Below are 60,948 nucleotides of genomic sequence, written 5' to 3'. Positions count from 1 at the left end.
TTTCATTTAACCCATACCTTCTTGAGGTTGCTTTTAAATGTTAAATACTGGCTCTTCCAGATCATAGTCTCTCACTTTTAATGAAAGATTAGGTTCTTATCTGGATAATTTTCTGTTAATCTACTACAGAGTCCATATGTATGGTGTTGCTAAGTATGGTGATCAATCTGTTCCCACAAACTGGACTTGCAGAAGTGAGAATACTTACAGCTTTGAGCACCTCCAGTATAGAGTTGAAGCACAGTGCACCCTCCAGTTATGTTCTAAAACAATTGAGCTCCACTGGAACAGAATACAAAGGAGGGATATGGGGAACTTCCCCACATATAATAAACTGTTCTGATCTTCTCTGTAACTTAGAAAACAAGAATTAGAACAACATTTCATAGCAATTGAAAAAAACAACCATAGAGAAACAACCTGCTGTGTGCAACTAGAACTAACAATAAGGGAGCCAGAGGCTAAGGCATACACTTACTAATATTGGATTTCTTTGCGCTTGGCCATCTGGTCGACAGGAGAAGAACTCCAGGCCCGGAATATAGAAACATCCGAGGCAGAAAGCAGGCTATACAGAATACACAAAGGGTGGGTCTTATGGACTCCATATTAGAGTAACAGAAATAAGATTATCTAGATAAGAACCTAATCTTTCATTCTGTTACATCTCCACAGTCCTTATATGATAATGTACCAAAGCAGTGATTGACATCTAGAGAGGGACAAAAGAGCCTGCCAACAATCCCGAGGACCCAAAAGCGGCATCCTCTCGATCTACCATATCCACTCTGTAAAATTTAGAAAAAGTATGTAGAGTAGACCAAGTAGCCACTTGACAAATCTGTCTGGGAGGCACTGCCCGAGACTCTTCCCAGGAAGAATTCACACCCCTGGTTGAGTGTAATTTGAGAAAAACTGTTAGCTGCTTACAGCAGGTAATGTACACCAAAGAAATGGCCATGCAAATCCATAAAGCTGTAAAGGCCGTGGACGCCAACCTGCCCCAATGGGAGTGGCTAATGAGCACAAACAGGTGGTCTGACAGACAAAAATCATTGGTCTTGTCCAAGTACTGAAGCAAAACTCTGCGCATGTCCAGCTTCTTCAACACTCTATCCTTTTTGTCAGATCCTGTAGATTGAAAAGCAGGCAGACAAACTTCCTGGTTCTTGTGAAAATCTGATACCACTGGAAGAAAGGAGGAACAGCACAGAGAGGGACGCCCTCATCCATGAACCTGAGGAAGGGCTCCCTATAGGAGAGAGCCTGCAGTTCTGAGATATACCGTGCTGAAACAATTGCCACCAGAAACACAGTCTTAACAGTGAGGTCTGAAAGGGAAGCATCCTTGAAAGGCTCATGTGAAGCCCTTCAGAACAATGTTAAGGTTCCAAGACGGAAAGGGACGCCACAGCAGGGGCCTTAACCGGAGTGCTCCCCAGAGGAATCTGGTCACATCTGGATGAGTCATCAGTGAAGCATTGTGATTTTGAGTCAGGAAGCAATAAAGTCTGGCCTCTTGCATCATGAGGGAAGCTATTGCAAGGCCTTCCTCTAGCCTATCCTGAAGGAAAGCCAGTATGACTAGGATAGGAGCTTGAAGTGGTTCCACCTGGTCCTTTGCATATCACTGCTGAAAAGCCTTCCAGGCTTTTGCATAGGCCGCCATAGTAGAAAGTTTCTTAGCCTGGAGTAGAGTGTCAATAACCACATCTGAATATCCCTTGTGAACTAGGGCCGTACACTCAAGAGCCATGCCATAAGTTCAAAGCGCTGTGGATTCTCCATAGGGACTGGCCCCTGACTGAGGAGTGAAAACCAAGGCACTGGTAATGACTCAAGCATAAGGGGAAGAGACCTCAGCAACCTTTTTAAGCTATGATGATTGAATCAGGCTAAAAAAGCAGGTCAAAACCTCAATCATCGGACAGACCCCCAAATATTTATGTCTATATATAAAGTCAATCAGTGCTTATAGTGTAAATATTCAATATCACCCAACTAGACTTTAAATTGTTGTGAAAACAAAAAAGACAGTGCTCAGTTTTTAAAAATGCACGTATCTTTAGAAAACACCATGTTCACCAGCCAGCACAAGTTATTAAAAGCCCAATGGGGCCTCTTTTTCACCCGAATTATCAAGGCTTTGTCAGGAGCAGTGCTGTAAACATTTAAGGTAAAAAAAAAACGTGACTAAATGCTAAACCTTAAATAAATAAATTAATGCAATTTAATGTAGTTAGTGAAAAACTGCAGATGAACACTACCTGTTGCCAAAGCTTTTATTGACAAAATGTGTTTGTCTGTGTTCCTAAATGCAGTTTGTACATTAAAGATTCTAAACATTTTCTGTCAAGGTTAAACATGATTGACATTAGTGCGGGTCCTTTCATTCTAGCAATGCTAGATGTCTCACCATTATATACATCTAGACTGCAATCTGAAGCACTAGATGTCATTATCACTGTACTTGAAATACGTCCTAATCCTCATGCTATTCCATCAGATTTTTTAGTACAGTTATCGCGTTTGGCAATGTGTGAAAACTTTTTTACATTTGATGGGAATTTATTTAAGCAAGTGAGTGGGGTTGCAATGGGTGCAACTTTTGCCCCTTCAGTTGCAAATCTTTTTATGATCCAATTTGAGACAACTTGGGTGTATTATTCTCCATTTTTTGAAAAAATGTACACCTGGTGGAGATACATCGATGACGTCTTTATGCTCTGGATGGGTTCGCAAACTCAGCTAGACAGTTTTGTCTGCTGGCTCAACACATGTGATCCCCACATACCGTTTACAGCCAATTTTTCTGCACAGTCAGTGAATTTTCTTGATATTTTGATCATTAATGACAACCATGGATTTATTACTAAATCATATGAAAAACCCATGACGAAAAACAATTTTTTGGAATTTTCAAGTTGTCATCCTCAACATTTAAGGAACAGTATGCCTTTTCACAGATGTTGAGATTGCGCAGAAATTGCACTGATTTAGGAGACTTTAAATCCAGGCAAATCAAATGAAAAAGAAACTGCAGATGAGGGGATATCCAAAAACCACTTTGAGGCAGGCTTATACGAGAGCAAAATTCAATGATAGAGAACAACTACTGGTTGACAAGTCTGAGGAAGTTGATCAAGCATCTGATCAGGTCTTTACATGTGTTCTTAAACATTCAACTAAAAGTGCTGTAATTGCGGACCTGATCAGACAGCGCTGGGACATTGTCCAATCTCTGGATCCTTTCAAAGAGGTTAGTCTCAGGTTTGCTTTTTCTAGCAGAAAAAATATGAAGGAGTTCTTGTGTCCTTCCATGTTACCGCCCAAATCTCCCATTAATGTTTTGCCTACAGGACATTACAAATGTGGTTCTTGCTCTACCTGTGCAGTGAATGTTTAAAGGATTTAATTCATCCCATTACTAAGCGAAAGTTTTTGCTGAAACAGTTCAGTAACTGTAAGTCTAATCACGGTGTCTACGTGATTAAATGTTTGTGAGAGATGTTGTACGTAGGGATGACATCCAGAGTTGAAAGTCCGTCTCACAGAACATAAGTCAAACATTAAAAGGCAGATTGTGAGGGAACCTCTTGTGCAACATTACATTTCTTACAAACATAGCTTCCAAGAGTTAAAATGTATTGTAATCAAAGTGGTTAAGAAACATCCATGGGGTGGAGATTGGCATCTTGCCCTGAGAAGAGAATCTTTTGGGATTTTTACTCTGCAGACTTTGCATCTGCAAGGTTTAAATGACAAAATTGACTGGGGTGCTTTCTATTGAGTTCAGTTTTGTTTAGTTTTTCATTTATTCATGCAATTTTTACGTTTTGGCAGTAGTAACTTCTAATTGGTCAGCTTAGTCTTGACGTTTAGAGCAGTCATTGGCTTAAAGGTTCAGCAGCATCTATAGCACTAGACACCATTTTGTCAATGAAAGCTTTGGCAACAGGTAGTGTTCGTCTGTAGTTTTTCACTAACCACAATAAATTGTATTGATTTATTTAAGGTTTAGCATTTAGTCACGTTGTTTTTTGCTTTAAATGTTTTACAGCACTGCTCTTGATGAAGTCCTGATAGTTCAGGTGAAACGGAGGCCCCGTTGGGCTTTCAATAACTTGTGCTGGCCGGTAAACGTGGCATTTTCTAAAGATAAGTGCATTTTAAAAAATTGAGCACTGTCTTTTTTGTTTTCACAACAATTTAAAGTCTAGTTGGGTGATATTGAATATTTGCACTATAAGCACTGATTGAATTTATATATATATATACACATAAGTATTTGGGGTCTGACTGATGATTGAGGCTTGACCTGCTTTTTTAGCCTGATTCAATCATCATTATGGCTTAAAAAGGTCTCTGAAGTCTCTTCCCCTTATGCTTTAAAATATATTGGTTTGAGTCATTACCAGTGCCTTGGTTTTCACTTGCTGTGTTTACACTGGTTGCACTTTAGATATATTGTTACCCTGACTGAGGAGCCCGTGATGAAGAGGCAGCTTGAGGCTCCTGTCTTGCTGAAGCCATATTATGTCTGCATACCATGGCTGGCAAGACCAGTTTGGAGCTACCAGGCTCACTAGGCCTGGATGAGGTGCAATCCTGCAGATAACCCGGCCTACCATGGGCCAAGGTGGGAAGAGATAAAGAAGACTGTCGCATAGCCAGGGCTGGCCAATGCATCAAACACAGAGCTTCCTGATTTTTTCTTTGACTGAAGAAATGTTTGACTTTCAAGTTCTTGGCAGAAACCATAAAATCCATCACGGGTCAGCCCCAGCGTCACACAATCAAATCAAATACCCTGTGGAAAAGCAATCCAGGCACTGCTGACTCAGAAAAGTCAGCCTGAAAATTTTCCACTCCAGCCACATGGGCCACAGAAAGAACCAGAATGTGGGTTTCTGCCACCAAAAGAGCATCAGAACTTTCAGGTGTAAGGGAGCACTTCTGGTGCCTCCTTGTATGTTCACATACACTACAGCTCCTTAGAGCAGTGATTCCCAACCCTATCCTGGAGGACCACCAGCCAGTCAGGTTTTCAGGATAGCCTTAATGAATATGCATGGAGTAGATTTACATGCCTGTCACCTCCATGATATGCAAATCTCTCTTATGCATATTTATTAGGGCTATCCTGAAAACCTGACTGGCTAGTGGTCCTCCAGGACAGGGTTGGGAACCACTGCCCTAGAGCCTTCAAGGCTAGCCAAATGGCTCAGAGTTCCAGACAGTTTATGGACCACTTCTTCTGAAGGGAAGTCCACTGGCTCTGAATCGAGCAGTCCCCACATTGAGCTCCCCAGCCAAACAGGCTGGCATTGGTTGTGAGAGCAATCCATTCCAAGATCTGGACAGGCATGCCCTTCAACAGGGATGCATCCTGAAACCACCTGCGCAGGCTAATCTTCGCAGCCCTTGTCCAAGGGAGCTGCATCTGAAAAGGATGATTCTGTGGAGATCACCGAGACAGAAGAGAGTCCTGGAGAGGCAACATATGAGCCCTGGCCCAGGGATAACCTCCAGAGTAGCTGCCATGGAGTCCAACACCCAAAGCTAATGCCAGACAGGAACTTGTGTGTGGCTCAGGAAGAAAAACTCAGCCATAGGCCATGTCGAAAAGAATGCTCAAATACTCCCAAATTCTGGGTTGGTTCTAGATGGCTCTTTTTGAAGTTGAGAGTACAAAGGAAAAAGGCAAGGGAGATGTCCTTCCAACCAAGCAAAAATCTTTATTCTATAAAAAGTGCAGTCCCAATAAGGATCTAAATTTCAGCTTGTCTAAATGCCTTCCTCAGGGGACACCAGACGTAGCGAGACCCAGAGAACTGCAAAAATCATGACACCAGCCGCAAAAGCCTGTTTTCACTGGTGTCGCCACAATCTTGTACTGGGTACCGCTGAGTTGTTATCTCGTCAGTTGTCTGGAACCAGCAGCTCCTATGAAGCTTATTTTCTTACTTCCAAAAGCTGCTTAAGGGGGGATGGGAGACTGCAATTATCACATGCAGCCACCTTGATTCCCAAAAAGCTTCAAACTGCTTCTTGAGAATCATGTCCATCCTGCAAATCTTTTAGCATAACACCACCTTCGCTATGAAAAGATGTACACCTGGTAACCCGAGCCACTGCCAAATCCACCTTGTTAGTCAAAGAGCTGCTGGAACTTAGGTGCCATGGGATAAAGTTTAGCTATAGCCTTAGCCACTCTCAAGGAACCCTCCGGGGTCTTCCACTGCTCTATAACCAGGGCAATGTCTGGATGTGCTGGAAAGAAAGAAGTCTGGGCATTATAATCACTCATGACCGTGCATTTGGAAGTGGAGGGCTGAGCTTCCAGCTTCAATTTTTTAACAGCATCAGAAATAAAGTGGTGGACAGAAACATACTTGAAGAGGCGGCAGATACAAGGGTCATAATCTGGTCCAGAACAGGGAGAACTTATGATTAATGGACCCAAAAAGGGAACCAGTCATCCAGGACCACATCAGAGACTTGTAACAAAAGTGGCATGAAGTCTGATCTCCTGTCTTGCTAATCCTATTCCGAAGTATTACTAGAGCTAGGGTCCAACTTGTTTAGCCAAGAAGCAAACACTGGGGCTGCATCACTTGTCCTGGCTATGTTAGGAAGGCTTTCTGCATGAGATTCACAAACTCTGGGGAGAAGCCTAGTGCAGGGGAAGTAAATGAAGCCTGCAGAAACCTACATAGAGTCCCCAGATGCCACATGCCTTCGCTCTACATTGTCTTGAGAAAAGAGTCCCAGGTGATATTTTCTGCCCATTTCATGGACCCATAGTGGTTCACCAGCCCTGGAGGACAAGGACGGAGCTAAACTCAAAGTTCCCGCCTCTCCCTTGCACATACTGTGGAACACAGTACATAGACAGTCCTCCACTGGATATGCGGCACAAATTCAACATGAAATCACATCCTTACCACCTGAGGAATCTATCCCAGGTGGTTAGAATCAAAATAGGGTTTTTTTGGGAGGCAGATAGATGCTTTTGAAAAAAAGATCACTTAAAATCCAAGATGGCTACTGCCAGTAAAAGTGCGCCAAAAATGGGCCGTACTTATTTGAAAATTCAAAACTACAGGCAGTCCCTGGGTTAAGAACGGGTTCCATTTTTTAAACTGTTCTTAAATTGAATTTGTATATAACTCGGATCCTAGTATTCTTCTCCCATTCTCCACCTCCTTGAGGCTCCTCTTGCATCCCTTTCCATCCATCCCACTGTTTCCTCTCCACATCTATTACTCCCTCTCATCTCTCTTTTTCTCATGCATCTCTACCTCACTCCTCTCCCACCACCATATCCAATCTCTCTCCCTCCCTAGGCCCAACAATTCTCCTCTTTCTTCATCTTCCCATGTACACCTTCTCTTTCCCTCTCACTCAGATACCCAATTCTCCCTTTTTATTCCATTCCCTACCTCAGCGTATTTCCCTCTCTCCCTCCATTCTGTGTCCTAAGTTCATGCCTCCTTCCTTCCATCCTTTGTCCAAAGTTTGTGCTCCCATCCATGGCCCAACTGCCCCTCTCCCTCCCTCCCTCCCGTGTCCCCAACGTGCCCCTCTCTCTCCCTTCCTTCATTCTGTGCCCCATGTATGTGCCTCCCTCTGGCAGGTGTTAACTTCTGGCTGACTCCATCCTCCTTCCAGCCGCAGTTGTTTCTCTGCACAAAGCCACAGGCAGCAGCTCCAACGCAAATCCCACGGCTGAACTGGAAGACTTTTCTTTGTGTCTTAGCTAGACTATAAGTTCTATTGAACAGGGTCTGTTTTTTAGGTGTATCTATACAACGCTGCATACACCTAGTGGCAGTACAGAAATAAAGCTTGTAGATACATAATTATGCACTTTCAGGAAAGGGTAAAATTGTTCTCATCACCCTCTAGCAACACCCTGAATAAGGTATGGCAAACTTCAGCCTTTGCCATAAACAAGTCTCATTTTTCAGCTTTTCACTGAGTATCGATGGGATATATTTGCACATATGCAATACAAGGAGACTCATTTGCATAGCTTGACTAACTTACTACTAATTTCTAAAGATCTACCCTTAACATATCTGAACTAGATACAAGGGTATCTATTTAACACCTCACATGTTCTCAGATCCCAAGTCAAACGGATGTTGTATTGTGTTGTGCTGCATTGTTGTTACAGTCCAAAAGGGCAGAAACATCTGGACTATGTACATGATCCCTGTAGGCTTGAAGATTTTGGTTAATGGTTTATTACTACATCACCCAGATAATTTCTATATAATCTTCCCATACTGTTTAGAAATAACCATAAGCCCTTCTACGGTCTCATAGTATATTAATGGAGGTGTATAAAAAATGATTTATACTGAAGAGAGGTGTCATATATCCATTTGAGTTAGCACATTATTTTCAGCATGGCAAAATGTTGCTGGTCAAATATTTACAGGCATTCAGCCATTTATACTATTGAGAGATCTTGTAGCTTTAGAACCTGAATAATTTATTATGCAATTGCATTTGACTAGTATGGAGAACTTACACAAGCATTTTCATGAATTGTATTTTAGCAATGTACTGACTTCTCCTGAGAAAATGTTCAGGCTGGCACATGAACAGCTGTACCCAATAAGTGATTTATTCCATTGTATATATACAAATTAATCAGGATTTGAATACTGAATTCATACCTCTTCTAGGAAACAACATTCATTGTCTAAAAGCAATCTATAACCCTAGATAAGGTGAATGGGTGAGAACAGTTTTGCTCTTTTTTTCTGTTCTTGTAAAACAATAGCTGTTTGAATAATTGAGGTTTGCAAATTATATTAAGAATTTTTTTTATTGATTCAGAAATACAATGCTAAATCCAACTCTTAGCAAATACTTCCCAAAAAATATGAGAGAGAAATGCTAGAAGGTTTGAGGACACAAGATGCATGAAATCTAGAGCTAACAAAAAGAAGTCACTCCATTATGGTTGTATGTGTGTTGGAGAGAATTCACTGGTACCATTTTTCTAAATGTTCAGAGAGCAACATTTCAAATGACAACCAGTATTCCCCAGCAGCATTAACACTGGAACTCATGTGCAACTTCTCATTAACCTCCCCCCCTTTTATGAAGACATATTAGGCTGTTTTATTGCCAGCCACAGCAATATTAGTTCCAACATTCATAGAATTCCTATGAACATTGGAGCTAACCGCTGTGGCCGGTGATAAAAAAGCCTAATGCGGCTTCATAAAAAGTGGGGGGGGGGGGGGGAAGAAATGATTTATTCAATGACTACCAACAATTTCATGATGTCAATTTAATGATGCTCCTCCATGTCATCTTTGAGAGAAATATCACTTAAACAAGAGAAAAAGGGGGTTTACCTGATCTGGTACATTATGTTGGAAATTAAAGGACAATTTTTACAAAAATTTCCCAAACACAAGAAAGGATGTCAATATAATATCTTCAACAAAAAACATCCACTCAGCACTACCAACAATCATACACAAAATTGGAGAAAAGACCTCAGTGTCTAATAGGGGTGCCAAAAACAACTTCCCATTTAGACAAACGATCTCAAAATACTGACATTGAGACAGGCAGACACATCCTCAGTCAAAAAACTCCAAGATAAGTGGAAAAATACATTTCTTATTACAACTGTCATCTAAGTATATCAAAATAACATCACACTTATCTGAAAAGAATTCATAGTAGTCTTCGTAGTACTGGGTTGTAGAAGCAGGAAAAACCCCGCACAGTGGAGCATGAGCAAAAAAGGATATTCACTCTTCACCTCTTGCACGCTATCGCCACAATTTCCAACAAGGCTCCCTGTTTCGCAAACAAGCTTCATCAGGGAATTGTTTGCAAAATAGGGAGCCCTGTTGGAAATTGTGGCGATAGCGTGCAAGAGGTGAAGAGTGAATATCCGTTTTTGCTTTTTTGCTCATGCTCCACTGTGCGGGGTTTTCCCTGCTTCTACAACCCAGTACTACGAAGACTACTATGAATTCTTTTCAGATAAGTGTGATGTTATTTTGATATACTTAGATGACAGTTGTAATAAGAAATGTATTTTTCCACTTATCTTGGAGTTTTTTGACCAAGGATGTGTCTGCCTGTCTCAATGTCAGTATTTTGAAATAGGTTTGTCTAAATGGGAAGTTGTTTTTGGCACCCCTATTAGACACTGAGGTCTTTTCTCCAATTTTGTGTATGATTGTTTGTAGTGCTGGTTGGATGTTTTTTGAGGAAATTAGAGGACAACATAATGAGTAGCAGATCCAAGCCTGAATCCAATCTCTGCCTTTAACATCCTGTACAACCTCAAGAAAGTCACACATTAGCAGGAAGAGCTTATGTATAAAAGTATTTTCCTGTGTCCTTTTTGCTTAACTGACTGGCAGTGTGTTTTGGAACAGTATACAGTTTTCTCTGAATTGCACAGAAGAAAAATGGCCAGTTCCAGGTTCTGCTACACATATCCATTGCTGAATGCTTTTCAATCCTGCTGCCAAGGGTTTCCAGACTTGAATCTTAAAGACAGTTGACCTGCAGCAACATTAAATGCATGCTAAAATAGTAAACTTTGTATTAATGAAATTAGAAGGTACAAATTTCAATTTTTATACAGCTTATAATAAAGTCCCTTATCACAATATGAAAGGCTAAACAGATGGCATCATATTACCAGTGCAAAGATAAAATCAACCTTCATAAAATGAGGGGAGGAAAAAGAAACATGTACTCAGTGCCTATGTTACTGTGATCTCCAGTAAACAGCAGCCAAAAAATTATTTCATATATTTAAAATATATGAACTTTGCTACCAGTTACACACTTAAAATGTGTTGGTATAGCATAAAGATTAAAAGCTCTTTCTGTTCTCTCTCAGATTTCTGACATTTGATACACTGTTCATATAAAACCTTCAGTAAGGAGGAAATTCTATTTTGTAGCAGCGATCAATGTTTCTTTAAGTTTCTTGGTCATGCTGGGGATGAGATTCAAGTGGTCATCCACACACTGTGTGATACAGGTCTGTAGCTGTAGTTTCACCTGTGGCTCTTTGCTGCCTGTATCAAAGGCATCCCTGGCTTTGTCATTACAATGCATGGTGCAACGAGCCAGTCGATCCTATAATAACACAGGGGAAAAAAAAATCACAGCTCTGCTTCTCTATATACACAAATGCCTGAAATCCTATCCAGGTTACCCACAGAAGCTTTTCACAATTCTGGAGACCGCAACTTCAAAAAGATATAAAAAGGATGGAGTCAGTCTAGAGCAGGGGGTGTCAAAGTCCCTCCTTGAGGGCCACAATTCAGTCAGGCTTTCAGGATTTCCCCAATGAATATACATGAGATCTATTTGCATGCACTGCTTTCATTGTATGCTAATAGATCTCATGCATATTCATTGGCGAAATCCTGAAAACCCGACTGGATTGCGGCCCTCGAGGAGGGACTTTGACACTCCTGGTCTAGAAGAAGGCTACTGAAATGGTGCATGGTCTTTGTCATAAGACACATAGGAACAGACTTAAAGATCTCAATAGGAGGAAAGGGGAGATATGATAGAAACTTTTAAATATCTAAGTGGTGTAAATCTGCATGAGTCTCTTTCATTTGAAAGGAAGCTTTGGAATGAGAGGGCATATAATGAAGTTAACATGTAATAGGCTCAGAAGTAATCTAAGGAAATAATTTTTTTACAGAAAGTGTGGTAGATGCCTGGAACAATCTCCCAGAAGAGGTGGTAGAGACAGAGACTGTGTCTGAATTCAAGAAAGCGTGGGACAGGCACGTGGGATCTCTTAGAGAGAGGAAAAGATAATGGTTACTGTGGATGGGTAGACTGGATGGCCCTTTTGGCCTTTATCTGCAATCATGTTTCTATTCATCTTTATGCTTATTATAATTTTCTATAGCACCTTTTGTGACAGATACAACAAAGTGACTCACTTCCATGGTCTTTTTATATCTAAATTTTGTGCACAATTTCCTTCTAAAGTAGGATGGCATCCAATAAAATGTGTTTTATTATTTTTATTTATCCAGAATATTAACTAAATTATAATACAATAGTTGAACTAATTTCTATCAATTTTATATGTCCTCCCTCAGCTTTTTAGTTTTTGCCAAATTTATGGAATCTCTTTCAGTCTGTTGAATGTTTCTTTAATACTTCTTCAAAACATCCAAGTATCACTCTATTACCTATGCCACTGGCTTATTGTAAATATAGTTTTAACATAAATTTTGCCTTTAATTTTAAACAGGATCTCAACCACACATTATAATTAGAAAGCTTTATAAGATACATGTAAGTAAGTCTGGAGTAGAAACCATGATAGTTTGCTGAAGGAAAAAGGGCCACTGTTATTATTGGAAATATTTTGCTACACTTGGTTTACAAAAGCTTTGGAGAATGGGAGTAAAACAACCTACTCAAAGTACATAATGAGCTGGCACAGAAAAACAGTTCTAATGTGTGCCTTCCTGATGCCTAGTCCTCAGGCTTGGTCACTGAAGTCTAGAGTTCACTTCAAAGGCTGAATGTATCACCACAAAATAAATGGTCACCTCCTTCCCCAAAATTAATGCACTTGTTAATAATAAACAAAATGTCAAAGCGCCTTAGCTAATGCAGTATGTAGAGACTAGAGAATGACACGGTGGTTGTTACCCGCAGCTAGCCACGGGTAACCTGCCGATACAGGGAGAGAAAAAACAGTGGTCGCTGCGGGGACGGGGACAAGGCCATTCACCGCCCCATGGAGCGGTGAATGGTCTTGTCTCCGTAGTGAAGCAATCACGGATCGTGCGGTCCAGCATCCCCACCCAATCGCCGCATCCCGCCTCCTGCCATCTCCCTCCCTCCACCTCACCTTAGGTGCTAACTTGAATTCTTCTTCTCCCAGCCACACACTTTCAATAAGCCGCGGGTGTGGCCGCTTGAGTTGTTGAACCTTCTCCTCTGATGCAACTTCCTGTTTCTGGTTGCGTCAGAGGAGAAGATTCAACAATTTAAGCAGCTACGTGCACGGCTTATTGAAGGCATGTGGCTGGGAGAAGAAGAATCCTAAGGTGAGGTGGAGGGATGGAGATGGCAGAACACTGCAATCGGGCGGGAGGGAGCTGCTGCGATCCTTGATCATGCGTGTTCCCAAGCTCACACTAGGAAGGAGGGAGTGAAAGGGAAAGAGATGCTGGGCCAAGGAGATGAAGAGGGAGAGAAAGAAACCCACAGCAGGAAAGAAAGGGGAGGACAGACAGGTGAGCCAGATGCTGGAAGCAGGGGTGGGGGAAGGTAGAAAGAGGGAAAGAAGCTAGATGGGGTTACAGAGAAGAAACACATTGGTATGGAAGAGAGGGGAAATCTGGACACAGGAAGGTAACAGAAACAGAGGAGAAATTATGTGCATGGGGGCATAGGGGCAGAGACACAGAGGGGGAGATACATGGGGGAGGGAAATTATATGCATGGAGGCATTGGGACAGAGACATAAAGGGGACATATATGGGGATGGTATATGGACACAGGGGGGGAGGCAATGCCAGATACATAGGGGAGATATTAGAAATGGGGAAAATAGGAACACAGAGCGAGATGGGATGGGGACCGAGCTCGCAGGCTCTGGCGGCTTGCACAAATTACATTGTAGCGCACCACGAAGGTAAGAGAGAGGGAGATGGTCAGACCGCACAAGGGGTGCTGAAGGGCAGTAGAAAGGGACAGACACTGCAGGGGGTGGCGAGAGGGAAGGGTGGTGGTGGAAAGGAATGGAACAGATGCTGAAGGGGGGTGGAGAGGAACAGACACTGAAGGGAAATGTGGAAGACAGAGTGGGGAGAAGACGCTGAAGGGAAATGAGGAATAGAGAGTGGGAGAAGATGCTGAAGGGAAATGGGGAATAGAGAGTGGGGAGAAGACGCTGAAGAGAAATGGGGAACAGAGAGTGGGGAGAAGACACTGAAGAGAAATGGGGAACAGAGAGTGGGGAGAAGACGCTGGAAGGAAAGAAGACAGAAATGCCAGACTATGGGGGAGCAGAGGGAAAAAGATGGGTGCCAGACTAATTGGGGGGGGGTGTGAAGGGAGAGGCACAGTAAAAGAGCAAATGGAAGACGCAGAGAGAAGATAGACAGTGGATGGAAGGAATTCAATGAGAAGATGAGGAAAGCAGAAACCAGACAACAAAGGCAGAAAAAAAATTTCTATTTATTTTCTTTTTTTGCTTTAGAATAAAGTAGTATATTAGTTGTGTTGATAAAAATTTATAAACAACACATCTGTTTCTCTAGTTCAGCAGCCAGAACTTTGATTTATAAAGAAGGAATAAGCTAAATATTGCAATACTAAGACTTGTACGGATGCTACGGGGACAATGGTCGCGGGGACGGGGCGGTGACAGGGAAGGTGGTTGTGGGGACGGGGCGATGACAAATTTTTTTCCCCGTGTTATTCTCTGTGTAGAGTAGCGAGTTGCACTGGGACAGAAATTTTACCATTCTCACCCATAACTACTAAGATCCATTTCATCCCCACAAATAATCTTCTCCTGTACTAGCAGGAGTTGAGACACTATTATTTACTTGCTTACAGCCCTGTTTCCTCTCAGCCTCAATAATTTCCTCTGTGTGTTTTTTTTTTAATGGTATTTACTATTCAACCAATGAATGCTCCAAGACTCATTCTGATGTTTCAGCTGCTTCTCTGGGCATTGCAAGCATCCTTCTGGTACTCCAACTGCCTCTTTTTGTACATTCAAAGCCTTATTCTCAAAGTCACTAGAGATTTTGACTACACTCCCACAGGAATCCCACAGCAACTTCTTCCATCCCCGCAGCAAACCCACAATCGCCATTCCTGTACAACTCTCTAATGAAGTGCAGGGGTTCCCAAACCTGCAGAGTTTGAAAATTGTTCAAGAACAGATAAACTCCTGATATGCCAGTAGTTCGATGTTTTACTTATCTTATTCAACATTAGAGATATCAGTTGCTATAACAAGCTTTCTCCTTTGTTGTAGATCTTCTGAAAGCGGACAGCCACTTCAGCCACTGGGCTTTCTGAAGCAACTAATCATGAAATGCATTAGAGCCCTGAGTGCAAATTACGGATAAGTGTGCTGTTCAATATATTCAAATCAATAAATTTTTTTGAGTTATGAGCATTCGTACCAGATTAACACCAGTACAAGCAGTGCAATGGTTAAGACCTGAGATTTCAGATGTTCAAATATCTGGGCTTGTCCCACAGTCTGGTCTGAGAGCAAAACTCTTCTGAGCACTGTGATACAAGGTTGTTTGTTTGATGTATTTGACAGGCTTGCCTGTTCCTTATTATTCGTGCATTTTACTCTAGAGGAGGGACAGGGGAGATATGATACAGACGTTTAAATATTTGAAAAGAATATATGACTAAATCTTTTCCAGAGAAAGGAAATTGGTAAAACTAGAGGACATAATTTGAGATTGAGGGGTGGTAGACTTAGGAGTAATGTTAGGAAGTTCTTTTTCATGAAGAGGATGGTGGATGCCTGAAATACCCTCCTGAGGGAGGTGATGGAGAGGAAAACCATGAGGGAATTATAAAAAGTGTGGGATGAACACGGAGGATCTTCAACTGAATGGGCAAACTTTCATGGTCTGAATCCCATGAAGGAGATGGTTTGGATAGGCTGTAATAAGTTTCAATGGCAACTCCAATAGTTGGAACCTAAGCACAATACTGGGTGACTTCTAAGGTTTATGGCCCAGAAGAAACAAAGATTAAAAAAGAGAATTAAATCATGAAATTGTAAAGCATGGAGTTACAGGGCAGCCTGGATGGACCGTTCAGGTCTTTATCTGCTGTCATTTACTGTTACTATGTCTGTATCATATCACCCCTCTCCCACCTTTCCTCCAAAGTATATATATTGAGATCTTTGAAGTTTGTCCCCATCCATCTTATGATAAAGACCACTGACCATTTTAGTAGCCTTCCTCTGGACTGACTCTATCCTGTTTATATTTTTTTCAAGGTGCGTTCTCCAGAATTGTAAAAAACATTCTAAATGAGGTTTCACCAGAGTCTTATACAGGCATCAATACCTCCTTTTTCCTACTGGCCATACCTCTCCCTAAGCATCCTTCTAGCTTTTGCTGTTGCCTTTTCAACCTGTTTGGCCATCTCTAGATCATCACATTCTATCACACCCAAGTCCCACTCCTCTTCACCCCCTAAACCAGTGTATCTTAAACAGTGTGCCTCTTGAGATTCCAAGTGTGTTGCGACACACTGAGGAGGAAGAGAGGCGCCGGCCAGCTGACTTCCTTACGCGGTATGCCAGCGCTGCCCGTTTCGCCAAAGGCCTGTATGTTTCCCCTTCTCTCTAGCATCTCCAGCTTCCCCCCTGGCTTCACCTTTAAAGCTAATTACAGCAGCCTTCAGAGGATCGCTGGTAGGTAAAATGATTTTATTTTCAATATAGTGATTGAAATGTGTCAGTTTTGAGAATTTATATCTGCTGTGTATATTGTGTGCATATGAAAAATGAATGGAAAAAGTTGCATTACAATTAGTAAAGGGGATGGGATCTGGGGCAGAGCTTGGATGGGCCTAGGGAGGTCTGAGGTCGGGGTACTCAGTTGATATTTGTTAGACTTAGGAGGTACTTAGATTGAAGTAGTTCAGAAATACTGCTCTAAGCAATCAGCTGGCACCAGTGCCTCTCCTTCTCTCTGACCCTCTTCCCTGTTGGCACCCCCTACTGGTGTCTCAGTGCCCATCTGGAGGGCCTCTCCACATGCACGGACATCGTGATGAAGTCACGCATATGCATGATGTTTTCACGGCGATGTCTGCACACTTCTGGCTCAAGAAAGTTTGAGAGACACTGCCCTAAACTGTACTGTTCTCTCGGGTTTGTGCAGCCCAAATGCATGAACTTGCTTACAGACTAGGTTTCTTTGGAAACTTTTAACCAATTTCTAGTTGCACTAACCTGAAATCTCTCCAGTTCACTGGTTACAATAGACTGTGCTTGGGCCAGGGGTGCATGACACTGCTCTATGCAGCTGTGCACTTGTTGCATAGAGGCAGCATCTTTATCACAGCAATCAGCACTACAGCGAAACATATTTCTCTGAAAATACACACAAATCATCAACAGGCATCCAAATATTTCTCTTGCTGCTTCCTGTCAATAGCTTCTCCACCAAAACTAAGTATCATATAACATGGCTCTCTAACTTAAAAGAGCTTACATTTTAGATTAGAAATGATTATTCAGTAACAGTTCTAAACCTGTGGCATATGAAGCTATGTGCGTGTGTTTGGTGGTGAGTTAAACGGTAGTATTCTCCCCCCACATTAGCCTACGTGCTTTGCTGGGTTGAAGAGAGATGATGCATTCTTGTATTCATTTTCTGCCCTGTGGAGCTGATCAAAAAAGTCGCAGATAATCTGATGGGTAGAAATGTGTAGCGTACTCCATTCTACCTAGGTGAATAAGGACTGACTTCGGGTGGGACAGCGTTCTACTTCGGTGTAACCCGAGTGCTGGACTACACTTTCTCTAGATACCCCTGGATGAGATAATCCAGCAACTAGGGGTTCACATCTTCAGCTCCTGTCTCTGTCAAATCACCTTTTATCGCCATACCAGGGGAGGTAGATGCGACGGGAAGAAGGCTGTACCCTTCCTCCCCTAATCTCGCCGTGAGATCTCTCAGCCCCTCTACCTGCATTTTGCGAATCTGCTCCCGCTCCAGCCCCTTCACCATCTGGTCCACAGCACCCTCCACCCGCCGCTGCTGCTCCTCGGCCATGCTGTTGCCTCTCAGGACCCTCAACGACCGGCACCGAGGACACCAGCATGGCAACAAGGGCGAACAGCTTCCGCTTTCGTCACGGAACGCCACTTCCGAGAGTGCGTACTGTGGGGTGTCTGGGGAACAGCGTTTTCTGGTGGTGTGGAGTAAAGTTCGGATAAATGATTCATGAAAGATTATAGAATACATAATGAAGGAGTAAATCGAGCAAAGAGTGCTGAAAATATAGGATCTAGGATTAAGCGCTATTGCCGCAAAATGTAATGTTAAAAATGAAACTAAGGTGCCTCTTTTTATGGCCCAAAATAAGTGCCGCCAAGATGCAAAAGCACTGCATTCTGGACTGAAAAATCGCAGAGCACAATAAGGTGTGTCATATGCATTGGGGGGTGCTAGTATTAATAACCGTCTCTCCCTCCAATCCCCCCCCCCAAAAAAAAACCCCAAACAAACCTCTATATGTACGTAATTTTATTATACATTTTATTGGTACAAAGAATATATGTAGGCTGCAGCAGCCGATTTACAAATAATATTAAAACATAAAACTTTTCAAACTGCCTGTAGATATCCAAAGACCGTGTATAATTTTTATCTCAGAAAGAGTACCTGCAGAGCTCTGGTTCACACCCAGCAGAAACTGATCCCTAAGATATACTTTAAATATGGCCACTTGCACAGGTCATGGTTTGAAGCTTGACTTTCTCCTGCTGTGGTACTTCATTTGGGCTCCTCATCGGGAACGAGATGAGCATGGAAAACAGCAGCTAAACGGCCTCAATCAAGTCTAGGAAATAAAAACGGTGAAAAGATTTACAGAGAAAGCCTAGAAAAATCAAAATTTTTTTACAGATAGGTCTCCAAAAATTCTTGCAATATAATACCCCCAATGTCATATTCTCAGGGACAGAGTTAGAGAGCAGCATGCTATAGGGTGCCCCCAAACTTGCCTCAAGCTGAAGGAAGCACAGCTTCCTATGGAGTCCCCTCTCCATTTTCTGCTCAGGGCCCCTGCATGTTTAACACCAACCCTGTTCTCAGATTTTTAAAGAAGAAAAGCAAATGAATGCCATCTTGGCATTGATTGAGTTTGATAAAACAGTCCAACAGGGACATTACAGATGCCACTCATCTCCCTTAATGCTCTGAAGACCAGAAAATACTCCCCCCCCCCCAACTTCAGAGTCTCAAGTCACCTGAGGAGCCAACAGCAAAGACTGAGGGAGAATTAACTCAGCTGTATGCAGAGGGAAATAAGAATAATGTGTATAACAAAAAACCCTTTAATGAAAGAGAGAACACAACAGCCATCCTTGCCCAGACTGATTTTTTCTCTGCAACCTGGTGGGTGCCAAGTGCTCTCCTTCCCCCCAAGCATTCTAAAGACAGGCAGCTAGCTAATAATGCCCTTGTGTACAGAGACTACCCTATGTGTATACCGTAGTATATGTTATGACAGGTTTTGTATTTTGCTTATACATTAGCAGTTCAAGAACAGATTACATAAAACAAGAGCCAGAGAGACCATTACATCTGAGAATTATAATCTAAAATTCATCAGATCACATTAGTTTAGTATTCATTCTTCCATACGTAATCTATTTCTATGGTACTACAATAAAATACATTTTCCTTATAATACTAAAATTAAATACATAAAAACCAATAGCATTTTCTAGAAAAAGGAATGGTAAACAAAAAAACTTCAAGGAGCAGCTGCAAAAATTTACATTCAGTGTGGATGGTATTCAAAAATACCATATTGGAAGCCCAGACCAGATATATTCCATGTATTAAAACAGGAGGAAGGAAGGCCAGACAGCAGCTGGTGTGGTTAACAAGTCAGGTGAAGGACGCTATTAGAGCTAAAAGAAAATCCTTCAGAAAGTGGAAGAAGGATCCAACTGAAAATAATAGAAAACAATATAAGGAATTGCAAGTCAAATGCAAGGCAATGGAAGGCAAAGAAAGACTTTGAAAAAAGACTGTTGGAGACAAAAACACATAGCAAAACATCCCCCCAATTGACTTCCAAAAATTGAGTATCAATGGACAATAAAAAAAAAGATGATCCAGTGTCCCTACATCTATTAGACTTTGAATTATCCAACTTTTGTAAACGAACTGGGGTCCCAAAAATTTCATATAACAAAAAGAACCAAGTTTGTCTCATAGATGCTGATGCTGTACATCTTATTCTCCAAGTCCAAATCCGTGGCCTTTGCATAGCCAAGCTTGTTTTAGGTTTTTCTCCAAATGTTCAGATATTAATTTATACCACTTGGTGGCCTGATGCCCTTGAAAATCTGTCTGGAAACATAGACCCAGGAAGCTGTACTGATTTTTTAAGTTGCGCCAGTCAGGGAACCCTTTCTGAATGGCCTGCTTCAACTGCAACCATTTATAACCTTGAGACTTTGATATATCAAATGATTGTTGTAACTGTAATAAATCTACCATTTTCCCATTCAAAATTACATCATTTAAAGTACGAATGCCTGCTTGAAACCAATGTTTCCAGAGAATTTTAGGCTCGCCAATTTGTATCTTGAAGTTCAACCATATGTGGTTTGCTGAATCGGAATAGGGGAGTTAAAGCATCTATAAATTTTAATGTAGTCCAAGTTGAATGAAAAATAATGTCCTTATATATTCTAGGAAGCTTGATACTCAATATATGGCTACGATAGGTATGAAAAAATGATTGTAGAACAAGCTGGAAATAGTAAGAGGTTCAAGGAGATTTGGAGTCCAGTAGATGGCTCAGCAGTCAGAGCGCCCGCCCTGTAGTCCCAGGCCAGAGCCGGTTCAAACCCCAACTCCGCCTATAAGGTGGAGGCAGGTGAGGAGCAACGCAGAGAGTCTGGGGAGAGGCTTGAGCCCAGTAGAGAGGAAGCAGAAGAGGAGGAGGAAGAAGAAAGAAGAAGAGGAGCGTGGCTCTGAGTCTGCAGCTTATGTGCTGTAAAGGCACTATGGCTTTTCTAACTGATTCTCTGAAGAAGTAATAACGAAATGGATCCATCAGAGTCAGTTACTGGGGGAGGGTACGGGCACTAATAACCTACCTAATGAAGTAAGCTACAAATACAATTTAGGATCTGAGGCATATACACATAGCAATCATGGGTTTGGGGGGGGGTGCTCATATTTCCATGTTCGGGGGGGGGGGGGGATACGGACATTTTCGAGTCCGGGGTAAGTTCACACTGTGTTTCAGGGTCTAAGGAGAATACACACATTTCAAACAATACCAAAGGAGCCGATGGAGCTCAATCGGGAATATCACTAGATAGCCATAACAAACCTAGGATTTGGAAGGCTATGTACGTCAATGCCCACAGTTTGGGCAACAAGATTCTGGAATTGGAGATGGAAATGAGGGACACCGACCTAGATGTGGTGGCGATATCCAAAACCTGGCTCACAGACTCCCACAGGTGGGACATGGTCATACCGGGTTACAATTTGTTCCGCCAAGACAGGGAGGGCAAAATGGGAGGAGGGGTAGCACTATATGCCAAAGATGACATCAAAGTTACCAGAATCACAAATGTTAGGTACACAGGGGAATCCCTTTGGGTAAATTTGGCCAGGGGAAAGGACAAATGCCTGTACCTTGGCATAGTATACAGACCTCCAAGGCAACAGGAAGACCTTGATATGGAATTAATCGAGGACATAGAGAATATCACCTTGCGTGGGGACACAGTATTATTGGGTGACTTCAATATGCCTGATGTAAATTGGAACACACTTTCCTCTGCGACCGGCAGCAGCAGAAGGCTATTAAACTCTATAAAGGGAGCAAGACTCAAGCAAATGGTTCTAGAGCCAACTAGGGATCAGGCGATTCTAGACCTAATACCAACGGAGAAAGTGTCACAGAGGTCTCTGTGGGAGACACGCTGTCATCCAGTGACCACAACATGGTATGGTTTAACCTCAGAAAAGGTTTCACCAAATCCAACACATTAACTAAGGTCCTCAGCTTCAAGGACACCAACTTCGAGAACATGGGGGAATTCATCCACCAGTCGCTGCAAAACCAAGCAGAGACTGATAATGTAGAGGAATTGTGGTCAACACTGAAAGCTACCATACACGAAGCAACAAACCGATTTATTAAATCTGTAAGTAAACGGCGAAGAAAAAACAAGCCACAGTGGTTCTCTACGGAGGTCTCCAACCTCATAAAAGAGAAGAAAAGAGCATTCATCTCCTTCAAACATTCAGGGAAGCAGGGCTCCAGGGAAGACTATCTGGCCAAGTCAAGAGCCGTCAAAACGGCAGTCAGAGAGGCCAAATTGCAGATGGAGGAGAATCTAGCAAAGAACATCAAAAAGGGCGATAAAGCATTCTTTAGATATATTAGTGATAGAAACAGGAACACAGGAGGGATAGTATGCCTTAAGAAACCGGACGGGAACTATGTAGAATCGGACTCAGAGAAGACTAAATTGTTAAATGAATACTTTTGCTCAGTCTTCACCCGTGAGGCGCAGGGATCCGGCCCTCAGCTACCAACAGGGGATAGCTCGATAGACCCGTTTTGCAGCTTCGAGTTTACGCCCAGTAGTGTCTACAGTGAACTATCCAAACTCAAGGTTCACAAAGCTATGGGGCCAGACAACATACACCCCAGAGTACTCAGGGAGTTAAGAGACACCTTGGCAAAACCACTATCGACACTCTTCAATCTCTCCCTTAGCAAAGGAAAAGTTCCGCTTGACTGGAAAACGGCTAATGTCATTCCACTCCACAAAAAAGGAAGCAGGACGGAAGCTACGAACTACAGACCAGTGAGTCTCACATCAGTAGTGAGCAAACTAATGGAAATTCTAATCAATTGGATACGGTCTTGAACGAGGGGAATCTGCGAGATCCCCGTCAACATGGGTTCACAAAGGGGAGGTCATGTCAATCCAACCTGATCAGCTTCTTTGACTGGGTGACGAGGAAGCTGGATATTGGGGAGTCCCTGGACGTCGTGTACTTGGATTTCAGCAAAGCATTCGATAGCGTACCTCACCGCAGGTTATTGAGCAAGATGAGCTCTATAGGTTTGGGTGACACCTTGACTACATGGCTAGGACTGGCTAGGAGGTAGACTTCAGAGGGTGGTGGTGAATGGCTCCCCCTCCGAAACGACAGAGGTGATAAGTGGAGTACCGCAGGGCTCGGTCTTGGGCCCAATCTTATTCAACATCTTCATAAGGGACTTGGCTGAGGGGCTTCAGGGTAAATTAACGTTATTTGCCGCCGCCGCCAAATTATGCAATATAGTGGACAAGAACACAACAGGACCTGACAACAAATCCAAGACCGATAGTATGGCACACGACCTCCTCCTACTGGAGAATTGGTCCAGGACCTGGCAACTAAACTTCAATGCCAAAAAATGCAAGGTCATGCACCTTGGCAACAAAAATCCATGTAAGACTTACACTCTTAATGGTGAGATCCTAGAGAGAACTGTAGCAGAATGAGACTTAGGGGTAATCATCAGTGAGGACATGAAGACTGCTACTCAGGTGGAGAAAGCTTCATCTAAAGCCAGACAAATCATAGGTTGCATACACAGGAGTTTCGTTAGCCGTAAGCCCGAAGTCATAATGCCATTGTATAGGTCCATGGTGAGACCCCATCTGGAATACTGTGTACAATTCTGGAGACCACATTACCGCAAAGATGTGCTGAGACTTGAATCGGTCCAGCGAATGGCCACACGGATGGTCACAGGGCTCAGGGATCTCCCATATGAGGAACGGTTGAATAAATTGCAGCTCTACTCCCTAGAGGAACGCAGGGAGAGGGGGGACATGATCGAAACATTCAAATACCTCACGCGCCGTATCGAGGTGGGGGAGGATATCTTCTTCTTCAAGGAACCCACGTCAACAAGAGGGCATCCATGGAAAATCAGGGGAGGGACATTGCATGGCGACACCAGGAAATACTTCTTCACCAAGAGGGTGGTGGATCGATGGAATGGTCTTCCGATACAGGTGATTGAGGCCAGCAGTGTGCCTGATTTTAAAGCTAAATGGGATCGAATGGTGGGTTCTCTTCGCAAAGGGAGGTAGGGGAGGGTCATTGGTGTGGGCAGACTTGATGGGCCTTGGCCCTTATCTGCCGTCACATTCTATGTTTCTATGTTAAGATAAGTGGTGTCTATGGATTTTTTTTATTTTCTGATAAGCTTCATAGAGTTAGTTTCTGTGCCACTAAGATAAGATAAGTAGTTTTTATGAATTTTTTGATATTATAAACTGAGTCAGTTTCAATGATAAATTTTGAAATCTTTATCTATTTATAACAAAACTGCTATTCTTGCACAGAATTGCCATTTTGCACAGAATTTTTCATGTGACCTCATAGAACATTTTTAATTTTGACAATCACAATAACTATACAACTATGCGATGGGAGGGATGGTACTGGGGGAAGGCAACCTAGAAAAGGACTTGGGGGTTTTGGTGTATAGAATAATGAAACCGGCGGCACAAAGCGCAGCGGCTTCAAAAAAGGCGAACAGAATGTTGGGCATTATCAAAAAAGGTATCACTACCAGAACCAAGGAAGTTATCCTCCTGCTGTATAAGGCGATGGTACGACCGCATCTGGAGTACTGCGTTCAGTACTGATCGCCATACCTTAAGAAGGATATGGCGATACTCGAGAGGGTCCAGAGAAAAGCAACAAAAATGATAAAGGGCATGGAAAACCTTTCATATGCTGAGAGGCTCAAGAAGCTGGGGCTCTTTTCCCTGGAAAAGCGGAGACTTAGAGGGGATATGATATAAACTTATAAGATCATGAAGAGTGTAGTGAAGGTGGAGAGGGACAGATTCTTCAGACTGGCGGGGGCATCAAAAACTAGAGGGCATTCAAAAAAATTGATGGCTGATAGGTTCAAAACAAATGCTAGGAAGTTCTTCTTTACACAGAGGGTGGTGGACACCTGGAATGCGCTTCCAGAGGAGGTGGTAGAGCAGAGTATGACTTTGGGGTTCAAAAATAGATTGGACGAGTTCCTGAAGAAAAAAGGGATCCAGGGGTACAATTAGAGGGTTACTATACAGTACAAAAGGCTGTAGAGTAAAAGAGTAGTAGAGTAATGGATCACTGCAGGTCATTGACCTGGGGGGCCACCGCGGGAGCGGACTGCTGGGCATGATGGACCTATGATCTGACTCGGCAGAGGCAATACTTATGTGCTTATGATTTATGAACTTTGGAACAAAATGTAAATTCCCGAGCATTGAAATTAAAAATCCGCCAAATATCCTTTAAACCGCAATTGTTCATAAGATTATCAAGACCTAAAGATTTCAATTATCTACTTGGTTGTTTATCTATAATTGGATCTATTACAGCATTGAAGTTTCCAGCTATGATTAAATTAGGCGTAGCAAGTGAAAGAATTACTTGTTGGAGTTTCTTAAAGAATTCCGCCTGATTTGTATTTGGTGCATAAATATTAAAAAGCGTCGGTATAATTTGCTGAAGTCATATTAACATAGAGCCATCTACCCATTGAATCAGCCCGAAAGTTATCATACTTAGCAGAAATCTTATTATTAATCAGGATTGCCACCCCTGCCTTTTTCCCCACTGCTGGGGCATAAAAACAATGTTTTATCCAACCACCTTCTAGTTTAGCCGATTCCATCGCTGACAAATGGGTTTCCTGTATAAAATATTTGTCAGCTTGTTGATTTTTAAAAAAATTAAGAACCTTTTTCTTCTTGATGGGATGATTGAGCCTATTAACATTCAATGAATAACATTTTAAAGTCATTTTATTTGATAGAGATATACTAAAGAGCGGAAACCTAATATCACATTCACAAAAATAAAAAATAATCCATCCACACACATCCAGGATCCCCGTCTAAAGCCATCCCACCCCCACCCCATCCCCTCCCAAATCCCTTCCCTTAAAATAACACAAAAGCTTGGGTGCAAACATACAGACTGGCAAATTCATCTTCCTCTAAGCACCATAAAATCTTCCCCACATTAACCCTTCATATTTTAATAAATACTAATGAAATTAATGTTAATTCCCTAATAATTTATAATAACCATACAATATAATTTAAAATAAGTTATTAGCTCATCTAGATATTTAATAAAATATTATACATTATATCATATCTGTAACTGCCTCAATCAAGAAAAACAAACCATTCTTAGACAAGAAGATACCATGAATATAGGTAGATATAAAATATAATCAATTCATTTAGAACATTACTCTATTAAGAATACTTAAAATCATGACATTCTACTAATTGCTGTCAACATTTTACCCAATAGTATTCCTTCAATTAATTAAACAGCTATTTAAATCCATAAGCAAAAATATAAGCTAATAAACAATCTGCTAATAATTACCACTAGCATTTAACTTTAAACTAATTAATCCTCAAATGGAAGCTATAAAAATAAATAATACCATAATAAAGGCTCCTAAAACCATAACCTGTTACAGAGAGCCCTTTGTTTTGCTTTGCATTACACATTTTTGCCTTCGGAAAGAAAAATATTACAGTGCTACTATCAGTCCTCCAGCATGATTAGGTCACTGGTGCCAGCTGGATGTACAGGGGCCAATGGCAGGGCTGGTCTTAGGGGTACAGCTAAGGATTTCACCTTTAGTGGCAAGTTAGGACTACAGGCAGCACGTCACATCTCTACGTGTATAAGGGCCTTCTGGAGGGACCTGGTATCTTTTGTAGCCACAAAGACAACGAGGTTAGGGGCATCAGCAGGATTCAGTGTTTGGCGCTTCACAGTGGGCTGCATACTGGATCTCATCCCTGATGACATCAGTCTGCCATTGGCTGATAAGGGTGTGTTGATGACAGCTCCTGATACCTGCACACTCTCAATTGGCTTCTTGGCCACGATTGCTGCAAGGCTACAGTTCTGGCTGATTTTGTTTCTGTTTATTGGCATCTTGCTGCCTCGAGGACTTTTAGACTTCTGTGGGGCCTGTGCGGCCAGTTCCTTCAGAATTTTTGCAAGTGGTAAGCGCACAAGTGTTAAAATCTTCAGTGGTGTCTTTGCTGCTTTTGGAAGTCGAATGGAACATTCTACTTTGATGTTATTTGAGTTGATAGGGGCGTAAGGTCTTTGTGTTGCTCTATGTGGTTGTAATATGTCACGACACATCAAATGAGCAATCCGTGTCAGCTCGGTAGTCTGCAGTAGAAAGGTCTGCCTTTTTTTTACCAAATGTTTGGCGCAATTAGCACTGGTAGCATATGGTGAGAGGCTCTAACCTTCTGGGCGGGAGATGTGACCATGGGAATGAGGCCCGGTGGTTGTACTGCAGGCTGCCCCTTCTGGTTGTGTTGGAGTCTTTAGGCCTCCATATTTCTTTCAATAGATCCAACAGGAGGCACAAAGCTGACATTGCAAATTTGGGGGTCCCCAGGCATACCATTGAGCTGACTGTGTTGTGTGGCAGCTTTCACACTCCCCAGCAACACTGGAGTGACTCTTTGATTGTTAAGCGCTTCCTCCCTCTAATCTTTCCTTACAGCAATATTCACATAATCTCGAAAGCACCCTTTAGCAGCACTACCGCTTGCTCCAGACCAAAATCTCACCAGCTTATTGAGTTCCACACACAGCTAGTTTCTATAATACGTGTCTCCATTTTGTTTACAGGAAAAGAAAAAAAAAACATTGACGTTCCGCCCCTTCACTGCTATCTCATTTTTCACTGGTTCTTGTTCAGTCTATTATAACATCCATAAAACACTTTTGTTAAAAAATAGAACTGAATTCAAGTAAATTCAAAATCCATTCTTTGTCCATAACTTCCATTAAAAAAATCCAATGAAATCATCCTTTGTTACTTGTTGCTTTCCTATGTCATTGGATCTAAGTGCTGGTTAATGAATTCCTGCAGTTTTTGAAATGAACTGGTTTTATTCTTGAATGTTATCTTCATAACCGCTGGATACAGCAACTCATATCTAGCTCCCCACTGCTGCAGCTAAGGTCGGAGAAGCAGAAACTGCTTTCTCAAGCCAGTAGTATCTTTAGCAAAATCCGGCAGAAGATGGATTTTCATTTCTTGCCATTTCTGCATTTTAATTTGTTTAGCGGTAGTTAAAATGTCCAAAGCCTGCTGAAAACAGAGCACCCTGAATATCATGGGCCTGGGACCGTTTTGCCTGTTAGAAGCATGCGATGGAATACGATATGCTCTTTCTATTTCTAATGGATATTTAAGATTGAGGGAGAGCAACTTAGATAAGAAATCCTCTAAAAAAGATATAGCATCTGAGCCCTCAACCCCTTCTGGATGCCCTAATACTCTGATGTTGTTCCTCCTGTTCCTATTATTGGCCTCTTCTAGTTCTTTTGTAAGACGAGCCACAGTTTTATGATCAGTTTGAATTTTATTCAAACTGCCTTCCACCTCAGACACCTGGTGTTCTAACTCTCCAGTCCTGGCATCACATACCTTTAACTGCTGAGATATAGTATGAACTTCTTCTTTTAATGTCTTTAACTCAGTTGTATTGTCTTGAAGCCTTTCTCTTATAGACTTCAGCTCCATTATAACTTTTTAAAACATTTCTAAGGTGTGCTTAGGGAGAGGCACTTTTGATGGTGTTGGTGGGTCCAATTTAGCCTGTTTAGCTGTGCCCTCCACAGCAAATGCTGACTCTAATCTGGTCTGCCTTCCAGAAGCCATACTTGCTTCAGAAGATTTTAGAAAGCAAATTATTCACTTTTGAAGCGGGAAGTGGATCTCCTTTGCTGACAAATGAGCTGAAAAGTGCTGTAGAGGGAAGAGCTGTAGAATCTTGTATTACAGCCAAGCTATGCTCCTAAAGAGAAAAGTCTTAAGTTTGGATTTGAATTTTTCTAGAGAGTTTTCTAGACGGAGGTCCAGAGGGAGAGTATTCCATAATGAAGGAGCCGTAATCGAGAAAATGGATTTACGAGTTGTGTCATAGAATAGTTTGCGTATTGAAGGGATAATAAATAGATTTTGACTGTTACAGTAGAGTGACCTGAGGGGAGCATAAGGGATCAGAAGTTTGTCTATAAAAACTGGTGAGTTAGACTGTTTGGTTTTGAATGTAAGTATTTTATAGAATAGACGGTGGGTAATGGGTAGCTAGTGTGCTTTATGAAGAAGGGGGGTGACGTGATCAAATTTCTTTGCTTGGTAGATTTGTTTAACTGTGGTATTTTGCAGGAGTTGAAGGCAATGCATCTCTTTCTGTGTTATGCCCTGATATAGAGCATTGCAGTAATCAATGTGTGAAATTACAAGAGAGTGAATCAAAATATTGATAGGGGAGACCACTGAGAGAAGAGGGACTCCTGTAGAGGGTGCATGTGCACTGTGGCCCAGGGGACTGGCTCCAAGGAGGCTGTCATGGGCCCCAAACCTGCAGATAATGCCAGGCTGTGGGGGCTGGAAGGTCCAGGAGATATTTGATTTGCTGCTGAAGTTTCTGTCTGCGTGGCTCAGGAAGAAACACACGATCCTGCCGAGTGTCGAAGAGAAGGCCCAGATACTCCAAGGTCTGTGATGGCATCAACTGGCTCTTCCTGAAGTTGACAATCCAACCCATGACCTGTAGCAGAGATATCACCATCTCCACCGCACATTCACACTCCTGATGAGATGGAGCTCGGATCAATCAGTCGTCGCAAGTAAGGATGGATCTGGACACTCTGCCTTCGGGGAAAAGCCACTAAAACTACCATCATCTTGGTGAAAGTGTGGGGAACTGTCGTGAGCCCAATGGGAAGAGCTGTGAACTGGAAATGCTGTTGCAGAACATGGAAACACAGAAACCTGTGATGCTCCGGAAATATTGGAATATGGCGGTAAGGCTCCATGAGATCCAAGGACTCTAGAAACACCCTTGGAGAGAGCAGCAATTACTGTGTGCATGGTTTCCATTCGGAAATGAGGAATCCGCAGGAAGCGATTAACCGACTTGAGATCCAGAATGGGCCTCCAGTCCTTTGAGCCTTTCTTTGGCACAATGAAGTATAAGGAGTATCTTTCTAAGCCCAATTCATGTACTGGAACATGTTCTATGACTCGTATGTCCAAGAGATGCTGCAGGGTAGCACAGATCTTTGATTCCTTCACCGGCCAACCTGCCGGCGAGTCCAGAAACAAATATGGAGGCAGGCTAAAGAAATCTTATCTTGTGCCTCCTCTCGAATAATGTCCAGATTCAAGGATATATGAATCCACTCCTGGAAAAACTGAGAAAGTCATCCCCCAATATGAGGAAGCCCTGCCTAACTTCTGGTGTCATTGGGGCTTTCTAGAAGCAGTAGCTACCCAGGACCCGGATGCCTAAGGATATCTGAAATTGGAATTGTTGTAACGGGGACAGTATCCCTGTGAATATCCCTGGGAGGACGAGCCCGAGGATCCCTGATGAAATCGACAGGAGGGACAAAAATTACTATGGTTACCTCCCAAAGTCCGTCGAGACTTATTCACAGGGAGAGACTTAAGGCGGTGATCAACAACACTGGCCATGAAATCATCAAGACCTTTGCCAAAAAGAAGCTGACCCTTAAAAGGAAGTCTGCTTAAAGTGGCCGTGGAGGTAGTGTCCCCAATCCAATGACGGATCCAAAGAGTCTGGCATGCAGACACTGCATAAGCTGAGACTTTACTAAGAACTCTAATGAGATCATAAAGGTTGTCCACCACATAATCCACACCATCCATGTCCGCAGAGATCACACTGTGCAATCTTGTGTGACAAGCATGTGCCGCAAAAGAGGCTACAACCACCGCCATGATACCTGAAGAAGCCACTTCAAAAAGCTTTTTTTAATATAGCATCCACTCTGTGATCCTGGGAGTCATTTAGTATTACTTCCCCATTGCTAGGGAGGGGCCATGTGTCGGGTAACATGCGCCAAGGTGGAATCCACCTTAGGTTGCTCAAATAACTGCTGGCAAGGAAGATGTCTTTTTCAACCAATGACAGTCTTTATTTAATCTAGCCACTGACTCTATTGATTTTTTAGATCTTCCTTCAAGTCAACCAGCATATATAGCAATAAGAAGATCTCATTGTCTTAATACTTTATAAACTCACAGACTTCAGTGATACCATCTGTATGCCGCTAAACTTTTAGATCATACAGAAAAAATTGATATCCCTAATCGTCATCGGTCTCATAGTTATTTTGCAATAGTTTTTTTAAGTGTTTCAATAAATATATTTAAATATTAAAGTACTCATCTTATGCTACTTGGGTGGGGGTAAGCACTCCGACGTAGTCCTACGTTTCGCCCATAAGGGCTGTATCAAGGAAATCCACCTTAGAACAAACAGCTCATGCTCCCCGCGCTATAGATTTGAATCCTGATCCAAATATATAGCGTGGGGAGCATGAGCTGTTTGTACTAAGGGGGATTTCCTTGATAGGGGGAATGGATAGGGGGATAGGGGGAATGGGGGATGGATAGGGGGAATGGATCCAAAGTCAAGGAAGGGTGGCACACGGAAGGCTGGCTCCACAGATCTACTGAAGTTTTTCAGTGAAGCAGCAGTCTGGCTCCGTGGGACTGCATCCTTTCCTCTGACAGAGGACCTCCACAAAGGGGCTTCAAGGCACTCCAGCCACTGAAAAAAGACGAACTTTAAGCAAAAAAATAAGAAAAAGATGCTAGCAGAGCAGAAGACTTCTGCATGGATTTCTTGCAGAAAATGAAAACTACAGGGGGCTCTAACACTCTCTCTAAGGTGGGAGAAGCATGTGCTCAGAAAAGTGTTATGATTTGTGCAAGTCCCGGATTGCGGGACGGGATTGAACACCTAGCGTACTGAATCTGGAAGTGATGTAGCAGAAAGCTACGCTAATCGATTAGCACTGGACACGCCTATCTCCACCCACAAATGTGCCCCCAGAGAAATACTTTTAAAACCAATAGGAGGAAATATTTTTTTCACTCAGAGAATAGTTAAGCTCTGGAATGCATAGTCAGGGGTTGTGGTAAGAGTGGATAGTGTAGCTGGTTTTAAGAAGGGTATGGACAATTTCATGGAGGAAAGGTCCATAGTCTTGTTAATGAGAAAGATATGGGGCAAGCCACTGCTTGCTCTGGATCGGTAGCATGGAATGTTGCTACTCTTTGGATTTTGGCCAGGTACTAGTGACCTGGATTGGCCACCGTGAGAATGGGCTACTGGGCTTGATGGACCATTGGTCTGACCCAGTAAGGCTATTCTTATGTTCTAATAAAAAATATTTTTTAGCATGTGGGAAGCGGGCACAGATCTGAAAACTATCGTAGGATGCCTAAACACACCCCATGGTAGTGGATTTAACCTGTTATAAGCATGAGCTAATTTTTATCATAGCTTAGCGAAAGGGCCCCTTTATCAGCTCCCTTCTGAATGCTCATATCTTTGGTGTTTTCCCTATGTGAAGTGCTCTTTTCAATGGTTCTTGCTTCTTCAATGATGTTTCTGGATGACTTTAATATACATTGTGATGATTCAAGTAATACTCTTACTGAAGAATTCTTATCTTTTATTGGTGATTTAGGGTACAGCCAAAAGGCTATTTGTGCTACTCAAATTGCTGGTCATATTTTAGATTTGATCCTTTTTCTACTACTCTGACTTCAGGTATGAGAGACACAGCAGAGAAAAGGCTTCCTTGTCAACCATGGGCAGCATGTAGGAACTGCTTGCCTATGGTCTTTTGAAAACAGATGCAGAGAGCAAGTATGGCTCAGCAACCTTTGTGGAAGCTGCTTATTTAATCTGTTGAGCCATGTCTTATCAAACTTTAACTGGATATGAAATTTGTGGCCTTGGCCCTGTGCTTTATCGATGAGCTTAATTTCCAGTTTTGCTCATATGCCACCAGAGGGTAGCAGAGCATTATCTTTAATTAAAGAAAGGTCTCCAGAGCATAACTATAAATAAATGTCTAATCTGACAATTGTTGCTCCAGTGGAGGCAGATGTTTCACACTTAGGGAAATATATGACTTCTATGAGGTATAATTGTTTATGTACTTAGGTCTCCTTTTACTAAACCACAGTAGAGCAAGGTAAATGCTTCAATGCTCATTCAATTCCTAAGAGTGCCAGAGCATTAACTTCACCGACCCGTGGTAATAAACTCTACAATTGTTTAGTAAAAGCCAGTATTAGTTTGCTCCATAAGACGCACCCTAGATTTATAGGAGGAAAACAAGAAAAAAAACCATTCTGAAACAAATTCTCCCTGCCAGGCTCTGCACCCAATCCCATGCTCCTTGCCAGGTTCTGTATCCTGTGCCCCCTCTGGTGGTCTAGTGGTAGACTGGGTCAGGGGAGCAGGGACAGGGCACGGGGCTTGTATGCTAAAAGGACATCAGAAATGGCACAAAACAAGGGTGCAAGTGGACAAAGCATATCTCAGAGCATGTTACAGAGCAATCGTCAATAAAAGAAATATTACAAGGCAAAGGATTAATCAAAATGCATATCAACAGAACCAAAGCAGCAAAATAAAAGGGCAAATTAATAAAACATACCACAAAGCATATCATAGCGCAAAGGATCAATTAGAATGCATTAGAATAAAGTCAGATCACCAAAAGCAGGAATAATGGAACAAAACATATCTGCTAAGCAACCATATGTGGACTAAAATATAAAATGTAAAATAAGATATATAAAAGTATCAGAGCACAAGACAACAGATAAGTTAAAACACAGAGTAGAGGCCCAGCCGACCTGAAGTGAAAAAAATGGGCTGTCCCAGGCAGTAAGTAAATTAACAGAGCATGCTGAACCCATCAGAATTCCAGGGAAACAGAGCATGAACACAGAAGACAAACACATACAGGATCAAAGACCCGGAGCAAAAAAGCAAAATACTGCAGCGTGGTGCCCAAAGCTAATAAAGAACTAGATGAGACCCACGCAAGGCCAAGGAAACGCCGTCGGCTGCCAACCAAATTGGATTTCTCCATGGTGTGGCCCATGCCGAAAATGCTTCGCTTTTTCTGCTGGGGGATGCTGACTCCAGCTGTATCAGCAATCAGTCACCCTTTGGCGTCAACGAAGCCCTGGCCTCTCCCCTGCTCTCTACCACACTGGCGGCCTCAACGCTTGGAGGATGATGACGTTAGTTGCGTGCTGCCTCCCTTCGGGTGGAGTCTGCCCTGGGATCGCTGGCATTGATAAGCTTTCTCCCCTCTCTTCCGCCATCCCCGGCCTGCCGTGCTGTGTCATCTGAGAGCATCCCGAATGCTGATCTCCCACTTCGCCCAATGAAGTGTTGCGGGCCCAGGCATTAGCGCACTTGTGTACTGCTGGCCCCGAGGCAATCGTCCAGCGACCACCACAATTTAAAGGTACCGCCAAGGGAGGGGGGTATATTCGCTCCATAAGATGCACTCTTATTTCCACCCACTTTTTTGGGAGGAAAAAATGTGTCTTCTGGAGTAAAAAATACGGTACTACTACTTGTATTAGAACTGTTACACAGCAGCACTGTAGTGTTTTAATAAAGAAACCCTGAACATAATGTATTTTTAATGGAAAGCTAAATCGATAGCAAATCCTCAGCTGTAATTTATAAATTATTTTCTCTTTAATTACAGTATCATTATTGTCTTGACTTCATAATAAAAACCAGAAGCATATTAGATTTTGATCCATAGAACATTTGTATTCCAAAACAGAGTTTAACTCTCCTTTTACTAAACCACTTTTACAAAATCACGGTAGAGGTTTCTACTATGGCCCAGAGTGCTAAATGCTCCAGTGCTGCTTCAACATTCATAGAATTTCTAAGAGTAACATAAGAATAGCCTTATTGGGTCAGACCAATGGTCCATCAAGCCCACTAGCCCGTTCTCCCGGTGGCCAATCGAGGTCAATGCCTTGTACCTGGCCAAAATACAAAGAGTAGCAACATTCCATGCTACCGATCCAGGGCAAGCAGAGGCTTTCCCCATGTCTTAATAACAGACTATGGACTTTTCCTCCAGGAATTTGTCCAAACCTTTCTTAAAACCAGCTATGCTATCCACTTTTACCACAACCTCTGGCAACGTGTTCCAGAACTTAACTATTCTCTGAGTGAAAAAATATAAGTATTCCCTGTGATTTCATCGAGTGTCCCCTAGTCTTTGTAATTTTTGACACACTGAAAAATCAATCCACTTGTACCCGTTCTACTCCACTCAGGATTTTGTAGACTTCAATCATATCTCCCCTAAGCCTTCTCTTTTCCAAGCTGAAGACCTTTTTCACTTTCCTCATTCCAGAGGAATTCCATCCCCTTTATCATCTTGGTTGCTCTTCTTTGAATGTTTTCTAGTGCTGCTATATCTTTCTTGAGATAAGGAAATCAGAATTGAACACAATACTCCAGGTGAGGTCGCACCATGGAGTGATACAGAGGCATTATAATATCTTTAGTCTTGTTAACCGTCCTTTTTTTAATAATTCCTAGCATCTTGTTTGCTTTGTTGGCCACCACCGCACATTGGGCGGAAGGTTTCATTGTATTGATTACAATGACACCCAGATCCCTTTCTTGGGCACTAACCCCCAAGGTGGACCCTAGCATCCAGTAACTGTGATTTGGGTTATTCTTCCCAATATGTATCACTTTGCATTTGTCCACATTAAATTTCATTTGCCACTTGGACGTCCAGTCTTCCAATTTCCTAATGTCTGCCTGCAATGTTTCACAATCTGCATGCATTTTAACAACTTTCAACAGTTTAGTGTCATCTGCAAATTTAATCACCTCACTCGTTGTTCCAATTTGCAGATCATTTATAAATAAGTTAAATAGCACTGGTCCCAGTACAGATCCCTGCGGCACTCAACTGTTTACTCTCCTCCATTGAGAAAAATAACCATTTAACCCTACCCTCTGTTTTCTATCAGATAACCAATTCCTTATCCACAACTGAACTTTGCTACCTATTCCATGACTCTTTAATTTTCTCATGAGCCTCTCATAAGGAACTTTGTCAAAAGCTTTCTGAAAATCTAGATACACTATATCAACCGTCTCATCTTTATACACCTGTGTATTCACACCTTCAGAGAAGTCAAGCAGATTGGTGAGGCAAGATCTCCCTCAGCTGAACCCATGCTGACTCTGTCTCATTAAATCATGTTTGTCTATGTGTTCCACAATTTTATTTTTTATAATTGTCTACACCATTTTGCCTGGTACTGAAGTCAGGCTTACTAGTCTGTAATTTCCCGGATCTCCCCTGGAACCTTTTTTAAAAATCGGTGTAACATTGGCCACCCTCCAATCTTCAGGTACTACAGATAATTTTAGTGACAGGTTACAGATCACAAACAGCAGGTCAGCAATTTCATGTTTGAGTTCCTTTAGTACCCTGGGATGTATACCATCCGGTCCAGGTATTTATCACTTTTTAACTTGCCAATTTGGCTTAGTACATCTTTTAGATTCACAGAGATTTCTTTCAGTTCTTCCGCATCATCACCCTTGAATACCATTTCCAGTTCTGGTGGATCTCTTACATCTTCTTCCATAAAGACTGAAGCAAAGAATTCATTCAGTCTCTCCTCTATGGCCTTATCCTCCCTGAGTGCCCCTTTTGCTCCTTGATCATCCAATTGTCCCATGGATTCCCTCACTAGTTTTCAGCTTTTGATGTACTTAAATAAATTGTTATGAGTTTTTGCCCCTTTGGCAAGTTTCTCTTCATATTTTTTCTTTATCAGTGCTTTGCATCTAACTTGCCAGTGCTTGTGTCTCTTCTTATTTTCTTCATTCAGATCTTTTTTCCATTCTTTAAAGGATTTTTTTTGGCTCTAATAGCCTCTTTCACTTTCACTTCACTTTTTAACCATGCCGGCTCTCGTTTCCTTTTCTTTCCACCTTTGCTAATACGTGGGACACATCTGGTCTGGGCTTCCACAATGGTATTTTTAAATAACATCCAAACCCGATTTACAGCTCTAACCTTTGCAATTGATCCTTTTAGCTTCTCTTTAACCATTTTCCTCATTTTAACATAGTATCCCTTTCGAAAATTAAATGCCTCTACAGCAGATTTATTTTGCGATGTCACTCCAGGTATCAACTCAAATTTGATCACATTGTGATCACTGTTTCCAAGCGTACCCAACACAGTTAACTCCTGTACTATGCCTTGCATTCCACTAAGGAACAAATCTAAAATAGCTCCCCCTCTTGCTGGTTCCCAGACCAGTTGCTCCAAGAAGCAGTCATTTATGACGTCTAGGAATTTTACCTCCCTATCACTCCCTGATATAAAATTATACCAGTCAGTGTTAGAGCATTTAGCGCTCCAAGCCATAGTAGAAACCCCTACCACAGCTTATTAAAAAAAAAAAAAAAAAAAAAAAAAAAGGGGTGGGGGTGAAAGAACATGTTCCATATTTCTTGTGCTGTTGCTGTAGAAGCAGCCAGGGGTTACCTTTCATCGACTGATCAATGATCAATAGGGACATTGAAGGGCAGTTGTTGGTTGGTAAAGCATAGTTGATTAATTCAATTAATTTTAAGAGAATTAAGAATTTACCTTAATATCCAAAAATATATTATAATTATAATATCCCAAAATATATTATTTTTCAACTTTTATTCCTAGCTGTGTTAAACCTTACGCATTTCAGTACAGTACTAGTTTCCCATTATTATGTACTCCAGAATCCCTCTTCTCCCACAAAGGCTTTCTCATGTTGTTTTTTTCTCAACAGAGCCCATTTCAGTTTCAAGTTCTGATCTTTATGGTCAGTGGTGCGTATATGAATGAGAAAGTGACAGTCAATGTACTTGCTAGTCAGACATCTTACAAAGGAGCAAGCTTTCTGGTTAGCAACCTGCTGTAGTATCTGAATGTGCTGAATACATTCTGTGCATACCCACCCTGTTTGTGTTATCATACTGAAAGAATTCTGCCAGGGTGGTCCACTGCGATTCTAAAACACATTCTCTATGAGGCGGAAGGAGTGTGGAGGGAAATCTTGTGTAAAAATTTCCTTGTTTGGATTTTTGTACAGTTGAAATGAGAATGACATAGACCTAGACCTGTTTTAACTTGATTTTATATCCCTCCTTTCACCATTGCACCTGAAAGTATCTTAGGTTGAGATCATAGGGCCTGTGGTTAGGGTTTAGGGAGTGTGCAGGGCATCTGGTGAGATTGGAAAACAGGTACCATTGAGTAATAAGACAGTGGGATCTGACATCGCCCTAATGGAATGATATAATCCAGGGGTTTCCCAACAGTGAGGCTGGAACCACTGGTGGGTGATGAGGTAATGTGCTATCGTACTCACTCAGCCAGGAGCATCGTCAAGCCCTAGTCTGTGAATTATTTATACACCTCAGACTCACTCCAAGGTGGGGAAACACCTTATTTTGAAACAGAGTTTCAAGTTTCTATTATTTTATACTGAACCCTTAATTTTAATCAGTGCTTGAGACTTGCCCATTCCTTCAGCCTTTCCATAGCACACACCCTCAGATATCCACATATCACATAGCTCTTATAAAAGTAGTTCTCATGTTCAATCAGCTGTTTTTTTATATCATGATACATTCTTGAGCATTAATGTGCTTGGCCAGAGCCTTAGTAACTATGCAGATGATCTCAGCTGTGGAACCTGGGATGTTATGTCATACACAACTGAGCCCCTCAGGAGTTTCCCCTGATTCAGCAGTATACTTGTGTTTCTAGACTTTTCCTTTATATAAATCAGCTTTCTCCAGTAATATTGTAACAGTAAGAATTGGCTTCCAAAGAGCTTGTGAAGTGGCTTTCAAAGAGCTTGTGAAGTGATAACTCATTGCTTATCAAGGCTACTGAAGGAGGTGTTGATGGGCACAAGTCTATTAAAATAAAACAACATGGAAAGGAAATAGTACAATCAGTGGTGTAACTTTGTTGTTTCCAAGTTTATATTTGTGTGTTTATTCAGGCTTAATATATCACCTTTCATGCAAAGCAAATCAATATGATTTACAAATTTAAAATTAAAGAAAGCAACTCCAATAGAAATACTCAAAGATTAGATCTTTCTGGGTCAATTTATGGCTTATTGTACAAGATCTTTTTGATATTAAACTCACTGTTTCGTTACCATCTTTGCACCTCCCAGAATCATTAAACCCTTATTCGACATTCTTTTATCTAATGTGATACAAACAATACTAGGATCCTGGAAGAATTCCAAAAATCTTAATGATACATTTTGGTGGCATGCAATGTGCCAAACTCACAAATAAACAAAAAAAGATTTTTCCTGCTGCTTTAGGTCCTAGCTCACACTCGCTGTCTAAAACTAGCTCTGACAGCATACACATTTTAAATCTGACATATTGTAATCACAAAATAGAAAATACAATTATTTTTTCTACCTTTTATTGTCTGGTTATTTTATCATTCCAATCATGTTGGTCAAAGGCTCTGGTTTCTGTTAGTCTTCTGTTAACTCGCATGCCAGGGTCTCCTGCCCATTTGACGTTTTCTTCTTTCTTTGTGCTCACAATCATTCTTCCATCTGTGTACCTTCTCTTCCACTGCCATATTCAACTTTCTGTCTACCATCTCTCTCTCTCTCTCTCTCTCTTTCTCCTTGCCTTATGCCCTTTGTCAAACTTCTCTATTCCTCTCCATGCAGCATGTCTCCCTTCCCCCCATCCATTATCATGTGCAGCAGTTCTTTCACTCTCCCCTTGCACCATCTCTCCCTGTCCTGTACCCTATGTCCAACATTTCTCCCTCTCTCTTCTCTATGCATACCCCCCTCCCCTCCATCATATGTAGGATTTCTCCCTTTCACCCCTTTCTACCTCTTTGTTGCATCTCTCCCTTCCTCTCCTCCACCCCATGTCCAACAGGTTTTCCTTTCTCCTCTCTCCCCTCATGTTCAGCAGCTTTCCATCCCTCCTATCCCCCTGTGCAGAATTTCCTGACCTCCCCCCACCACCATGAGATCTGAAAAACCTTTGGGCTTCATAAAGCAGCAGCAGCAGCAGCAACAGTGGCAGTAGCCAGGTGGCAGAAGCAGCGCTGTGAACAGACTGCTTGAGGCCTGTCCCTCCTGGGATTCTCTCTGCAGTGACATCAGTGACGTGGCAGGGGGAAGGCCCTGGTGGGGTAGGCCATGAGCAGCCTGTTCAAAGTGCTGCCTCTGTTGGCTGGCCAACACCACCGCTGCTTCTGCTGCTTTAGAAGGCCTGGAGGTATATTTAATAAAATTGCAATTTCAAGATGTCAGATCTCAATGGGGGTGGGGTGGGGGGTGGGAGGTGTTGATCACTGAATTGGTGAGTCTGATTTTTTTGGAGAACAAATTGATTCAAATCAATTCACTGAAGTGAATTGGTGAATCAGGCAGCACTAGTGTGGAGAGAGCTGTGATTTAAATGCATAATGTTTGTGCTAAAATTTAGGCCTGTTCCTGAGCAGGTATAAAATGTGAGTATCCACACTCTATGTACTGTTTCTGCAAGATTTGTACTAGTGTTTTGTAAAGACACATGGGCATCTGTGCCTTTATAAAATAAGCAAAGCTAGGCACTCTTGCTCTATTAACCTAGACACCCCATTCTAAATTCACAAGCAGTGACTTTGAGACTGGACAATTACCTCTAAGTTGCATTTTGTAAACTGGTTTTAGTCACTATTATAGAGAGCTATTTTACACTCTGCAGAGTGAACTAAAACTAAACTAAAACTTAGTTTTATAGACCGAGTCATCAACCAAGAGGAGCTCGACTCGGTTTACAATAATGTAAAACATAATACATAAATTTGACAAGAAAAAGTAGACTGAAATAGTTAATTTCCAAAATGTTTAGCAAACAAAAAAGTTTTCAGAACTTTCCGGAATAAAGCAAAAGAACCTAAACTTCTTAATGTAAGTGGTAAAGCATTCCAGAATTCGGTTAATTTAAAAGCAAAAGAATAACTAAATCTCTTAAAGGTTCTTATTTTACCACTGCGAGAGGGAAATGTAAGTTTTCATTTTTGAGAACTTCTGGCAAGATGAGATCTATAAATATTCTAGTCTAAAGGAGTCAAAGTGGCAAAAATGCCAAATAGGATCTTAAATGCAATACAAATGCACTTAAATTGAATTCTGAGATACATTGGAAGCCAATGTAATTTCTTGAGCAGAGGGGTTACGTGGTCAAATTTACTCTTACCGAAGATAAGTTTAGCTGCAGTGTTCTGTGTTCATTGAATACGTAGAAGTTGACATTGAAAAGCACTTTTACAGTTGGTTGTGGCGTTAGCTACATAAGTACTTAAAAAAAAAAAATTGTTGTGGATAAATATATAGCCTTGGCATTGTAATCCTAAAGTTGCCAGTTATGTGTTTAAAAAGAGGGCAAGGGTGCTGAAAAGAGTATCTTGCTTCAGTTTCTGTCTAGATCGAAAAGTCCAAATTAATGATTTTTCCCCAACAAGGAAGGACTTTATATATTAACTCCCATTACATTTAAAACTCAATCTCTTCCAGTTGTGCTCTCTTTAAAATTATTAGGAATCACTTTCGATAGTAAGCTCAATTATCATCTTCATATCAGCACAGTGGTTCAGCGCTGTTTTTACCGGCTACGAATGATTAGATCTATATCCAAATTGTTAGAGCCCACTTCTCTGAATATCTTGATCCACTCTCTCTTGATTTCCTGTATTGATTACTGCAATGCGCTCTATAAGGGCATAACTAAAAAAGAAATAAGAAGACTCCAAATTATACAGAACACTGCAATGAAGATCATATTTAATGCAAAGAAGTTAGACCATGTTACTCCCCGCTTTATAAAGTTCATTGGTTGCCGGTAGAACATAGAATCACATACAAAATTCTCTTACTAACCTTTAAAACTAGACAAAATAGTCAACCAGAATTTATCAATAACCTTCTTATTCCCTATAGTTCTTCTAAGACTTTAAGATCTTCTAAAAATCTTTTATTTGTTCCGTCTCTGAAGTTTATCAACACAATGAGGTCTACTATTTTCTCTGTCAGCGCTCCATCTCTTTGGAATAATATTCCAATCCACTTACGGGAAGAATCAACTCTTCACTATTTTAAGACGAATTTAAAAACATTTCTTTTTCTTAATGCTTTCGAGACCTAAATGCCCTTTTTAGGGCTACATAGTTTTATTCTACTTTTAGACACCCTCCCTTTTGTTTTTTTCCCTATATGTTATCTCTTTTTACTTGATAAATTGTAGTTCTACCCTTCTTCCCTTTTTTGTTTCCATTTGTTTTTGTTTTTAAATGTTTTAAATAATGATTATTGTTTTAAAGGATATATTGTTATTCCATATATGTTTTTAAGACAATGTTCACTGCCTAGAAGGCCGATTAGGTGGTATATAAAATTTTTAAATAAACTTGAAACTTGAAGCTAGATTAATATTTCTCAAGCTGAATCTGGAACATTCCATAGTCAGTCTTGTTTTCAGGATATCCACAATGAATATAGGTAAATTTGCATAACAATGGAGGCAGCCCATGCAAATCTCACTCTTATTCATTGTGTATATCCTGAGGGACCGGTATCTAGCTTCTAATTGCACTTCCTTATTAGAAAGCTCTTATTTGTCTAGACATGATTTTCACAATAGAGTGCTTTATGTATTGTCATTATAGCATAATAATCACAAAAGTGTGGTGATGCTTTCTACTTTCTCTCCTAATATCAATTTAGCTTTTCAGAGGTCTGCTTTTATTTTTGTTGGCTTTATTGAGACATCTACTTCTGTTTAGTTGCTAGAAATATTCAGTTTGATATTTAGAAGCAGTTATCTGAATAGCGTCACCTGCTACCTGGATAAGTGCCACTGACTAGGGCCAATCAGCAATTTTTAGCAGCATTTTCTAGATAATACTGCTGAATATCCAGATGTAATTCAACTGTGGCTGCTAGTATTTAAAAAAAAAAAAAGGTTGACTGTTCCATCTGAATATTGACCCATTCATTTTTTTCATCCTATTACAACAAAATGTTTGTATGCCATTGCCATTTTTTAAACACTTTCTGTGAGGTCACAATTAAATACTAACCCCCAGATTCTGTATAGGTCAGCCAGATCTGAGCACGGATCTCACATTTATGTGTAAACTAGTCAATTAAGTGCTTGCAATCAATTATTTTCATTAATAAGCAGTTATTTGACAGTAATTAGGAGTTACATGCAGATTTATTTATTCATTCAGTTTTCTATACTGTTACCCCAGGGGAGCTCAGAATGGTTTACATGAATTTATTCAGGTACTCAAGCACTTTTTCCTGTCTCTCCTGGTGGGCTCACAATCTAATGTACCTGGAGCAATGGGGGGATTAAGTGACTTGCCCAGGGTCACAAGGAGCAGCATGGGTTTGAACCCACAACCTCAGGGTGCTGAGGCTGTGGCTTTAAGCACTGCGCCACACTCTCCTCTTCATCCTATAGCGTGTCCCTAAATTTCATAATGCACAACTCACAAGGGGCATAGTCAGAGAGGAGCAAAGGCAGGGAGAGAATGTTCGCAGAAATTAGGCGCAATGTTATATAATATCTACTACTATTACTACTATTTATTATTTCTATAGTGCTACCAGATAAAGGCAGCACTGTACATTAAACATGCAAGAGACAGTCCCCGCTCAAAAGAATTTACAATCTAATTAAGACAGACAAACAGGACAAAAAGGGTGAAGCTATACACGCTGCTCAGGTAGGGAAATACAAAGGGACTATAGAGGGAATGCCAAGCAGATATGAGTGCTCTATAAGTGGGTTGGGTTAGGATTAAATGCAGTTTTTTAAAAAAAATACCATGTGCGCCTAGCTGCCATCAGTTGGAAATGAGCATTTGCATAAGCTTTTGACAGATGTAACTGCTCGTTTATTTATTTAGTCGCATTTCTAGCCCGTTCTCCCTGAAGAGCCCAGAACGGGTTACAAGTTTACATACGCAGTAGAGGTTTAGCAACAAGGTTACAACTTCACATACAGCAGATATATAGATAGAGAATGACACGGTGACAAAATTCATCACCGTTCCCGTCCCCGCGGATAACCGCGGGAAACCATCTTCATATCATTCTTTAAGGAGAGAGGGAAGAATCAGAGTACAATTGGGCACAACCACTGACCAGCAAGCTTTGCTTTGAAGAATGCTGGTGTAGAAGGACTGAGGTTGAAATAGACACTAAAAAATGACATGGGATTATTTCCCGCGGTTATCCGCGGGGACGGGAACGGTGATGAATTTTGTCACCGTGTCATTCTCTTATATAGAACAACAAATATAAGGAGGAAAAGCAATAGTAGAAATTCCTTTGTACATGTTTTGGATACTGAGCATGGTAGCATGGCAAAAGATGGGCAACAAGGATGCAAATTCACAAATAAGATGTACAGAACAACAGATTAAAGGGAAGAACAGCAACAGAGGGATGATTCTCAAGAACTGTATGGACAGCAACAGGGATAATTCTTATGAATTGCATGGAGGAATGAATACATGTTTTGGGGGCTGAGCCCAGTAGCATGGCAAATGATAGGCCCTATAAGTATAGCAGCTAGAAATACAATGTAATTGAAGTATAGGACAATTTTGGGCATTCTTGGTATAGGTACAAGTAGTAGGGGGTAAGATCTTGCATGAGCAGCTGTGCGGAGCATCCTTTATAGAATACTAGCTTAGAGCAGATCATAACATCGCCTAACTTTGGGTGCCATTTACTGAATCTGGCCCTAAGGGGAAAATTCTATAACTTAGCGTTTCTAGTTAGGCATGCCTGTGCCATTGGTGTGATGGCCAAACAGGTTGAAAATGTGACAGCGAAAGCTAGAAAGATGCTAGGGTGAATAGGGAGAGAGGTATGGTAAGACCTCATTTAGAATATTGTGTACAATTATGGAGACCGCACCTTCAAAAAGATAAAAAAAGGATAGAGTCGGTCAAGAGGAAGGCTACTAAAATGGTGCATGGCCTTCGTCATAAGGTGTATAGGGAGGCGGGAGAGAGATGTGATAGAGACGTTTAAATACCTACTGAAGAAGGCCTGGTTTGTTAGCAGGGCATGACAGAGACCTTCCTAGTCCTGATCAGAGGGTCTTATATACATGAAAACACATTTAAAACATTGAAAAAGTCAGGATAATAAACAGAAGACCAGGAAACTGATATATAGCATAGGAAAAGAGGAATTCACTATTTGTGTGAGGTGTTAGGTAGGGCAGAATCATGGAGGAAATCAGGTATAGATATACATAATACATATATAGAGGTATTAAGAACTCCATCTTGTTTTAATGACTCCATTTTCGGTTTTCTGTCTTTTTTTTGTTCTCTCTGCGTTTCCCACCTTGAGCCTCATGGCTCTAATTAATACCAGACCTCTCAGTCTGGCTTGTGGAAGATATAGGGTTTCACATTTTTGAATACAGATAGTTATATGTGTATCTTATGAATGCAATATACCGTGTTGGGTGAGTGAATGGGATCCCATGAGTGATTATGTGTGTGAATGTAAATTATTAAACATGAGAATTGGTTTTGGAAAAACATATTTAATATATTTTAAACCTGAGGAAATTCTGAAAAGTATCACATCTGGAATTTAACCTCTCTGACCTTTAAGCTAAGCAACTTTCTACTCTGTGGGGGGGAATAGCCCCTCCTCCTTCTTCTGTGCTGACAGGGACGCAAACTTATCAGCAGGCTGGCTTTAACAGACAAACTGTTTGATTTAAGTTTTGAGAATGACAAAAAGAGTATTGGATAAGTTATAATGGTTTATGCATATTTAGAAATTAATGTAAACAAAAATATGATTTGTGAAACTTTTTTTCGATGTCAAAAGGAATGTTCTTTGTTCAAACTTAAGGACAGCATCTGTCGGTTGATTGGTTGATAAGTAATGATGTCAGACTGGATAGAAGAGATATATTGGTGAACAATGAATTATAGGTCGGGATCTTTGCTAGGAATGCCAGATTTTGGCCTCTGTAAAGACCCCCGATGACGCAAATAACCTTTTGATAATTGTTATGGAAATTAATAAACGCAATAATATTTTATGGAAAACATTTGCGTCATTCCATTATTCCTGCACATTTTTGCACACCTAGAGCAAGGCTAGCTGCTCACTACATGGTGTAATGCACACGAGTCGAGTCTCTTTCATTTGTAAGGAAGCTCTGGAATGAGAGAAAATAGGATGAAGTTAAGAGGTGATAGTCTCAGGAGTAATCTAAGGAAATATTTTTTTACAGAAAGAGTGGTAGATGCATGGAACAGTCTCCTGGAAGAGGTGGTGGAGACGGAGACTGTGTCTGAATTCAAGAGAACGTGGTATCCCTTGAAGAGAGGAGGAGATGATGATTGCTGTGGATGGCCATTTGGCCTTTATCTGCCATCATGTTTCTATATCCCTCTGAATCCTCACGGAGTGGAATTTTAGGTGGGTTACAGATAGCATTCACTTTACAAAGAACTTGTATACATACCAACATTAAAAAGAGCTTATATACTTACAGTAACTGATAAAACATTGATTATACCTATAGTAAATAATAATAATAACAATGACATTTGAGCACCAAGATGCTGTTATAGAAAGCTAGTGTACACATGAATTGGTTTGCTCACACTTAGGCCTGACCATTTCTGCCAGGTCAATGGGAGGCATAAATAAGTGTGCCTTAGTGTGCCATGCAACACAGATATCTATAGCACTCTATAAGTTATGTGCATAAGTGGGAGAAACACCCATGCCCTTCCACGTGTACACCCCTCTTGCAGTTATCTGCTATAGCACTTACACACTACCTTAGAGAACAGGGCTGCCCAAGTCCAGTCCTCGATATCTTGCAGGCCAGGTTTTCAGGATATCCACAATGAACATGCATGAGAGAGATTTGCATACCAAGAAGACAGTTCAGGCAAATCTCTCTCATGCATATTCATTGTGGATATCCTGAAAACCTGGCCTGCCAGTAGATCTTGAGGACCGGACTTGGGCAGCCCTGTTAAAGAAAAATGCACGTAAGAGGCAATTTTCTTGGCACTTGCATGTGCAATGCATGCCTAACACAGACATCCATTTATAGAATTGCTATTTTAGACTGATAACTACAAAGACATCCAGACTGCATTTCAGTCAGCTATTCCTACCTTACTGAGGTCATTGCTGACTGGAGTGATAAAGTAAATAAGGGAAAAAGTTATGCTCATAGATTAGGGCTGGGGGAAGGATAATACACAGAGAATAAGCTGGAGCAAGACTGGGGATGAAGAAATATAGTTGCAAGAGCAGATCCTATCAAAGACAAGGCCCAATGCTCTCGAGTCACATCTTGAAAAGGCCAAAGTCCTGTCTTCTTCATCTCCTGATCATCATCTCCCAGTCATCACTCCCATAACCCCTTCATCCACATCTCATCCCCCCCCCCCCCAACAAGGCACCGGCATGGACAGTTATGTGCCTGCCTGGGAACCTATGCTGGTGGCCATATAGGTTGAAAGGGTATATGGCTTCTGATGGGGGAGGGGGCTTTTGATTGAAGGTGAGATGTGGATCAGGGTTGGGGGGCTTCTGATCAGGGGATGTTGATCAGGAAGTGGGAAGTGATGATTGGGGGTAGGGCGACAGCATCACAGCCCCTTTAAAACTCAGCCTAAGAGCAATGATTCACTGGAATAAGGCTGCAAGGTGACTCACAAGCAATGTTATTCATTTACCACGGTTGCCAGCAACTGCTCTACTGGAGAAGGGTTCCCTTTATCTCGAACAGGTTGCCTAAATAATTAAGGGACCCTTTTTCTGAAGGTTGGCGCATGCTAAATGCTGCATGTCCTATTTTATACCTATGGGCCATGTAGCATTTAGGGGGATATTCTATAACTGGTTCTGACAGGTGCCAAAACTTAGGCGCCAGTAGGTGCCCTACCGGCACCTAAGCTAATTGAGAATTGCAGTTAAAAATGGTACATATAAAGCGCTTTAGGCCGCCGAATGCCAAAGTAGGCGTAGCCAATGCCAGAAGTGGCATTAGGCAGCCTAAAATGCGAATGTAGGCATGATTCACGCTAAGATAGGTGCCAGAAATGTAGGCCTGGAAAACCCTGGCCTACATTTCTAATGCCTATCTTTGCTGGGGATCCCAAAAATAGTGCACAGCTTGCCGTCAGCTAATTGTAGCAGAGGAATCCCTGATCAGCTGAGCTGACAGAACTCCCCGACACTGTGGCTTTGGGGAGTCCTACTGAACCCGCAATGAGATCCCCATTTCCTCTTTTCCTTCCTCCCACCCACCGATACCCCCAACCCCTCTCCAAAGAGAGCCCGACACCCCACATACATCCCTAATGCCCCTCCACACCCCGACAACCCCCAGCCCCATCCTGATACCCTAAAAAACCTCCAACACCCCTCTGACATCCGTACACACTCCTCCACACCCCCTGTACCTTTGGATGAAACATTGGCAAGAGTGATGCCCTCTCCCTCCTGCTGATAGGGCTGCCTCTTCAAAATGGTGGCCCTCCCCCTCCCAGTGCATTTTGGGATACACTGGAAGGGGCCTAAGGCCCTAAGCCAATCAGGACCTTAGGCCCCTTCCATTGTGGTTTTGTGGGGGGGTCCTGCTGGCTCAGCTGATCAAGGATTCCCCTGCCATGATCAGCTGAAGGCAAGCCTTGGACTAATTAGATTTTTTTTTTTTGTTTGAAATAATTTTTATTAGTCAGAAAACATGAACAGACAGAGCAATGAACCAATACACACAGCCGTGGGCAAAGACAAATACAAAATGCAAAACTGACCATCAAGTAATACAGAGGCCGCAACCAAAGTACAATAGGAAACAACTGTTCAAATTTTCCATTTATGAAAAACAATAATCCCCCAGACAGCACAATCACACGCACGCACACTCATCCAACCCCCATCCAGCCAGGATTTAGATTTTTGAGTTGTGATTCTCTAACAGGCACCATCCATGATTGACATGTAATCAGTGGCTGCTTTTAAGGGGGCTGCCAATTTCGACTCCGGTTAGAGAATCTGGGTGTCAGTGCACTCTAAATATTACTATTCACTAAGCTTTAGAAAAAAGGGCCCCTAATAGAAGAATAGACTGATATTAATTTTAGGAAAATATTGAAAACATGGTTTTTTAACAAATTTCTTTTAAAATGATGGCCTTTTGCATGAAGAAAATCAATATATATATATTTTAAATCTATGTAATGAGGAATTTGAGTAGTGAATTATAAAGGAAAATAAAGAATTGTGAATGATACAATCTAGATTGTAAATGTTATGTTTTTATTATATAAAACTGAATTTTTTTTTGTATTGTTAATTGTAATCCACCTTGAACCCTTGTAGGTTCAGTAGGTTGAAAACATCAGTTTAAATTTAATTAAACCTTTCCTTGTGATTGGGTTTGTGGGCATATATGACAGGAAGTGATATCACCTGGATCCATTTTTATCAGGATAAGCAGAGCCAATCCTGGTTTCCTTCTTTCTATGCATGGAATGGTAGTTCTGTTTAGAGCAGGGGTGTCCAATGTCGATCCTCGAGGGCCGCAGTCCAGTCGGGTTTTCAGGATTTCCCTAATGAATATGCATTGAAAGCAGTGCATGCACATAGATCTCATGGGGAAATCTCATTGGGGAAATCCTGAAAACCCGACTGGACTGCGGCCCTCGAGGACCGACATTGGACACCCCTGGTTTAGAGTAATGAAAGCAAGATTAAAAGTCCATGCATGCAAGGAGTAAAACCAGGAGCACACCTGCATCTCCTGAGAAACTAGAGCCAGCTGATTGCCTTAACAGAGTGTCTGTCCATGAGTTTTTTGCTGCAGGTCAGAGATAGATCTCCATAAGCCACAGCTGGAACCATAAACATTTTATTTATTTATTCATTCATTCATTCATTCAATTTGCTTTGCCATTCTCCCAGGGGAGCTCAGAACAGTTTACATTAATTTATTCAGGTACCCAAGCATTTTTCTCTGTCTATCCTAGTAGACTCCCAATCTATCTAATGTACCTGGGGCAAGGAGCAGCATGTTTGGCCTGTGTTTGTGCATCTAAAGACTGGCCCTTTCTGACCTGACACATATGTTTCTGCTGCTGTTCTAAAGGCCTTTGGCAAGATTCTCAATGATTGCTATAGACTTGGTCCATCCCTTCTTGGGTGAGGTGAGAGAGATCTGTAGCTTACCAAGGAGGCTCTGTGCTGCTAAGGCGTGGAGAAGTTATTTAAGGTAATGGTGTAATTAAACTGTGGGAATGGATGGGTGCTGAGTGTCAGCCTGTCTCCCAGACTTTCTTCCTGGAGTGGTTCAGCAGGGCAGGCACGTGGCCTGAGCTTCATTGATTGTGGATGCGGAGCTGTAAGAAGGGAAGGGAACAGATACTAGGCATTTTATCTTTCTGAAAATAGCTACAACTTTTTAAAAAAACTTTGTGCTGAGATGCTCAAGTGTGTATGTCTGTTTCTTCTTTTCCATCAGTTAATCTTAATAGGGCCTGAAATTAAGGGTGTCAAAACTATTATAAACTAAACCAAGAATATGCATATCTGCAGATTTTATAACAACTAAAAGTAGATGAGAGCTATGAATAAATGAAAATCACTTTCAGCCTTTTACTTTTTCTTCTCCTTTCTTCTAAAACCAGGAGCTTTTTTTTCCCTGCAACCTGTAGCCCCAGATGTCACCAAAATAAATTACTTCCCAAATGTGGTACACTTCTAATCTGCAACTAGAGCAAGACCCCTGGCTCCAAAATGAAATGCATTTCTTAATGTTTTTAAAAATGAAAGCCTTTGGGCTCCTTTCACGAAGCCACGCTAGGGTTTTTAGCGTACGCACATTTTTAGCATGTGCTAACCCCTGCGCTAGCCAAAAAACTACCGCCTGCTCAAGAGGAGGCGGTAGCGGCTAGCACGGCCGGCAAATTAGCGTGCACTATTACGCGTGTTAAACCGCTAACGCGGCTTCATAAAAGGAGCCCTTTGTCTTTTCTAAGTGATATATTTTAAAAATTCTCTACTTCCTGAATATATAGAGTGCCAAGTACTTGCAAACCCTAAGTATGTTTCAATCTGTTTTATTAAATTCAACACACATGCCCAAAAACTAAAATTACTGAGCTCCATCATGAAAACATACTATAGAATTCGTATTTTAGAAACAAGACCTTTGCTACACTAGAAATTTCTAAACAGCATATAATCATTAAAAAAAACACCAAATAAAATAATCTCCCAACTACGAACCTCAAATTTAAGAATGAGAATGACAAGTTCTTACCCTGATACCTGTGTTTAATTGAAACCAAATTTTTCTTATGCATTGAAAAGAGTATACATTAAACCAGTGGTTCCCAAATCTGTCCAGCAGCAAGGTTTTCAGGATATTCACACTGAATGACAGATTTGCATGAACTGCTTTCACTATGGATATCCTGAAAACATGACTGGCTGGGAAGCCCCCAGGACAAGTTTGGAAAACAATGCATTAATTCATTGTTTCCTGAAACACAATAATGTACACATGTGGAATAATAAGGCCAAGGCTCAGTTATGCATACCTGATAGTTGTCTTTCCTTTAGTTTTATTAGACTAATCCAGATGATTGGGTTGTGTCCCTCCTGCCAGTAGATGGAGACAGAGCTTGATTTCTCTTTTTATTTATTTATTTATTCTTTTATAAATATACATAAACCAGTATATATAAGGAAAAAGAGAGATTTTGCATACAGATTAAGAAGGAAAAAGAAACAAAAACAAATGAAACTCAATATGAGAGCTTGATTTCTCTATATAGCCTGGGGGAAGTCAATCAGTACTCTTATGTCAAAGGTAAAGCCTGTTTGCCCCTATTTTCCTTGGTGACATCTTTGTAACATGTCTTTGTAATTTAATATACTACTGTCTCTGTAACTTAATCTATTACTGTAATCTGGGCAGGTGTAGCAGGACTAAAGGATAGATAATTATTAGATAAGCATAACTAAACCTTATACTTTGTCTTTGCCAAACCAGTGCAAATGAATGGGATGCACCAAAACTACTCCAAAATAATAAAAAGATCCCACTGTTTAAAGCATAAGGTGTAAAAAAGGGGAGAAAAAGGATCTCAGAAATCTGCTTGGTGACAGGGAATAAACCTCAGCTAATGCCTTATAAACCAAGGTTATAATCTTAAACTGAGTCTGCCCAAAAAAAATGGAAGTCAATGTAATTTTACCGAGGTAGGTGAAATATGCTCAGAGCAGGAAAGTCCAATTAATAGGCTTGCTGATGCATTTTGTGCAACTTGCAATGAATGGAAACAATATGCTGGCAATCCTCCCCCCTCAAAAAAAAAAAAAAGAATTACAATAATTAAAATGAGATAAATAACCAATGTAAAATGATTAGTATGTATTAAGGGCCTCTTCTATCAAACTGCACTAACACAGAGAGCCTCTCTGAATGGCCCGTGCTGCTCCCGACGTTCATAGAGTTCCTATAAGCATTGGGAGCAGCACAGGCCATTCAACGCGGCTCTCTGCGCTAAAAACTGCTAGCACAGTTTGATAGAAGAGGCCCTAAGGGCTCTTTTACTAAGCTGCGATAGCGTTTTTAGCACATGCAGGATTTTAGCACACGCTAAACCCGCGCTATGTGGTTAGAACTAATGCCAGCTCAATGCTGGTGTTAAGGTCTAGTGTGCATGGCAATTCAGCGCGTGCTAAGCGTGCACTAAAACCGCAGCTTAGTAAAAGGAGCCCTAAGTCTCAGAGTCATTAAATTAAACATAACTTGAAGAAAATAGTGTAAATAACAGTTTTCAATTGTGTTTTCCTACTCAAACTGGAATTTAGCCAAATCTGAAGATAATGTAATTCATCCTTTATTTGAATAGAAATGCCATCAACATTACAATTTGTACAGGTGCTAGACAAAATAAAATTTGGGTTTTCTCCATAACTGCTTTTGTCACATACTCTAGCAATGAATGCCAGGGCTTAACTATATCTTGACTGAAAAAATATTTTCTCCAATTCATTTTAAATGTAGAGAAGCACTGTGATAGAGCTATACAAAATCCTGAGGAAAGTGGAATGGATAAATACAAATCAATAGTTTACTCTTTCAAAAAGTACAAAGACTAGCGAACATACTATGAAGTTATATAGTAATGCAAATTTGCAATACTGTGAACAAAATCTAGGACTAATCAGCATTTGCACATTTGATATCACAGTGTTTTCCCCCAGAAAGTTTTTGTAGCCTGGTGGCATGAAGGAAGCCTGCCTTTACTCCCACAGGAAGGCATCACAGGCACTGTTTGACCACCTTAAGACCATCATATACAATCACACCCAAGTCCTGCTTGAACAAGATGGTAAAGGGGATGGAACTCCTCTCATATGAGGAAAGACTAAAACGGTTAGGGCTCTTCAGCTTGGAAAAGAGACAGCTGAGGGGGGAGATATGATTGAAGTCTACAAAATCCTGAGTGGAGTAGAACGGGTACAAGTGGATCGATTTTTCACTCCGTCAAAAATTACAAAGACTAGGGGACACTCAATGAAGTTACAGGGAAATACTTTTAAAACCAATAGGAGAAAATTTTTTTTTTCACTGGGGAATAGTTAAACTCTGGAACATGTTGCCAGAAGATGTGGTAAGAGTGGATAGTGTAGCTGGTTTTAAGAAAGGTTTGGACAAGTTCCTGGAGGTAAAGTCCATAGTCTGTTATTGAGAAAGATACGGGGGAAGCCACTTCTTGCCCTGTATTGGTAGCATGGAATATTGTGCACCTTGGGTTTTGGCCAGGTACTAGTGACCTGGATTGGCCACCGTGAGAACGGGCTTGATGGACCATTGGTCTGACCCAGTAAAGCTATTCTTATGTACAGGTGCTCCTTACCTGATAATGATCATTTTTTGAGTCTTGGCAGACCAGTTCAGGATCCTACCAGTGTGTCAGGTGGATGCAGATTTCACTCAATTGTCTACAGTATGTAAGAATGTGATGCATTATAATCATGAGATAATAATCCAACATGTTAGAGGAATAAAGACAGAAGAGAAACATTAAATAATATAATATATTAACAATGAGGTATTATATTTTAGGGTTTGGAAGGTGTGGAAATAGCATATTGTTTGGCGTCTCTGCTGTACTGCATATATAGAGATTTACTCTGTCTCTACCTACTTGGAGGAAGGCAAATCCTTTTAGTCTGGACTGGTCTGGCAGGACTCATGGAACAACAATTATCAGATAATGCCTAATTGTATTTTACCATCTAAAGCAACAGCTAACATTAAAGAAATTTCCAGAAAGTATTACATAAACCCATATTTGTTGATATTACTTTAAACTCTAATTTTGGTTGGAATGCAGTGATGCAACAGCCCATCAGCAGTGACTGATACCACAAAGTCAGAGAACAATATTCTCAGGGATCATGTGGTACACAAAATAAAGCAGGGGTTCCACAACTAAAAATAAATAAAAAGAACAACTATTTTAAACAGAATGACAAAAGGGGACTCAGCTACAAAATTAGAAAATATTTTATATGAAAATTATATCTATCAAAATTAACTAAGGAGCCCTTTCACTAAGCTAAGAATGGGCTTAGCATGTTCTTATGCAGGCCTTTTCTGCTCATTAAATGCATTTCAAGCACAGCCATTAAAAAGGGCTTTTTTCTATTGTGGGTGGGGTGGGGGGGGGGTGGTTTCTGGCCACGTGCTAATGTTAGCATTAATGTGCAGACATTTAAAAAAAAATTACCATGGGAATACTTAGAGCCACGGAGGGGCATAATCAAAAGAAATGTCTAAGTCCGTTTTAGCCTAAGTCACAAGGCATCCAAAGTCGAACACGGGAAAAGGTCCATTTTCAAAAAATACATCCAGCATATTTTTTTTTTTTTTCAAAAATCGTCCAACTGTACGTCCAGCCGTCTGATCATCCAGACCGCTAAGTCGTCCATCTATATACCCCATTTTCGACCAAAAATTAGTCCAACTCAAAAACGCTTAGAAAAAGACTTTTTGGGCATGGGAGGAGCCAGAAAGTAAGGGATTGGACACCCAGACATGGCAACAGAGTAGTGGGGCACCTTACAGGGCACTGCTGTGAACTTCACAAAAAGGGTGCCACATAAACATCTCGCAACAGCTCCCATGGTGAGCCCCTCAAAACCACCCACAGAATCTACTAGACCCATCTATCTACTACCCCAATAGCCCTTATGGCTGCAGGAGCCACTTATATGGTAGTACAAAAGGGTTTTGGAGTTTTTTTGGGGGGTGCACATGTTTCTTCATGAATGCAGTGATTAGAGTGGCTTATGGGCCTGGGTCCTCCTCTCCATGGTTTACTAACCCACCCCCAAGACCACTTAAGCCACCTCTGTGCAGATCTACTAGGCTTTCCTAAGCCAGGCTGCCAGGTGCTGATGTTCTGGAGGCAGATATGCAAAGTTGTTAATACTATTGCAAAGTTGTTAATACTAATGATAAGATGTTCAAGTGCTCAGTTTAATTGTGTTTATTATGATTTTTTGTACACTTGATGAAAGTTTAAAAATGAATAAAGAATTAAAAAAAAAAAAATCCCAACAAAGTTGTTAATACGTTTTTTATGTGTGTGTGTGTGTGTGTGTGTGGGGGGGGGTCAGTGATCACTGGGGAAGTGTGTGGGGGGTCTGTACTTTATGTCTGCAGTGCTTATCTGATCACTTTGGATACCTTCTTGTGACTTAGACCTAGTTTTAGGTGGCCTAAGTCACAATGTCCAAGTTCCATCTTGGCAGTGTTGTAAAACTTTCGGTTATACAGTACATACAGTACAACTAATTCTAGGACGTCCCACCCAAATCCCGCCCTGGACATTCCTCCTGAAACACCCCTTTTATCTCTGGTCATTCAGCGGCACTGTGAAGGCCTAGGTTGTTTTTACATACATCTAAAACTCAGTTTGATTATCGGCACTTGGACGACTTATGTTACTGATTGTCCAAGTGCCGGTTTCCACACATTTTTCTGTTTCAATTATGAGCCCCATATTCTATAAACAGCACCGTAAGTTAGGCAGTAGTAGGCGCCCTATTGCTAACTTAATTGGTTCAATTGGTGCAATAATTGATTGTGTCATAAAATGTTGTTAAAAAGTAGGCATCCGCAGGCTTACCCACAAAGGGCACCACAATTGTGTCTATAGAGGCACCTACCACTGCCTAAGGTCAAAATAGGCGTGGTTTTGGCCAGAAATGACCTTAAGCACCACTTGATGCCTCTGTATATGTGATTCATGTCAAACCTAGGTGCCGGGAATGTTGACTTACAAAATCCTGGCCTATGGTGCCTATGTTTAACGGTAGGCGTGATTCTGCAAACGGTGTTATAGCATTATTGACGCACGATCAGTGGAGTTTTTGAAGGCAGTCACTGATGCAGGCGCCATTTGCAGAATCCGGCTCTTAGAAGGCACTAAGGGCTCCCCACATTATGGACATGCTAACCAGTTAGTGCAGCAGCAACATCAGCACTCTAGCTGGTTAGTGCATCCATGCTCATTCTCGACTCCTGAAATGCCCCTTCAAAAGAAATACTGCATGCTTAGAACTGAATTCTATATATTGCACCTAAAAAAATTGGTGCTGAAAAAAACTACCTGCTATTCTATAAACCACACCTAAAGCGTGGTTTATAGAATATCACTTATGCCCAGGAGCTATGCCTAATTTTAGGCACAACCATTTGCACCAACCAAAATGTGCTGCAAATCCTCATACCTAAAGCTAGGTGCAGATGCCCCTTATTCTATAATTACTTGCATAAATGTGAGGAACACCCCAGATTCACCAGTGACCTTCCCACTTCCATACCCTCTTTTTGACATTGCATGTCAAATTTAGGCATAGATCCTAAAAGGTTTCAATTAAAGTCTTTCGGTCTAATTGGCAATGGAGAGATGATTCTTCCTCTTACTCCAAAAACGTGGGTAAGTAAAAACCGATTGGGGTCTCGGGTGGTTTGCTTTATTTCAGATGTCTTGGGTTTTCCTGTTTGTAAGTCTATTGACTTGCTAAATGTAACCCCACCTACCTTGCAGTTACAACATCGCAAATGGATTGCTTTGGTGATGACAGCGGCATGTATGCTGTTAGCTGCCGTTTGGAAGACAGTTGACCTTTCACCACTGGATGTGGTACAGCATAAAGTGAACTTTGTTTATAATATGTCTAAATTAACTGCACTGCGCAGGAATTGTATTGGGTCCTTTCAAAAAATTTGGTCTAATTACATTTCTTGGAAAGATGGAGTTGATACAGTGACTGTCTGAGGAACTTACCGTGGGGGTATCTCTGTCCTTTAATTTCTCTTTGCAATGAGCATTAGTCACTTTCTGTTCCGCTCAGGCCTGTCTTAGGGGAGGGAAGGGGGGGAGGTTCTGAGGTTGAGAAGGGTCTGTTTTGAGTCTTTAAGTCATATACCGAAGAGTTACAGTAAATGTTTTGCTTTGTTGGAGACCCCAAGATTGCATTTAAGCTGTATCTTATTTATAAGAACATAAGAAGTTGCCTCCACTGGGTCAGACCAGAGGTCCATCACACCCAGCAGTCCGCACCCGTGGCGGCCCATCAGGTCCATGACCTGTCAAAGTGGTCCCTGCCTCATCCTATAACCTATCACTACTTCTGTCCGTACCCCTCAATCCCCTTATCCTTCAGGAACAATCCCCTTATCCTTTGGTTTTACTACTGGAGTGTGATCATTTTTGTATTGTATTTTGCTCTTCTTATAATAAAAAGTTATTTAAAAACTAAGGGCTCCTTTTATTAAGCCGCGCTAGCGGGGTTAATGCGCGTGACTTTTCATCACGCGCTAACCCCCACGCTGGCCTAAAAACTACCGCCTGTTCAAGAGGAGGCGGTAGCGTCTAGCACGGCTGACGGTTTAGCGCGCCTTTGTAAAAGGAGCCCTAAAAATCAAAAAACTGATTGAACAGAAAGACTTTAATTGATACCTTTTAGTTTTTAGCTTATCCTTGAAACTGATGACATTAGTTCCCTGCAGAAGGCATTAAAAAAAAAAAAATTATTTATTCATTTTATCAGTACATTTTACAAGTATCCACTTGTTCTAGAAATACAGAGAATGAGGCATTAAAACAATAGGAAAAACAAAGGGAATTAACAACAACAATAATAATAATAATAATAATTTTATTCTTCTATACCGCCACAATCTTGCAACTTCTAGGTGGTTTACAATCAAGGGAGCTGGACGTCCATCGAGTTACAATATGCAGATGATCAGAGGAAATACAGAGTGCAGATATTTTAAGAAAACAAAAATATAAATATACAGTTTGCTAAGAAATTTCTGAGAGGACCTGATAGGAAAAGGTCACGTATTTCAAAAAATACAGCGAAAATTACAATATGATAATAATGATAGTTTATATATATCGCTGAACAGTAAAGTTCTATACGGACTTATGAGGGGAGAGAGGGAATAGGTAAGAGGTTGGGAGGACCTTTATTGTGGAGAGAGAGAAGAGTGGGTCAGTTGTCTAGGTATTTCAGGAACAGGTATGTTTTTAGGCGCTTCCTAAATTCCTCATAAGTGGTCGGTGAAAGCAACCACTTATGAGGAATTTAGGAATTTCCCAACATATAAGCAAATTATTATCTCTTCCTAAGACCACAAGACAAAACGCTGGGGGGAATACAGAATGATAAGGAGATCATCAATAAATGAATATTTAACATTAAGGAATAAGCTTAACGGGTTGCAACATCATCTATCTTTCTTTTAATCATCCCTGAATTTCCTGGACCAGCTTCTTAGCATTCAAAAAGGCCTTAAGTTGCTCTGGAGCAAAGACGACATATTTTGAACCAACATATTTAACTAAACATTTACATGAGTAACTTAGCAAAAAAGTAGCCCCCAAAGCCCTAACTTCTTGTCTCATATTCAGGAATAATTTCCTGCGTTCTTGAGTAGATTTAGGGCTCCTTTTACGAAGCTGCGCGTCATTGTAGCACGTGCTAAAACCGCTAGCGCAGCTTCGTAAAAGGAGCCCTTAGTCACATCAGGAAAGACCTAAATTCTTTGCCCAAAAAATAGAGCTTGAGAAAACCGAAAAAACATTCGCATTACAGAATTTAGATCTTGTTCAAATACAAATAAGACAAGAAGAATAGGGCGAGATTCAATTTCTAAAGATTTTTCCAGCAAAACAGGGTTTTTTTTCCAACTTCTTTTTTTCAGGAAGATAGTAAATACGATTTTTGGGCGGCATTTCTTCAGATGGTAATGTTAGAATTTCAGACAAATATTTTTTGAACATGTCACCCCTATAGCTTTAGGAAAATTAAGGAACTAAAGATTTAACCTTCTGTTTAAATTCTCGATCTGTTCAATTTTTCTTTGAGTGAAAAGTTTGTCCTTAGCCATGTTCCCAGTTAATTGTTGAAGGGAAGATACTTTGTTAATCAAATCAAATTTATCAGTTGTTTCTTTTTTAATAAATTCTACAGATTTTGTTAAATCGTCAATTTTACTCACAACCATAGAAAACTCAGAGGATGATTTAATTACTGCAACTTCCAGCCTTTGTAGCATATGCCAGATGCCGTCCAGGGTAACCACCCTGGGGGTGCTCCTCTCTCCCACTCCCTGAGTAACTCAAACCTCAGTGACAGGCAACAGCTCAGCTCTCTCTTTGCGAGTCACTCTGTAACAGCCCTCCCGGAGTTGGAGACGCCATGGCGTCGCTGAATTCTGATGTCGGATGCGGTAGAGGCAGGATGAACGGAGGAGACAAAGATATCTCAGGCCCAAACGTTTCAGAGGCTCCTTCCTTCGAAACAAAAGCAGGCTGCTCCACTCTGATTGTAGATGGGGTGCTTGTCATGAAGCGGTTCATCTTTAGCTGTCCAGGTGTGGAGAGATTTGGCAGGACAGAAGCCTTCCTTTTTGTATGGGGCATAATAGAAGCAGAGGTATAGAATGCTGAACTCGTCAGACAGTTCTATATAGAAGGAAAATGGTCGGGTAAGAATGAGACGCTCACAGCAGCAACTGACCCGCCGCCATCTTGATTCCCCCCCATTGCGGAAGGCATTTTGTACATGAAAACACTGGCTATGTTGGGTCCTTTCAGGATATTGCTGCATTCTTCTATGAATAAATGCTGATTTCAGAAACTGAATCCTGAGTGGAAGCATCTTTTCATCCCTACTTTTTTGACTTAACCCTCTTATAAACTTAAATAAGTGCACGATGTGTTGGAGAGAATGAGTTAAAAAGGGCATATGTCGGTAAATTATACTACTTATGGCCTTGAAAGTTATATGTGATAGTAAAAACAATTTGCCCACCTTTGCCCAATTGCAGAATCAATATGCTTTACATTCATCAGAATTATATAGAAGGATGCAATTGTCTCTCAATTTAAGATCTATCCGTGTTCATGAGTCTTTTTTTAATATTGGCTAAAGCTCATTATTTTCATGCAAATGAACATATGGCCTCATTAATTTATAGAGTTTTAATTTCTACTTTGTTTGAGCAGGTAGGCTCATTCCACTACGTTATGGTCCCACACTGCAGATCGAATTCTCAAGCAAAGTTTTGGGCATCATTATTGACTCTACACTTTCCTTTAATGATCAGCTCAACTCTCTGGTAAAAAAATGTTTTTTTAGTCTTCACATGTTGAGGAAAGTGAGATCCTACTTCTGCCAACAACATTTTGCTGTCCTTGTACAATCAATCTATTTCCAGACTGGAGTATTGTAATTCCATCTATCTAAGTCTTGGGTACTTAGGGGCCATCAATGAATTAATCCTGCCCTGCATCTAGTGACCCAGTTTGTAGGGTTCTGGCAGAAGTCTTGGTTTCTGGCTTATGACTATCACTGTACTGACCAGACTAAGCATATTGGAAGTGAGCAGAGTGATGTCAAATAGGTAAAAATAGGCTGGCAGTGAATGAAGATTCATTCTTCCAGATCCCATTCACAAATCTGATTAAGCACAGATTTTTAGGCATAGGCAACATA

The 60,948-nt window shown here is 41.2% G+C and overlaps 1 protein-coding gene and 1 pseudogene across 2 annotated transcripts; both read right to left on the bottom strand.

Annotated features, from left to right (window-relative positions):
- Positions 1-10,181: 10,181 nt before the first annotated feature.
- FAM136A (family with sequence similarity 136 member A) lies at positions 10,182-17,891 on the bottom strand. 2 transcript variants are annotated; one of them, XM_033949348.1, is made up of 3 exons: positions 17,736-17,891; positions 16,997-17,137; positions 10,182-11,139 (listed from the first exon to the last, which is right to left on the bottom strand). In XM_033949348.1, the coding sequence occupies exons 1-3, from the start codon at positions 17,820-17,822 to the stop codon at positions 10,951-10,953; spliced, it is 417 nt and encodes a 138-aa protein (XP_033805239.1). In that variant the 5' UTR covers positions 17,823-17,891; the 3' UTR covers positions 10,182-10,950. The 2 variants fall into 2 exon arrangements, with proteins under 2 accessions (XP_033805239.1, XP_033805241.1); XM_033949350.1 differs by having other exon boundaries at positions 17,642-17,769.
- An 8,499-nt stretch (positions 17,892-26,390) lies between these two features.
- On the bottom strand, positions 26,391-28,407 carry LOC117362943 (annotated as a pseudogene).
- Positions 28,408-60,948: the final 32,541 nt, after the last annotated feature.

This window comes from Geotrypetes seraphini, chromosome 6, assembly GCF_902459505.1.
Source record: "Geotrypetes seraphini chromosome 6, aGeoSer1.1, whole genome shotgun sequence".
NCBI lineage: Eukaryota > Metazoa > Chordata > Amphibia > Gymnophiona > Dermophiidae > Geotrypetes > Geotrypetes seraphini.
The sequence above is the reverse complement of the archived record's forward strand: the minus strand, read 5'-3'. Positions and strand labels throughout refer to the sequence as shown.

Bases quoted from the DNA above. Each gene is read 5' to 3' on its own strand.
- FAM136A (XM_033949348.1), bottom strand. From the start codon at position 17,822: ATGGCCGAGGAGCAGCAGCGGCGGGTGGAGGGTGCTGTGGACCAGATG. The intron at 17,138-17,735 runs GTAGAGGGGCTG...GTGTATTTTCAG, and splicing joins AGCAGATTCGCAAAATGCAG to AGAAATATGTTTCGCTGTAG. The intron at 11,140-16,996 runs GTTAGTGCAACT...GTGTTATTATAG, and splicing joins GTGAACTGGAGAGATTTCAG to GATCGACTGGCTCGTTGCAC.